This window comes from Salvelinus alpinus, chromosome 13 (genome assembly GCF_045679555.1).
Source record: "Salvelinus alpinus chromosome 13, SLU_Salpinus.1, whole genome shotgun sequence".
In the NCBI taxonomy this organism is placed as follows: Eukaryota; Metazoa; Chordata; class Actinopteri; order Salmoniformes; family Salmonidae; genus Salvelinus; species Salvelinus alpinus.
In genome coordinates, this window is record NC_092098.1 from 9,746,081 (window position 1) to 9,818,169 (window position 72,089).

A 72,089-nucleotide genomic window follows, 5' to 3' on the forward strand; every position below is an offset into this window, starting at 1 on the left:
GCAAAAGGTAGCTAGCTAGGTAATTAGAAAATGCTAAACAAGAATAAACACGAGAAACACACAATATCAATCATTTACACAAGAAACTAAAAAGGCTATAATATCTACTTGCTAGGTTACTTACTACTTGTCGATGAGAGTTTGCATGGAGAAATGTTTTGTTTTTTCCCACCCTTGGCCTCGAGTGATTACGCCAAAGCTTGCGAAAGGATGTGTAGTTCTGTAGGATAGCCACATTAGCGTCTAATTAGCATTTACAGGCGAATATATTGATAAAAGTTACCTTGTCCGAGAGAGATTTGTGCGGACATCACGCCATATCAAAACATCACGCCAACACAAAACACAGACCTAATGTAGTAGTTCTAAAATTCCCTATGGAAAAATGAATGGTGGAAAAACGATTGGAACCAGATTTTACCGCTAAATTTTATGGGTATTGTGACTCATACTGTGGTACTCAATAAATGCATCAGCATAATACCAACCAACCTATTTTGACCTTGGTGGATCTATTTATTTAATGCATTATACTGCCACTGTACCATGTTAATGCACAATTAATAAAAATTGTACCATATTTTATTTTGGGGTACCATTTATCGTAATTGTGCGTTACCATGGTAGAATGTATAGTGCAGATTAAAACCATGGTATTTCCACGATCCACATCCTTACCATGGTATAAATTATGGAATACCAGGGTATTATTTAGGTGCATGGCAGTACCATCATACTTCAAAGCTAAAACCATGGTACATTTCCATGATTCAGATCTATACCATGGTATAAATGATGAAATACCATGGTAATATTTGAATTGTGCAAATAGCATAGCGCCTATCTATCTGAGATTTGTAAATAGATGTAACACATGTTGAACATTTGAATGATTGGTGCTATCTGGTGCTATTCATAAAACATACCTCCATGTATATGTTTGTGTACATTTCTATTCATGACTATCCACTGACATGTTGACAATTGGCCCAGCGTCGTCTGGGTTTGGCCGGGGTAGGGCGTCATTGTAAATAAGAATTTGTTCTTTACTGACTTCCCTAATTAAATAAATAAAAATATTGTAGGCTTGAGATATAGCCTAATGCCTCGATCACACTGACAGCATCATTGCCAAAATGGTACACAGCATCATCTGGTTATGTGTGCAAAAAAAAGTTCAACATTCAACTTCTGCTACCATTTCTGTCAAGCCGTGTACGCGTACAGTTTGAGGCATATGTTGCCAACGTATGCACCACACAGAACGCACTGCAACTGCCTCTGCAATGCAAGGCTGAAAGGCAAACGCAGCATTCCATTGGAAGTGAATGTACTTCTGGTGTACCAAAATGCAAAAACGCTATCGGTGTGATTGAGGCGTAAGTGTAGGCTTAGCATATTAGTCCATAAACTCAACGTTAGGCTTAATACTACAGTTGATATATCCAGTCAATTTACACAGCAATAGAAAAAGTTTATCAGATAACGAAATCATAGGTAGCCTATGTGCGCTCCCTCCCAGTCCCCGGGTATGCAGCTCGAAAAGCTACCATATTGTTTCAGTTTTTTAGGGACAAGAAATGTACCTGTAATAATTTTATTATTATTTTAAAGTGAATACAAAACTGTAGTCTAGGCTGTACACTGCAGTGAATAGCCTATTCCATTTGAATAACCGCTCAAAAGCCTGGTGTTTTAAATCCATATTCATTTTGAAATAAGTGCAAAGTTGCCTGATTGGGTACTTAAAAAAACACTTCAACCAGTAAAATAGCTCTTTGGCTATCTTTTGCTAAAGCCTATATATCAATGAGAGTTAGCATTCTAGCTAACAACTGATGTTTCCAAAATAGTTATTTTGCAAAGATCACAACAAAATAATCTTAGCGATTGTTCAAGCAAGAATCAAAACATCATTGTAAGTGTATGAGAACTCAAAAAAGTGATTTTGTTTAGAAAACCTAAATCTAGGCTATGTTGAATGGGCGCAGATGGCAATGGCTTTCTTACTGCCACCAAGAGTGGTGTTTGGCTTACATGTTTTAAAAGCGTTCGAAAATTAGGTGGATTTCATGGCATCGTTGAATACTCGTTTCTGATTGGCTTAAAGGGCATTCTCGAGCGTGCATGATTTCCATATAAAGCACAGTATATCAGTATGGTAAAATTCACTGGCTATTGTTAATTCTTACATGTTCTATGTGTGAGTTGCTTTTGACAGCAAAAGTCGAATTGAAAACATGTTTGGCATTATTGAATTCCATTTTCATAATAGCAAGCTAGGACTGATGGTTTGGTTAGGTAAACTAGTGTCAGCAATTGATGTTATTATTCAATAACCTAAGCAAATCAGGGGGAGAAAAATAGGTTTATTCAGAGAGGACAAATCAAGATGTTATGCTGGGAGATGTTCAGTCTCCCCTGTCCTCAGCTTTTCTCCCCTGAACAAAGGAACAGGATGCCATTTATAAACCCCCACCCTAGCCTGGGGTCGACCAATTAGAAGTCCTTGCAGTACAACTTGACCAATGGCCAAATAAAAAGTATCCTGCTCCCGACTCAATGTACAGATCAATGAAAACATGGCACACATAGCTCTGAGTTCAGGAGTGACATTCCACAGATTCTAAACAGATGTTAAACTGAAAACCACCTCCTATTGATCGTTAACTCTAGTTCTCTCGTCCTCTGCGTTGTGTATTTATCGTCAAAATATTCTTATACTAGCAAATCTGTTTGTTTAGTTATCAAGGCAACTACTGTAGCTATCGAGTGGTAAACTTGCTACCTACTTTAGTGGATGTTGAACATATTTCTACCTGCAAATGAACAGTTTTTTGCTGTAAATGTGTTATATTATAGCCATGGTTTAAAAGGGATAGTCTCCTCGGGGCTCTATGTGTTCTCTGGAAAATAATGCAACTACGTGGAAGGTAAATTCCACTCTGCTAGGCGTCATGGAACACACCTTCCACGTCGTTCATTATTTTCCATAGAACGCATAGCCCCTTGTTGATTATCCCTTCCATATAGAGTCTACAGACACTACTGAGTATTTCCAATCCCACTTTTACATCGGCACATAGATTACATTTTTCTCTATAAACCAATATGTAATTTATAGCCTACGGTCTATTGCATTGGTAGCTATGGAATGGGTGGAGTAGGAAGTGTTGCTGTGTATTTAGACCAGAATCCCAATTGAAATAACACCATATGTAGATTCTACAGACGCCACCGAGTATTCCCAACCCCACTTTTACATTGACACATAGTATACTTTTTTTTCTCTATAAGCCCATATGTATTTCATATACAGTGTATTGCATTGGGGGCATTTATTTAACTTAGAAGAAGAAAAGAAAATCCACATTTAATACAAATGTCACTTAAATATGAATCATAGTCCATGTTTAGACAATTATTTTTCATATATCATGAATAAATACATGTTAATGTATTATTTACGTGGATTTGTGTTTGGGCGGACGCCGCGGTGGAAATGGAGTCCCTAGAGAAAGCAAGAACAAGATGGCTGTCAGGAGTAGTGCAGTATTATCATAAGGACATGTATACTTGGAAAACAGAGGAGGAATGAAGGGAAAAAGAGAGGGAGAGGAGGTTTAAAAGAGAGAGTGAAGATGAGGGTGAGCTTGAGTTAGATAAAAATTGTGGGAAAAAGGGAGATGGTTTGTTAAAGAAGAATAGTAGAAAATGTAAGCAGAGGGAGCTGAAGACAGGAGGAGAAATTGAAGTGAGTAAGGGCGAAGTATCGGAGGTGGTAGGTGTGGTGAAGTTATCGGAGACCGAGGTATGCACTGAGGATCAGGAAAAAGTCTGTGACAGTAGGAGTGAGGTTTTTGGAAAAAGTGGACTCTTGCCTTTTGGCTGATTCATTTGTGGTTTCACGGCAGGTGAAAAAAATTGTTGGTTAATGTGGAATCGGTAAGGGTAACCAGAAGTGGTCTAGTGATAATTGTTTGTGTTTCTGTTGGTCAGAGGGAGAATGCGCTCGGAGTAAAACGAATGAAAGTAAGAAAAGTGAATTGTCATATGCTGAGGCAGTGAAGAAAGTAGAGGAAGATGGGTTAAGGTGGAGGAGTGGTGAGAGTAGTAGAGATATACAAGTACAGAGCGATAGGCCCAAAAGATATATGTTTCAGTAAGATTGGATTTTTAGCATTTATAGCAATGGTTATCAACTGTACTGCAGGGATGGAACGGAATTCACAGAAAATTGAGGTTGTGGTGGCAGCTGCAGAGAGATATTGGGTGGGTGGGACTTCAGAAGAGTTACTCTAGCCCCACAATGAAATAGGGTGCAGGCAGTAGAAACTCCACCTCTCTTTAGGTGGGCTGTATTTTTCCAAAGTTCACATACATTGTTTATCACCCTTCTGTAACATGTTTCATCATCTTCTGCAAGCCTAGACATTTTTAACAGTTTTTCTCCTCCCTAGGGTGGGGAGGCCTCTTTCCAGTTATTAGTTTCAACGTTATCACAAGTCGACAGTTCAGTTGTCCTTGAATGTCTCAACTATACCCAGCTCATATTGCGAAATAGTAACACAATGGCCTAGTCACACACATGTTTGAATTATGACTCTTAACACATTTCATACAATTATATGGTTTCAGGGTGGAATACTTTAGTCATTATCTTAAACATACAAATGATTCTATCACAATCACTCTCCAGTCATCTGGGACCCACGGGCTAAACCCAGGGGACTATTAGGGGGGCACTTGAACATTTGCAGTGTCATTCCAAAAAGTGATCAAATTCAACATCTTCTCACAGACTCCAACCTTGACTTCCTCTGCCTTTCAGAGACATGGCTCCATAAAAACTCTCCATCTGCCGCTTTGATTGTGCCCGGCTACAAAGTTTTCAGGAGAGAAAGGATTGAAGGAAGAAGAGGGGGTCTGATGATTTACATTAAAGCACATATCTTATGTAAACAAATTGAGTGGTCATGTGATAATGAACTAGAATGTATTGGCCTAAACGTTACACTATTTCCCAAAATGTATTTGACCCTTATTGGAATGTATAGACCACCTTCCACCAAAAGTGTGTTTTTTGATCAGTTTAATAACATGCTTAGGGAATGTGATTTTGGGAAAGAGGTCATCTTAATGGGAGATTTTAACATTAATTATGAAGACAACTCTTGTAGGAAAACCTGACCATACACAGCTAGTTAAAGGTTAAAGGGCCAACCAGGGTGACTTCTTGTTCTAAAACAGATTGATCTGGTGTTCAGTAATAAACCAGAGAGAGTGACTAAATCATTCAATATGGTTACTGGGCTATCTGATCATAATCTGACACTTATAGCCAGAAAGCTTTCCAAGAACAGGTTTAACCTCTACTGTTAGAAAGCCTGATCAGCTCAGAATACCTATGAGTGAATTAAATGATTTCGAAAACGCAATTAAGGGAATTAACTGGAATGATCTATTGTCCTATACAGATGTGGAAGCTGATAGTCAGGTTTTTCTATCCACAATCCAGACTATAACAAATGGATTCCTAAAGAAAGTGAAATCCAAACCTGGCCAAAATAGTACTCTTCCTTGGCCAAATGGAGAAATCTGGAAACTGATGAAAGAACGAGATCCTGCTCTAAAAACAGCCCTAAAGTCCAAATTAGAGCATGACAGACGTAGGTTTGAATTACCTAGCCAGGGTAATTCAAAACATATAATAAAAAAAATGCAAAAGGTAGCTAGCTAGGTAATTAGAAAATGCTAAACAAGAATAAACACGAGAAACACACAATATCAATCATTTACACAAGAAACTAAAAAGGCTATAATATCTACTTGCTAGGTTACTTACTACTTGTCGATGAGAGTTTGCATGGAGAAATGTTTTGTTTTTTCCCACCCTTGGCCTCGAGTGATTACGCCAAAGCTTGCGAAAGGATGTGTAGTTCTGTAGGATAGCCACATTAGCGTCTAATTAGCATTTACAGGCGAATATATTGATAAAAGTTACCTTGTCCGAGAGAGATTTGTGCGGACATCACGCCATATCAAAACATCACGCCAACACAAAACACAGACCTAATGTAGTAGTTCTAAAATTCCCTATGGAAAAATGAATGGTGGAAAAACGATTGGAACCAGATTTTACCGCTAAATTTTATGGGTATTGTGACTCATACTGTGGTACTCAATAAATGCATCAGCATAATACCAACCAACCTATTTTGACCTTGGTGGATCTATTTATTTAATGCATTATACTGCCACTGTACCATGTTAATGCACAATTAATAAAAATTGTACCATATTTTATTTTGGGGTACCATTTATCGTAATTGTGCGTTACCATGGTAGAATGTATAGTGCAGATTAAAACCATGGTATTTCCACGATCCACATCCTTACCATGGTATAAATTATGGAATACCAGGGTATTATTTAGGTGCATGGCAGTACCATCATACTTCAAAGCTAAAACCATGGTACATTTCCATGATTCAGATCTATACCATGGTATAAATGATGAAATACCATGGTAATATTTGAATTGTGCAAATAGCATAGCGCCTATCTATCTGAGATTTGTAAATAGATGTAACACATGTTGAACATTTGAATGATTGGTGCTATCTGGTGCTATTCATAAAACATACCTCCATGTATATGTTTGTGTACATTTCTATTCATGACTATCCACTGACATGTTGACAATTGGCCCAGCGTCGTCTGGGTTTGGCCGGGGTAGGGCGTCATTGTAAATAAGAATTTGTTCTTTACTGACTTCCCTAATTAAATAAATAAAAATATTGTAGGCTTGAGATATAGCCTAATGCCTCGATCACACTGACAGCATCATTGCCAAAATGGTACACAGCATCATCTGGTTATGTGTGCAAAAAAAAGTTCAACATTCAACTTCTGCTACCATTTCTGTCAAGCCGTGTACGCGTACAGTTTGAGGCATATGTTGCCAACGTATGCACCACACAGAACGCACTGCAACTGCCTCTGCAATGCAAGGCTGAAAGGCAAACGCAGCATTCCATTGGAAGTGAATGTACTTCTGGTGTACCAAAATGCAAAAACGCTATCGGTGTGATTGAGGCGTAAGTGTAGGCTTAGCATATTAGTCCATAAACTCAACGTTAGGCTTAATACTACAGTTGATATATCCAGTCAATTTACACAGCAATAGAAAAAGTTTATCAGATAACGAAATCATAGGTAGCCTATGTGCGCTCCCTCCCAGTCCCCGGGTATGCAGCTCGAAAAGCTACCATATTGTTTCAGTTTTTTAGGGACAAGAAATGTACCCTACCTAGGCTAATTTTATTATTATTTTAAAGTGAATACAAAACTGTAGTCTAGGCTGTACACTGCAGTGAATAGCCTATTCCATTTGAATAACCGCTCAAAAGCCTGGTGTTTTAAATCCATATTCATTTTGAAATAAGTGCAAAGTTGACTGATTGGGTACTTAAAAAAACACTTCAACCAGTAAAATAGCTCTTTGGCTATCTTTTGCTAAAGCCTATATATCAATGAGAGTTAGCATTCTAGCTAACAACTGATGTTTCCAAAATAGTTATTTTGCAAAGATCACAACAAAATAATCTTAGCGATTGTTCAAGCAAGAATCAAAACATCATTGTAAGTGTATGAGAACTCAAAAAAGTGATTTTGTTTAGAAAACCTAAATCTAGGCTATGTTGAATGGGCGCAGATGGCAATGGCTTTCTTACTGCCACCAAGAGTGGTGTTTGGCTTACATGTTTTAAAAGCGTTCGAAAATTAGGTGGATTTCATGGCATCGTTGAATACTCGTTTCTGATTGGCTTAAAGGGCATTCTCGAGCGTGCATGATTTCCATATAAAGCACAGTATATCAGTATGGTAAAATTCACTGGCTATTGTTAATTCTTACATGTTCTATGTGTGAGTTGCTTTTGACAGCAAAAGTCGAATTGAAAACATGTTTGGCATTATTGAATTCCATTTTCATAATAGCAAGCTAGGACTGATGGTTTGGTTAGGTAAACTAGTGTCAGCAATTGATGTTATTATTCAATAACCTAAGCAAATCAGGGGGAGAAAAATAGGTTTATTCAGAGAGGACAAATCAAGATGTTATGCTGGGAGATGTTCAGTCTCCCCTGTCCTCAGCTTTTCTCCCCTGAACAAAGGAACAGGATGCCATTTATAAACCCCCACCCTAGCCTGGGGTCGACCAATTAGAAGTCCTTGCAGTACAACTTGACCAATGGCCAAATAAAAAGTATCCTGCTCCCGACTCAATGTACAGATCAATGAAAACATGGCACACATAGCTCTGAGTTCAGGAGTGACATTCCACAGATTCTAAACAGATGTTAAACTGAAAACCACCTCCTATTGATCGTTAACTCTAGTTCTCTCGTCCTCTGCGTTGTGTATTTATCGTCAAAATATTCTTATACTAGCAAATCTGTTTGTTTAGTTATCAAGGCAACTACTGTAGCTATCGAGTGGTAAACTTGCTACCTACTTTAGTGGATGTTGAACATATTTCTACCTGCAAATGAACAGTTTTTTGCTGTAAATGTGTTATATTATAGCCATGGTTTAAAAGGGATAGTCTCCTCGGGGCTCTATGTGTTCTCTGGAAAATAATGCAACTACGTGGAAGGTAAATTCCACTCTGCTAGGCGTCATGGAACACACCTTCCACGTCGTTCATTATTTTCCATAGAACGCATAGCCCCTTGTTGATTATCCCTTCCATATAGAGTCTACAGACACTACTGAGTATTTCCAATCCCACTTTTACATCGGCACATAGATTACATTTTTCTCTATAAACCAATATGTAATTTATAGCCTACGGTCTATTGCATTGGTAGCTATGGAATGGGTGGAGTAGGAAGTGTTGCTGTGTATTTAGACCAGAATCCCAATTGAAATAACACCATATGTAGATTCTACAGACGCCACCGAGTATTCCCAACCCCACTTTTACATTGACACATAGTATACTTTTTTTTCTCTATAAGCCCATATGTATTTCATATACAGTGTATTGCATTGGGGGCATTTATTTAACTTAGAAGAAGAAAAGAAAATCCACATTTAATACAAATGTCACTTAAATATGAATCATAGTCCATGTTTAGACAATTATTTTTCATATATCATGAATAAATACATGTTAATGTATTATTTACGTGGATTTGTGTTTGGGCGGACGCCGCGGTGGAAATGGAGTCCCTAGAGAAAGCAAGAACAAGATGGCTGTCAGGAGTAGTGCAGTATTATCATAAGGACATGTATACTTGGAAAACAGAGGAGGAATGAAGGGAAAAAGAGAGGGAGAGGAGGTTTAAAAGAGAGAGTGAAGATGAGGGTGAGCTTGAGTTAGATAAAAATTGTGGGAAAAAGGGAGATGGTTTGTTAAAGAAGAATAGTAGAAAATGTAAGCAGAGGGAGCTGAAGACAGGAGGAGAAATTGAAGTGAGTAAGGGCGAAGTATCGGAGGTGGTAGGTGTGGTGAAGTTATCGGAGACCGAGGTATGCACTGAGGATCAGGAAAAAGTCTGTGACAGTAGGAGTGAGGTTTTTGGAAAAAGTGGACTCTTGCCTTTTGGCTGATTCATTTGTGGTTTCACGGCAGGTGAAAAAAATTGTTGGTTAATGTGGAATCGGTAAGGGTAACCAGAAGTGGTCTAGTGATAATTGTTTGTGTTTCTGTTGGTCAGAGGGAGAATGCGCTCGGAGTAAAACGAATGAAAGTAAGAAAAGTGAATTGTCATATGCTGAGGCAGTGAAGAAAGTAGAGGAAGATGGGTTAAGGTGGAGGAGTGGTGAGAGTAGTAGAGATATACAAGTACAGAGCGATAGGCCCAAAAGATATATGTTTCAGTAAGATTGGATTTTTAGCATTTATAGCAATGGTTATCAACTGTACTGCAGGGATGGAACGGAATTCACAGAAAATTGAGGTTGTGGTGGCAGCTGCAGAGAGATATTGGGTGGGTGGGACTTCAGAAGAGTTACTCTAGCCCCACAATGAAATAGGGTGCAGGCCAGGCAGCAGGCTGTTAGCCAACCTGCCAGCTTAGTGGAGTCTGCCAATAGCACAGTCAGTGTAGTCAGCTCAGCCATACCCATTGAGACTGTGTCTGTGCCTCGACCTAGGTTGGGCAAAACTAAACATGGCGGTGTTCGCCTTAGCAATCTTATTAGGATAAAGACCTCCTCCATTCCTGCCATTATTGAAAGAGATCGTGATACCTCACATCTCAAAATAGGGTTACTTAATGTTAGATCCCTCACTTCAAAGGCAGTCATAGTCAATGAACTAATCACTTATCATAATCTTGATGTGATTGGCCTGACTGAAACATGGCTTAAGCCTGATGAATTTACTGTGTTAAATGAGGCCTCACCTCCTGGTTACACTAGTGACCATATCCCCCGTGCATCCCGCAAAGGCGGAGGTGTTGCTAACATTTACGATTGCAAATTTCAATTTACAAAAAAAAAAATGGCGTTTTCGTCTTTTGAGCTTCTAGTCATGAAATCTATGCAGCCTACTCAATCACTTTTTATAGCTACTGTTTACAGGCCTCCTGGGCCATATACAGCGTTCCTCTCTGAGTTTCCTGAATTCCTATCAGACCTTGTAGTCATAGCAGATCATATTCTAATTTTTGGTGATTTTAATATTCACATGGAGAAGTCCACAGACCCACTCCAAAAGTCTTTCGGAGCCATCATCGACTCAGTGGGTTTTGTCCAACATGTCTCTGGACCTACTCACTGCCACAGTCATACTCTGGACCTAGTTTTGTCCCATGGAATAAATGTTGTAGATCTTAATGTTTTTCCACATAATCCTGGACTATCGGACCACCATTTTATTACGTTTGCAATCGCAACAAATAATCTGCTCAGACCCCAACCAAGGAGCATCAAAAGTCGTGCTATAAATTCTCAGACAACACAAAAATTCCTTGATGCCCTTCCAGACTCCTTCTGCCTACCCAAGGACATCAGAGGACAAAAATCAGTTAACCACCTAACTGAGGAACTCAATTTAACCTTGCGCAATACCCTAGATGCAGTTGCACCCCTAAAAACGAAAAACATTTGTCATAAGAAACTAGCTCCCTGGTATACAGAAAATACCCGAGCTTTGAAGCAAGCTTCCAGGAAATTGGAACGGAAATGGCGCCACACCAAACTGGAAGTCTTCCGACTAGCTTGGAAAGACAGTACCGTGCAGTACCGAAGAGCCCTCACTGCTGCTCGATCATCCTACTTTTCCAACTTAATCGAGGAAAATAAGAACAATCCAAAATTTCTTTTTGATACTGTTGCGAAACTAACTAAAAAGCAGCATTCCCCAAGAGAGGATGGCTTTCACTTCAGCAGTAATAAATTCATGAACTTCTTTGAGGAAAAGATCATGACCATTAGAAAGCAAATTACGGACTCCTCTTTGAATCTGCGTATTCCTCCAGGGCTTAGCTGTCCTGGATCCGCACAGCTCTGCGAGGGCCTGGGATCGGGAGAGACACTTAAGTGTTTTAGTACTATATCTCTTGACACAATGATGAAAATAATCATGGCCTCTAAACCTTCAAGCTGCATACTGGATCCTATTCCTACTAAACTGCTGAAGGAGCTGCTTCCTGTGCTTGGCCCTCCTATGTTGAACATAATAAACAGCTCTCTATCCACCGGATGTGTACCAGACTCACTAAAAGTGGCAGTGATAAAGCCTCTCTTGAAAAAGCCAAACCTTGACCCGGAAAATATAAAAAACTATCGGCCTATATCGAATCTTCCATTCCTCTCAAAAATTTTAGAAAAAGCTGTTGCGCAGCAACTCACTGCCTTTCTGAAGACAAACAATGTATACGAAATGCTTCAGTCTGGTTTTAGACCCCATCATAGCACTGAGACTGCACTTGTGAAGGTGGTAAATGACCTTTTAATGGCGTCAGACCGAGGCTCTGCATCTGTCCTCGTGCTACTAGACCTTAGTGCTGCCTTTGACACCATCGATCACCATATTCTTTTGGAGAGACTGGAAACCCAAATTGGTCTACACGGACAAGTTCTGGCCTGGTTTAGATCTTACCTGTCGGAAAGATATCAGTTTGTCTCTGTGAATGGTCTGTCCTCTGACAAATCAACTGTACATTTCGGTGTTCCTCAAGGTTCCGTTTTAGGACCACTATTGTTTTCACTATATATTTTACCTCTTGGGGATGTTATTCGAAAACATAATGTTAACTTTCACTGCTATGCGGATGACACACAGCTGTACATTTCAATGAAACATGGTGAAGCCCCAAAATTGCCCTCGCTAGAAGCCTGTGTTTCAGACATAAGGAAGTGGATGGCTGACAACTTTCTACTTTTAAACTCGGACAAAACAGAGATGCTTGTTCTAGGTCCCAAGAAACAAAGAGATCTTCTGTTAAATCTGACAATTCATCTTGATGGTTGTAAAGTCGTCTCAAATAAAACTGTGAAGGACCTCGGCGTTACTCTTGACCCTGATCTCTCTTTTGACGAACACATCAAGACTGTTTCAAGGACAGCTTTTTTCCATCTACGTAACATTGCAAAAATCAGAAATTTTCTGTCCAAAAATGATGCAGAAAAATTAATCCATGCATTTGTTACTTCTAGGTTAGACTACTGCAATGCTCTACTTTCCGGCTACCCGGATAAAGCACTAAATAAACTTCAGTTAGTGCTAAATACGGCTGCTAGAATCCTGACTAGAACCAAGAAATTTGATCACATTACTCCAGTGCTAGCTTCCCTACACTGGCTTCCTGTTAAGGCAAGGGCTGATTTCAAGGTTTTACTGTTAACCTATAAAGCGTTACATGGGCTTGCTCCTACCTATCTTTCCGAGTTGGTCCTGTCGTACATACCAATACGTACGCTACGGTCACAAGACGCAGGCCTCCTAATTGTCCCTAGAATTTCTAAGCAAACAGCGGGAGGCAGGGCTTTCTCCTATAGATCTCCATTTTTATGGAACAGTCTGTCTACCCATGTGAGAGACGCAGACTCGGTCTCAACCTTTAAGTCTTTACTGAAGACTTATCTCTTCAGTAGGTCATATGGTTGAGTGTAGTCTGGCCCAGGAGTGTGAAGGTGAACGGAAAGGCTCTGGAGCAACGAACCGCCCTTGCTGTCTCTGCCAGGCCGGTTCCCCTCTCTCCACTGGGATTCTCTGCCTCTAACCCTGTTACAGGGGCTGAGTCACTGGCTTGCTGGTGCTCTTTCATGCCGTCCCTAGGAGGGGTGCGTCACTTGAGTGGGTTGAGTTACTGACGTGATCTTCCTGTCTGGGTTGGCGCCCCCCCTTGGTTTGTGCTGTGGTGGAGACCTTTGTGGGTTATACTCGGCCTTGTCTCCGGATTGTAATGTTGGTGGTTGAGGATTTCCCTCTAGTGGTGCGGGGGCTGTGCTTTGGCAAAGTGGGTGGGGTTATATCCTTCCTGTTTGGCCCTGTCCGGGGGTTTCTTCGGATGGGGCCACAGTGTCTCCTGACCGCTCCTGTCTCAGCCTCCAGTATTTATGCTGCAGTAGTTTATGTGTCGGGAGGCTAGGGTCAGTTGGTTACCTGGAGTACTTCTCCTGTCTTATCCAGTGTCCTGTGTGAATTTAAGTATGCTCTCTCTAATTCTTTCGTTCTCTCTTTCTCTCTGAGAACCTGAGCCCTAGGACCATATGTCAGGACTACCGGGCATGATGACACCTTGCTGTCCCCAGTCCGCCTGGCCTTGCTGCTATTCCAGTTTCAACTGTTCTGCCTGCGGTTACGGAACCCCTACCTGTCCCAGACCTGCTGTTTTCAACTCTTAATGATCGGCTATGAAAAGCCAACTGAGATTTATTCCTGATTATTATTTGACCATGCTTGTCATTTATGAACATTTTGAAAATCTTGGCGCTCTCTAATTTTCTCCTTCTCTCTTTCTTTCTCTCGGAGGACCTGAGCCCTAGGACCATACGTCGGGACTACCGGCCGTGGTGACTCCTTGCTGTCCCCAGTCCGCCTGGCCTTGCTGCTATTCCAGTTTCAACTGTTCTGCCTGCGGTTATGGAACCCCTACCTGTCCCAGACCTGCTGTTTTCAACTCTTAATGATCGGCTATGAAAAGCCAACTGAGATTTATTCCTGATTATTATTTGACCATGCTTGTCATTTATGAACATTTTGAAAATCTTGGCTCTCTCTAATTTTCTCCTTCTCTCTTTCTTTCTCTCGGAGGACCTGGGCCCTAGGACCATGCGTCGGGACTGCCGCCCGTGGTGACTCCTTGCTGTCCCCAGTCCGCCTGGCCTTGCTGCTATCCCAGTTTCAGCTGTTCTGCCTGCGGTTATGGAACCGCCACCTGTCCCAGACCTGTTGTTTTTCAACTCTTGATGATCGGCTATGAAAAGCCAACTGAAAATTATTCATGATTATTATTTGACCATGCTTGTCACTTATGAACATTTTTGAACATCTTGGCATAGTTCTGTTATAATCTCCACCCGGCACAGCCAGAAGAGGACTGGCCACCCCTCATAGCCTGGTTCCTCTCTAGGTTTCTTCCTAGGTTTTGGCCTTTCTAGGGAGTTTTTCCTAGCCACCGTGCTTCTACACCTGCATTACTAGCTGTTTGGGGTTTTAGGCTGGGTGTCTGTACAGCACTTCGAGATATTAGCTGATGTACGAAGGGCTATATAAAATAAAATTGAAATTGAAATTACTGGGTGTGTTAAGTGGTGTCCCATCCTTCCAGGCATGAGGTAGGAATAAATACATTTAATTAGTAGGGTGGTGTTAATTTTATTTTATATAATTTAGAAATTCGTGAGTGTAGTGTTAGATGGTAGGGTATTTATTTAGTACATTTTTTTTTTCAAGCAATGTATAAGGGAGTTGTACTCCAGTCTAGTGGGTGGCGGTAATGCAACAAATTGGATGCCAACCGCCCTTAAACCTCACAAAAGAAGAAGTAATGTAATTACGTGGGGGACTTTTATTCTGAAATTCCGTTAAGGTGAATAAGCTACTGTTTTTATGTCGCTGGTAGATGGATAAATTATAAATATCGTTGGCCAGGCTGTAGCCACTAAATTTAACGAAATACCGAAAGGAGGCTTCTTGAAAGGTATGTTTTACAGCATTCACAATTTGCATTCCATGTAGTAGTAAACTTTCGACCCGAAACTATCTGGCTGTGTTTACTTGAAAGCTATGATTAGCTTCTTGCTAGCTAGCTTCCTGGCTGTGGTCAGCAGGGCAGCATTCTCCAACGGTGCGTGTAGCTAAGCAACAATAATGCAGTAACGTTATAGCTACATGGTACTTGCTTGCTAATATTTTTTCATCGGGTTGAGATGATATTTGGCTTAATTTAACAGAGCTAAAGATGTGTAACTAGTTAACAACTGGCTGTTAACTAGCTAACGTTAACGTTACTGTAGATAGTTAACGACTGTTGTTCTGGGCTGTGATACGTATTTTAATTTCAGTGACACATAATTTGCCATCTAATTACCCACAGCAAATGAAGACCAGCTATTGAATGATTGAAGATAACTTTTCAGTTTCACAGTCGTGCTAAGAATACTTTCTTCCTAAGGCTCATCTGTAGGGCCTACACGTTTTACCCAACCACATTGATGTAGCTAGACATGTTCAGTGTTTCCCAAACTCGGTGCACGTTTTGTTTTTTTGCTGTAATAATACACAGATTATTCAATTAATCACTAAGCATAACGTTTTGATCATTTGAATCTGCTGTCTAGTGTTAGGGCAAAAACCAAAATGTCCACCCCTTGGTTCCTGAGGAACAAGTTTGGGAAACTCCTTTAGAACGCCTTTTTGTCCCCCAATTTCAGAATAAACTTATCTGTGCCCTGGAAGTTTGAGGATGGAGGGCAGTGAGGGAAACAGCTCTGCACACCAAGCATCTGGTGATGGAGCTATGAACTTATATGCCACTCTGGGGCTCTCTCCAGAAGACGTGGATGCTCTGGCCCAGATTCCAGAGAACGAGATCAGTGTGGAGACGTTGCCTTATCTGATAATGCAACTGAAGGCCAATCGAGCAAAGCAAGAGGAGCAGGGAGAGGCCTCCCCAAAGAGAGACAGCCGGCAGGAGGATACAGATGATGGAGTCCTTAGCAAACGGGACAGTCCCCCTGCAGTACCTCGCCGGTCAAACAGCCATTGTGACACTGACTATAGGAGAGTGGAGATTCACAGTCGACCAGAGCGGCAGACTGAGACAAGGAGAGATTCCCGTCACAATTGGTCCTCAAGGGAAAAACCATCAGACACCCAGCAAAGGTTTCCTTTCTCCTATCAAGTGGATGATTTTCATGGAGTTGTGCCCAAGATTTACCCACACACATGCTCTCTATGCTTATGCATGTTGAATTCTACTAAGGTAAGCTTTGTTATATTTCAATACTCTTGCTGTTGTACTGTGTATCTATGTCATTTAAATCAACACTCAATCAAATGTATTTATAAAGCCCTTTTTACATCAGATGTCAAAGTGCTATACAGAAGCCCAGCCTAAAACCCCAAGCAGAAAGCAATGCAGATATAGAAGTACAGTGGCTAGAAAAAACGCCCTAGAAAGGCTGGAACCTTGGTATAAATCTACAGAGGAACAAGGCTCTGAGGGGTGGCCAGTCCTTTTCTGGCTGTGCTGGCATTCATTTCGCTTAATGAGTGCTTTTTTCACAGGCATGGAAGGATCATCTCAATGGATTAAGCCACGTGGAGGGCTGTCGAGAACTCCTGCGTCTGTAAGTGTTAACATGCAAAGTAAAACATTTAGAGAATGGACTGATACAGGTCACAATCAATTGATATATTTCCTATTACCTGGTTTTATTACAATTAGTTGTTTATTTTCTGTTTTTTACAGATATCCAGATTGGAAAAGACATGATACACGGAAGGAAATGTGAGGGGAATGAAATTCAGCTTCATGTTGAAAACAGGCATGTCATGATGTAAAACCATTAGCTCTACCTCTTCTTACTTAGCACTGTTTAGATTATCTTCCAGGTCCAACTCCATCCCAAGTCGAGATGCTATTTCACCGCCCAGGAGAACGCCACGTCCTGCTATGCCTTACAAGAGACAACATAGCTCAGACCGCTCAGACCGCGTAGGAGGTGATAACCCCAGTCCCGTTCCAAAGTCAAGTTTGATCCAGACCAAATAATTGCAATTGCAAACCACTTGAAAATAAATACTATCTCCTTTCATGTTTTCATCTTTAGGTGAAGTCTGGTCTGCACCAGAAAGACACCATTTGAAGCCCAAGGTAATGATGCCCATTTTGTGGTGATGTTTTCTTATAAATAGATTATTTGGTGTGGCAGGTAGCCTAGTTGTTAAAGTGTTGGGCCAGTAACCGGAAGGTTGCTGGATCGAATCCCCGAGGTGACAAGGTGAAAATCTGTCATTCTGCCCCTGAATAAGGCAGTTAACCCACTGTTCCCCAGTAGGCTGTCATTGTAAATAAGAATTGTTCTGACTTGCCTAGTAAATATATGTTTTTAAATATATCATTAACTTCTTATGATGGAGTTAATTTGCTTAAAGCTACATGCTTGAATGTGTGATTTTATATTTTGCTTCAGGCTGGCACAAAGGTGGTGGTTACAAAATTTCCCCTTGGCTCTGTTGGTGTAGAAGACTTGATGACTTTGGCTAAGCCATTCGGCACAGTTGTAAAACATCTGGTGTTCCCCTGCAAGGTAAGTTACACAAATTGATTAAAAAAAGAGGAATAAGCACTCAACTCTTAAAGATGCACTATTCAGAAATCGCTCCACCATTTCATGGTTGCAAAAATTCAAATAGTTTGCCTAATTTCAGTTTTTGACAAAACAAGCAACTCTACTGTAGAGAATAGTTGTACCATCTAAACTGCAGTGAAATATCTTTTCAATAACTATAAATATTGTATTTTCAGCTGTTTGACGCTTGTGTACAAAACTAAAAGAAAGATGAAACTTAAGCACGGGAAGCCTAGAAATGGGGCAAATAGAACATATCTACTGCTTCTTAGACTTGCTTTCAATGAGAATGACAGCTATAACTAATTTCTATGTGAATTTGGTTGGGTCGCCCAAGAAGTTACATGTTGCAGCTTTAACATTCTCTCTTAAAAAAAGTTACATCTGTTGTTGAATGTCTATTGGATGATTCTGTGTTGTATTTTTGTTACAGGGATTCCTGGAGTTTGATTCTCACAAAGAGGCTGTCAATATGGTGAATCACTTCAGTGAAAAGCATGCATTCGTGAAGGGAAACAAGTTGACTCTGTACCTGTCACCGATGGTGTGCAGTATTCATGTAAGTGCATCTGTCTGTTAAGAGTTTGAGATAATAATTAATACAGAAGTATTAATCACAGAGATCCCTGTATGAGCATGTTTTTTCCTTTAGCCGCCAAGGTTGGATGAACCACCAGAAAAACGGCCGACCAAACAAGTTACCAATACAGTGGTTTGTTTTTCCCGCCTACCTCCTGGGAAGGAAAGAGAATCAGAGATTCTTGATCTCGCCAAGATGTTTGGGGATGTGCGGCATTCAACATTTTCAAGTGATCAGGTAAGGTTCGAGCAATATGGAATTGAAGTGTGATCAATCAAATTCTGCAAATCTCTCTGGTGATTTTAAATAGACAACAATTCTTAAAACAGTAACAATGCAGTGTATCTATTTTAAATTCAGAATAGCATGGGATTGTATGACTAGAATAGATCAATTCAACACAAACCTCCCATTATGCAGCACCTTCTCTAGCTTCGTCTAATGAATCCTCCCTTATTCATCTGCAGGCCCTGATTGAGATGGTAGATTGGAAGGATGCTGACATTATGGTGAAGTACTACCACTCCAACCCCCTCAAGATCAATGGAAAGAGTGTCAAAGTAATCTTGTCAACGTCACTGAAGCGCCTTAGGTAAGTAAGACTGGGGCAATGGCGACCAATTTTCCTGTGGGACTCATCAGGAAGTATGTCTCAGGGAAGTTTACCTCAATGGTTTTTGCCTTGTAGAGAAAGTCCTGACTCCACCACATCCAGAAGAGCAGATTCCAGTAAAGGCCGCAGCAGCAGACACAAGAGCGAGGAGACTAGCAAGACCTCAAACTCCACGAACAAAGAGAAACCCAGTACAGGTGAACAACCCGCTGAGAAAGTGACGGAACAAGGAGAAGGTCAACAAAGCACCTCAGAAGAGTTCAAGGAAGTGGTCAAGCAGGATATCAAGGAGGGGGAGATTGAGGGGTTGGTCAAAGAAGAGGACATTGATTTGGAAAACAAAGATCTAGATGGAAAGGGCATCCAGATGGAACCTGAACAATGCTTGTTAGATGATGAGGTTGGTGCTGGTGTAGATACTAAAAACCCAGCTCCTTCCAAAAGTGCTTCTCTGGTGGCTGATTCTAAAGATAAGGGGCAACCCGAAATCTCAGAACTGTTGGCAGACGATACCTTGGAGGATTCTGACATCAAGGCTGCCGATGATCCAGCTCTTTGTGATGCTGACGTCTCAATGGAGAACAAGATGGAACAGGAGAGCTTTCATGAAGATGTAAGGAATTATTTTCATTTATATTTGTGACCGGAACCAACAAAAGGCTTATTGTTCCCAGAATTGAAAATAAGTTTGTCAAGTAACCAAGATGTGGGTTCCTAGCAATGGCTTCTTAAAGCATGTATGCTTCAACTCTTCAACTTGGTTGAAGTTCTGGGAGCATTCCTGAGAATAGTTTGGTTGAGTGAGATCCTCCACTGATCAGTTGAAACAGATGTGGCCATCTATTGCCTAGAACCACTGAAATCTGGCTGAAGTTTCAGTGGCAAATAAAATGTATCTGACACTTCAGATTGAACCTCGTCAATATAGACAAACAGTCAAGATGTTTTCTGTGACTCATGTCAGCAATGCCCGGTTTGACTCATGGCTTGTTGGAATATTGAGTTTGCTTGGTACCATAGCATGCTATTTACAGTGCCTTCAGAAAGTATTCATGCACCTTGAACTATTCCACATTTTGTTGTTACAGTCTGAATTAAAAATTGATTACAATGATTTCTCACCCATCTACACACACTACCCATTATTACAAAGTGAAAACAACATGTTTTTAGAAATGTTTGCAAATGTACTGAAAGTAAGTACAGATATTGAATTTGCATAAGTATTCACACCCCTGAGTCAATATGTAATAGAATCAACTTTGGCAGCGACTACAGCTGTGAGTCTTTCTGGGTAAGTCTAAGCTTTTCACACCTGGATTGTACAATATTTACACATCCTTTCATCTCTGTCAAGTAAGTTGTTGATCATTGCTAGACAGACATTTTCAAGTCTTGCCATAGACTTGCCATAATCAAGCAGATTTAAGTCAAAATTGTAACTAGGCCACTCAGGAACATTCAATGTCGTCTTGGTAAGCAACTCAAGTGTAGATTTGGCCTTGTGTTTTAGGTTATTGGTCTGCTGAAAGATGATTTTGTCTCCCAGTGTCTGTTGGAAAGCAGACTAAACCAGGTTTCTCTTGGATTTTGCCTGTGCTTAGTTCTATTTAGTTTATTTTTTATCCTTAAACTCCCAAGTCCTTGCCGATGACAAGCATACTCATAACATGATGCATCCATCACCATGCTTGAAAATATGTGGTACTCGGTGATGTGTGAATTTGCCCCAAACATAACGCTTTGTATTCAGAACATAAAGTACATTTCTTTGCCTTATTGCAAACAGGATGTATGTTTTGGAATATTTTTATTCTGTGCAGGCTTCCTTCTTTTCACTCTGCCATTTTAGTTTTGTATTGTGGAGTAACACAATGTTGTTGATCCGACCTCAGTTTTCTCCTGTCACAGCAATTAAACATGGACTGTTTTAATCACCATTGGCCTCATGGTGAAATCCCTGAGCGGTTTCCTTCCTCTTCGGCAACTGAGTTAGGAAGGATGCCTGTATCTTTGTAGTGACTGGGTGTATTGATACGCCATCCAAAGTGTCATTAATAACCACCATGCTCAAAGGCATATTCAATGTATGTTTTGGTGGGGGGGCTTTTCCCATCTACCAATTGGAGACCTTATTTGCGAGGCATTGGAAGACCTCATGGTCTTTGTTTGAAATTCACTGCTCGACTGAGGGACCTTACTATTATCTGTATGTGTGTGTGTAGTACAGAGAATGGGTAGTCATTCAAAAATCATGTTAATCACTTATTGCATCCATGCAACTTTTGACTTGTTAAGCACATTTCTACTCCTGAACTTATTTAGGCTTGCAAATATAACAAATATGTTGAGTACTTATTGGACTCAAGACACTTAAACTTTTCATTTTTAATTAATGTCAAAACTTTTAAAACCATAATTTCACTTTGACATGGGGTATTGTGTGTAGGCCAGTGAAACAATCTAAATGTAATCCATTTTAAATTCAGGCTAACAACAATGTGGGAAAAGTCTAGGGGTGTGAGTACTTTCTGAAGGCACTGTATGTAGGCTATATGATTTGCTTAGGGGTTATTAATTCCATCAGTTTTGAGTGCCCTACAAATCAGATGGAGATCAGCTTTGAAGGATCTCCTTATGTTTCATGGTTGAATAGCAAAGGATATAGAGCCATCTCTGTACAAGCTCCAATTGTTTCCAGAAAACCTAGACTGACCGTAGTAATCCAGAACAGGCACTTAAACGCTCAAGTCAGCCAAGCATTGTAGATGTATGGATCAGTAGACATGCCTATTTGTTCAGCCCTAACATGGTAAAAACCTGGACTGACCAAAAGGTTTGAATAACAGCATATTTAAGATGTCAATTTCATTTGTAATAGTGCAGCCACAGAGTTCACTTCCTAGCTTTGAGACATGGATCTATATCATAGTTCAAGACTATTGAATACAATTTTACATACTTTTATGTTCATTGTTTGAGCATCTTTTTACAGTTTCCCATTGCAACAAGTATTTGTCATGAGATACGATATGGTTCTGGTGCAGCACTGTGGAACTTGAAACTCAAATTCTTTAACTAATTGATGTTGTGAACTTAATTCCAACAGGACGATATGGATTTCCCTGAGAATATGGATGACTTCGTTACATTGGATGAACTCGACGACAGTACTGGAGGGGACACGTTGCTGGGTAAGCAATGAATGATGCAAAACATTCTTACTTGGCAGCAATAGACATAATTATTACGGCTGTTTAGCCAGTGTGGATAACACGTTAAGAAAATAATCTGCAGTTCATAATTTATAGTTATAATTACTTTTGTTTTTATTTGCAGAGTCAAAGAATACTTCATGGGTTGGTATTCCTCAAATTATCATTTAGAAACGTGTAGTTGGAATGTGTCAAAAAAAGTTGTTTTATCCAACATTGATAGTAGGTTGCGCAGTAAAATTGTTTCTACAGGATGGAAAAGTTGTCCATATTAGCCCAATTAGAAAGGGCTATGGAAACGTGGTGGTGGCCCTATTGAAACTGGCAGAGCGAGCAAACGTGAAAGTTGTCGACCATGCCATATCCTTCCTCAGACAGGAGGTATGTTCATAATTATGTTCCTTGCAGATCAGTGTATTTATTTAATTTGTATGGTACTTAACATTATTTCCATCCCATGAAGAAAACTAGATGTCATGGCAACGGTGTTGAATAACAATTTGACATTCATGCATTTTGGCATACAGAGAGGAATTGATTTACTCAACCCCTGATTTGTGCAAGCGTTTAATGTCCTAGTTTGTATGACATTGAGAATTTCCTATATTTTCAGGCATGGTTAGAGCTTGATACTACCGAGGAAGTACGTGAAATGGTGAAATTCTACAAAGGAAACGGACAGTTGTTGAGGAAACATGTCAATATTAGCATGTGCTTTTCACAGAAGAAGTTGGAGGTGGGTTTGGTGTATCTATATGCTGTACACATTATGCATCTGATGAGAGAATTTAGTTGTTAACTCAACTACACCTAGTATAGAGTCAATATTTGTAACACAAAGATGTGTATTATGTGTAATGTGAATTTGTTTCTGTCAATGTAGAGGCCTAGTGGAAGATCCATCTACATTGGTATGCTTCCACTCCAGAAGTACTCGGATGTCTCTCTTTTACGACTTGCCCAGCCTTTTGGGAAAATCACTGGCTATAATTTGAACTGGCATCATGGAAAGGTAGTTTCACCGGTCCTTCTTTTAGGGGGGGGGTGTCCTTTGTTTTTCTATTAATAAAAGACTTTCACTTGGATGTTTTTTTTCTTCAGTGTTATATCCAGATGGAGTGTGTGGACGCCGCTCAGAAAATGGTGAAGTACTTCCAACGTCCACACAAGTTTTACGGGACCCTGTTAAGAGTCAGTCTGTGCAAAAAGGGAGACTCACTAATATACTGGTAAATAATTTAATGACCCCTAAGAATATGTAATAGAGTAGATGATGGAAATTATAGTTAGACTAAATGGAATTTGAAGAATGCTAGTATGCAGTCCATTTTCACTGCCAGTTCAATTGATTGGAATCTATTGGAAGAATATACAGCCAATGAAATAATCTGATAAAGAATGTTGTTAAACTGGAATGTATGAGTGATGTACCTAAGTACACTTTCATGATCTAGTACTGCATGACATTGTATTCTGCTCTTCTGATACAGGAAGCCACCAGTCAAATATGAGCTGTGGTTGGCTGGTCAGAACAACAGAAGATCAAGAGATCACCAAGAAGATGAAAAGACTAATGGCCAGTCAGCCAAAAGCCCCTATCCAGAGGTGAGAGATGGTTATTTGCTGTTTTTGCTTCCTTAATTTAAACAAGGTGAAATATTGCCTTGTTAGTTAATATGTAAATATTCAGCTATCATTTATAAAAAATGTGCGTGCCCGTGAATAAGTAGAACGAATGAGTGAAAGACATGATTGTTTTTGTATGGCCAGGATGTCCAGAGCCCTGTGTCTGACAGTGAGGGGGTCTGTGGGGACCCTGAGGGTGAGGTAGCCAGTGGTGTGGAAGCTATCCCAAAGGAGGAGAAGCAGGAGGAACCTCTGGGTCCTTATCAACCTGACAACCCTGTTGGTAAGATGCTAGAGAAACTGACTTCTGTTTGTGTGGCTGCCTATTTTTATTATCAGGTGTGACAGGGATCTGCTAAAGAGCTTTTAGTGCCATATTGTGATAAACTTTCTCTCTCTCTCCTTTTACTTGCAGGGTTAGACTATCTGCTGCCAAGGACTGGATTCTTCTGCAAGCTGTGCAACATCTTCTACACCAATGAGGAAACAGCCAAATCAGTCCACTGTAGCAGTGAGGAACATTATCTGAACCTTAAGGTAATTCTCAACTATGACAAGAGTCAGTCTTATGAATCATACTTTGTGGTGTATTTGTAAGAAAATGTATTTGACCTAGGAGGCCAGAATACATTCAACATTTCTCAAACCTTGTTTACTCAAGCTAGTATCACCTATGCTTGTTGAATCTCAACCAAATGGAAAGATATGGGACTTTTTACGGGATTGGTTTTAACTGGAGTTCTTGGTTATGGGTTAATCTAGATAATGCATTGAAAATGTACACTGATTTTATTTTCTTTCAGAGAAAGATGGATACAGACCTCGGCTGATTGAGAGGATTGTCGTCCACCTGTGGTCTTCCCAGAGGAAGGCCGTTTTCGTATAAACGTTTCTGTCCAGTTTGTTTAACATTCCAGTCTCTTCTGTCACTGTTGACAACAGTAACCCATTTGAACTTAATTAATACAGCCTATTACGAAATGTAGTCCCATTCTGTGGTTATGAATAGTACCTTGATTTAGTTTCTTCTTATTGAATAAACAAATGTGACTTATTCTTTGACTTCTGGAAATACTTTTGACACCTTTTTGCAAACATTTACTCTGAACCTACTGACCTTAACATATTTGACAGAGTCCTATGGTTGTTTTAATCGTCAACTGTCATTTATCAAGGACATGTGGACAGGATTGGCTGGAATTTACATCCCAGAATTTGCATTAACCCAGATAACCATCTGGTGCTTGACTGTGACAGCAGAGCTGGCTAAGAAGATTCACCCAGTCTGTGGCAAGGAGCAGCACATCGCTTGAGGAAAGGACAAATGGGGGACATTGTTCGGTCTAAAACATGAAAGATTTAAGCCATACAGGCCTAGATGTTTTTGAATGATAAACCAATAGGGGGAGAGTTCAGTAAATGTATTCCATAAAATAAATGGAAAGATGTGTACTTTCTTAATAAAACACAATTTAACCACCCACATTTTTGGATAACAGTGTGTGAAACCTCAGAAAATTTGAATTTTTTAAGACGGTACACATATCTTTCCAGTTTTTTTCCGGTGGCCCGCCATTAAAGCCTGGTATCTAAGTTGTTGGCTAGAGCACACGTGCAAAGACCAGAGTGGGCACATTCACTATATAATGCTATTTATTTTGGTGACAAAACAATCGGTAGTCTAGAGTTAAAAATGCGATGGAAACTAAATTATAAATTATTTTTCATGTGCACTACGTCATCACGCACAGCTTTGTATCCCCAACAAATCAATTTGATTGTGGGTAAATGCGCTTATTGTTTTTAATGCGGATTTTAGAATATTTGCTTGGAAATATGTTTGCTATTTAGATGGAAACTTAGCTATAGAGTATCATAATGGTGAACGAGTGGAGAGGGTTGCACTGTTACTCAAAAACATTTCCCAATGTTGACAGGTCTGCCATTTGTATGTTGAAATGCATCTGTGTAGGCTACATTTTGTTGTTGGTGACCCTGCATGCAGAAAACAATATCTTTAAACTATAACAAAGGACTTGAACTTACAGCAGATGGCAGAGACTCGTGTGGGACAGAGTTGGGGTTTTGCTTCATGGTCCTTAAAGACATTGTCCTGCTTGCCTGTAAGTAAAGAATTTGCCATGGTCTCTTGGCTAAAGAGGGTCCCCATCAAGTCCAACACCTTTTAGGGGGGAGGGGAGTGTCTGAGCCTTGCCACTAAGTTTTCAGTTCAACCTATAGAAAATACATAAGCCTATCATACATCATTAGTTTGGGCATGTGGTCACCTCCAATAATGAGGAGAAATTTATTCTTGTTAATTCACAGTTACCTAGTTAATACAAAATAATGGAAAATATGGGGAAAGGATCAGGAATACATCGATTTCAATCTGCTCAGATGTACTAAAATCAACTGTGTCTCATGCATTGTGAATGTAAGAACTATATCTGCCATTCACAATACTGTATGCAAAAAAAGGGATGAGGAAATTAAGTTGAGTAAGATAGATGACTGATGCTTACCCTAATTGTTTTTCCTTTCCCCACTAAGCTCATGCACTTATTTGAGGAGCAATGGAAGTTCTACAAAACATAATTGTTAGATGTAGTAATAATAATATATAGTAATTTTCAACTGGGCAACACATTGTATTTTGGAGAAAACGATAAATAAATGAGACAACGGTAGTGCATCAGGCTACAATAAAATGTGACGAAATTCTATTAATTAATCACAATAGTGATTCAAGATGAAGCGCTACATGTGCCTGACTAGGCTACTCTTATGCAATTCTAAAACCCCAAAATTGTTACTAAAAAACTAATTGTAAAAAGGTATTCTTTTTTTAAAAAATGTATCATCTCACAAAAACATTTTAATCACGTCATTATCAACATATCCCTAACAACAGCTAGTTACAATGTTTTTCTTTATTTACACTTTGTGAACGTTCGTTGAGTCCTCTGTCGCCATGACTACGACAGGCTAACGGAGTTTTATAAATGAATTAAACTATGAAAACGTCAGAAAAACAAATATCATTAAACTCCGCTTAACTTGGTGTTCTATATCATATGCTTTATAACTGCCTTACCGTGAAGATAAGATTAAAAATAATTCGTTTATCTGGTGCTTCAGTTTTCAGTTGGCTCTCATTCAACTTCACTAAGCAGGCAGGCTAGCGTGATAGCCACTGTAGAGTGCACGTGAAGCAACCACTAGAGTGAAAGGCTCCCTTTGCGGGCAGAAACAAGCACACCCCTTGATTACACATGATTACAAATTACAAAAGATTAGGCTACCATATCTCACATTCTCCCACATTTCTGGTTGGCAACACAGGGAACCCAAACATGAGCACATTTGTTTTTACTACCAACACAAAGTATTACCCCTTTTTCACAGCAACCATTTCCCCTTTTCTTAATGTTACAGACAAACTAGGACCAACAATAGTAGCCTAATGCTTCTGACTTTATGTAGCACCATATTGGATCACTCCAAAATGGTATACTTCCGCTGGGCAGGATACTTTTAGTCCTGTGTACTGGGTAGTGCTGCTACTCCCACCTCTACCTCTTCCTATTCTCGGCTCACTCCAGAGAGGATTCGCTTGTTTAGAGCTCTATGTTAGAGTGTATAAACTCAGAAGTATACCCGCAGCTATTCAATAGCTTGAAGCAGCTAGCTAGCTAGCTAGCCTCTCCACTTGGGAGCTCTGCTGTCCCCCCACTCGGTTTGGCATGTGCCATCTTGTTTGGGTTTTGTCCATGTTTTAATCACTTGTGACAGTGTACCAACCTGGGCGATACTCAGATTGGTCAACCAGTATTGCGGGGCAGAGGGTTTGTCCTAGTTGTCGTGTCTTGTCTCTCCACCAGAACCGTCCTGGTGCCTAACACTGCAAGCTCGGGAGTCTGTGTATGTTTCACTCCAGCAGACTTGCAGTTCTCCCCAGAGAGTGTCGCAAGCTGACCCACGCTTATCTCTCACAGGGCGCAGCCATCTTGCCTAGACTCATGTGTTCCACGGTGAATGAGCTATGCAGTAGCTAGCTTAACAAGAGTAGACCACTGCAGGACTAAGCACACTCCTTATATCCTGCCAACACTCCCACGTATAGTAGAATAAACTATAACGTGGCAGGAGTTACAGTTGACCCACACTACAAGCTAAGATTGAGCTAACGTGTGAGTTTGTGTGCTCTGCCCCTCCCCCGCGATCAGGCAGTTGCAGCTTCTAATGTGCTAGTGATGGCTATTTAACAGTCTGATGGCCTTGAGATAGAAGCTGTTTTTCAGTCTCTCTGTCACAGTTTTGATGCACCTGTACTGACCTCGCCATCTAGATGATAACGGGGTGAACAGGCAGTGGCTCGGGTTGTTGTTGTCCTTGATGATCTTATTAGCCTTCCTGTGACATTGGGTGCTGTAGGTGTCCTGGAAGGCAGGTAGTTTGCCCCCGGTGATACGTTTGGCAGACCGCACCACCCTCTAGAGAGCCCTGCGGTTGCGGGTGGTGCAGTTGCCATCCCAGGCAGTGATACAGCGCGACAGAATGCTCTCAATTGTGCATCTGTAAAAGTTTCAGGGTTTTAGGTGCCAAGCCAAATTTTTTCAGCCTCCTAAGGTTGAAGAGGTGTTGTTGTGCCTTCTTTATCACACTGTCTGTGTGGGTGGACCATTTCAGTTTGTCAGTGATGTGTACGCTGAGGAACTTGAAGCTTCTCCACTGCGGTCCCGTCGATGTAGATGGGGGGGTGGGATCAGCTCCTTTGTTTTGTTGACATTGGGTGAGAGGTTATTTTCCTGGCACCACACTCCCAGGGCCATCACCTCCTCCCTGTAGGCTGTCTCGTCATTGTTGGTAATCAGGCCTACTACTGTTGTGATGTCTGCATACTTGATGATTGAGTTGGAGAGTACAGGAGGGGGCAGAGAACGCATCCTTGAGAGGCCCCAGTGTTGAGGATCAGCAAAGTGGAGGTGTTGTTTCCTACCTTCACCACCTGGGGGCGGCCTGTCTTTAAGTTCAAGACCCAATTGCACAGGGCGGGGTTCAGACCCAGGGCCTCGAGCTTAATGATGAGCTTGGAGTGTACCATGGTGTTGAATGATGAGCTATAGTCAATGAACAGCATTCTTATATCGGTATACCTCTTGTCCAGATGGGATAGGTCAGTGCGATAGCAATTGCATCGTCTGTGGATCTATTGGGGCGGTAGACAAATTGAAGTGGGTCTAGGGTGTCAGGTAAGGTCGAGGCAATATGATCCTTGACTAGTCTCTCAAAGCACTCCATGATGACAGAAGTGAGTGCTATGGGGCGATAGTCATTTAGTTCAGTTACATTTGCCTTCTTGGGTACAGGAACAATGGTGGCCATCTTGAAGCATGTGGGGACAGCAGACTGGGATAGGGAGAGATTGAATATGTCCATAAACACTCCAGCCAGCTGGTCTGCGCATGCTCTGAGGACACAGCTAGGGATGCAGTCTGGGCCGGCAGCCTTGCGAGGGTTAACACGCTTAAATGTCTTACTTACTTTGGCCACTGAGAAGGAGAGCCCACAGTCCTTGGTAGCGGGCAATGTCGGTGGCACTGTGTTATCCTCAAAGTGAGCAAAAAAGGTGTTTAGCTTGTCTGGAAGCAACACGTCTGTGTCCGCAATGGGCTGGTTTTCCCTTTGTAGTCCATGATTGTCTGTAGACTCTACCACATACGTCTCATGTCTGAGCCGTTGAATTGCGACTGCACTTTGTCTCTATACTGACATTTTGCCTGTTTGATTGCCTTACGGAGGGAATAACTACACTGTTTGTATTATGCCATGTTCCAAGTCACCTTGCCATGGTTAAATGCGATGGTTCGCGCTTTCAGTTTTGCACGAATATTGCCATCTATCCACAGTTTTTGGTTAGGGTAGATTTTAATAGTCACAGTGGGTACAACATCTCCTATACACTTCCTGAGAAACTCAGTCACTTATCAGTATTCTGTATTCCTTAATGTTATTATCGGAGGCTACCCGGAACATATCCCAGTCTGCGTGATCAGATCAACATTGAATAATCCTTAGCAAGGGTACTTCCTATTTGATTTTCTGCCTATAGGAAGGGAGAAGCAAAATGGAGTAGTGATCAGAGGCCTCATTTATAAACGTTGTGTAGGCACAAAAGAAGGCGTATGCAACTTTCTAAGCAAACTTGGGGATTTATAAAAAACAACTTGATGGGAAAATGTGCGGTCCTCCACGGACACCTGAGAAATTAGAAACTGCGAGAACTCGAGAAACGCTTTGAAATTGACACCTTTGTGTAAAATAAATCAAAATATTACCTCTCACGTATTATATATGAAGAGTTCCTTTGACTGCACACAAAAAACATGATTTAGGATAATAAATACAAACGGAGAAAGCTGTTTTTGCAACAAAAAAAACTAAAATATGTTGTACTGTTTAATCAGGAATCATATTTAATTGGAACTGTAATTATTAAACAATACCTGCATGTTATGAAATGTATTCTCATAAATAATAAGGTGAACAGTAGGACAAATTACGTTTAAACGTATGCCGTTTTCGATACCTCAGTCGGGCAGATACGAGTGCACAGTTTCATATATTTAGTTATCACATGTTCGTTGCGCAGAACTGTCAATGTGATAATAGCCCTCTGTCATTGTCAGTTACAATCAGCGTAATTACCACACCTGAAGGTGTTAAGCAATTGCGTGGCTTTGACAATCAAATGGGTGGGTATTAAAAGGCATGCAATTACAATGCGTAATGACGCACAATGGCTGCTTTGGCACTGTTGGAAGATTTGGCGAATGGAAAAATTCAGAGTGAGCGAATTTTCAAAGAACAGCAAGATTTACTGGCCGATGATGATGAGTGGCGTATGAGCCGGTTCCGATTTCCAAGAGCTGTTCTCTTGGATCCCTGTGCTGTAGTAGGCCCAACTTTACAGAGAAGCACCCGCAGAAACCAAGCCGGGCTGACAACTGACAACTCTCGGATTTCTGGCAACCGGCACTTTTCAAAGGGAATTGGCTGACAGGTCAGGGATCTCTCAGCCAAGCTTTAGCCGCATTATGCAAGACGTGTTAGGAGGTATAATTGGATTGACGCACCTCTACAAAGTTTCTTTACACCGTGGGTGACCAGGCAAATAAAAAAGTGCAATTTGCAGCAGTGTCCGGTTTCCTAAATAATCGGTGCAATTGACTGCACTCATGTTGCTATAAGGGCAACAAGTGAGAGTGAATTGGCTTTCATTAATCGAAAGCTTTATCATTCCATGAATGTCCAAATCATATGTGATGCGGACATGGTGGTGGCCTGGGTCAACCCATGACTCATTCATATGGAGAAACCGCAGTGTTGGGCGCAGACTTGAGGCTGGAGCTGTGCGTGATGGCTGGCTTCTAGGTACGGTAATGTAGAAATTCTAAATCAATTGCAGTTTCTCTGCTGCAGTGCCTAACCCATTCACTAACCTTACAGGCGACAGTGGATATCCTCTCAAGCGGTGGCTGCTCACCCCTTTCGCCAACCCGCAGAGAGGAACTACAATGTGCGCCATTGCCAGGTACGCGCTGTTGTGGCGCGCACCATCGGGCTTCTGAAGGACAGATGGCGCTGCCTGGGTTAGAGTCCCACTTTGTTGATGATGCTTGTTGTGCATTACGGTTGAACCAAAAGATTATATGTAACAGAGATTCAATGAAATGTAAACAATGAAATATGTATATGAAATTTAGTTTAATAATATGTTGATGCTAATATTATGTACAATATCTAATTACGTTGCAATATAACAATAGCGCACAGATAACTTAATTGGGGAGGATGGACTCATAGTAATAGCTGGAGCGGAATAAGTGGAATGGTGTCAAACATGGTTTCTATGTGTTTGATGCCATTCCAATAGCGCCGTTCCAGCCATTATTATGAGCCGTTCTCCCCTCAGTAGCATCCACTGCAATAGCCTAATATTCTAAATGCTTTTAGCAATTAATAAATAAAAAAATCTCATCACCCTAATAACTATGACACACCCCTCACTATTGTCATTGGTTGCACTAATTGCACTTTTTGTCTACATAACCTGGTTCAAGCATTCATGACATTACCCTGAAGAAGGCACAATGATGACAAAATATTGGTGCTTCACCCAATAATTTACTGGGAGCTTGTATATATAGAGTAACTTTATTTATAGCCTAGAGTGAACTCGTCATTAGGCAGCACCTCTACCAACTTTTTGCGCCAGCTCATGCTTTTTATTAGACATTTCACAGTACTCATACATCTGGATACATTAAGTAACATAAATTAAACTAGAAAACAATACATATAATTGAAGTACTTCAACAAATATTTGACTTAACATTCAATACTCAACACGAACTTGGTGCATAAAGAAATCATGCCATGAATGTAGTTATATAAAAAGAAAAATGGCTGTAGTGCGTTGCATTCACATTCCGCAGTGTAGTAAAGAATAAGACTAGTGGTGCTGTAAATTACCTGAATAAAGAATATTGTAACTTAATACTATCGTGACTATCATTACAATTACTTTTCAAAATAACATTTCTTTTTAGACAATTGCTTCTTAGACAATTGCTGTCATTTCAGAATTGTGTTGACAGAAACCTTGAACACCTGTCTGATGCAAAAAAAAACATCCACTCTGACAGAAATGGCACACCTGACCGTGTAACTGAGTGAAGAAGAGCCACTGTGAGCTCATACAAAGGCTTATTGAAGGACATCATCTGTAATGCCCTGTAATAGTGTTCTGAGATTTTCAGTATGAGGTTACATCTCGGGCCCCTATAGCGAGATCATCAGGGAAACTTCACGCTGCCACTGAGCTAATGAGAGAGCAACTTTGGATTAATTTAGAGGAGCGAAATGACATTTTTACATTATCTGGCGTGGCATACCATACCCTCTCATGCCAGACTGAGACGCCCCAGTGTTTCCCCCCATCTGCATACCAATCAGACTGCGGCCTTGACGCAACTGCTCCTCAGAAAACTCCCGCCGGTTTCCCTGAGCTTTCCTAAAAGCACAGGAGACAAAACTGGTGAATTACCTGCTGTGATGGATGTTTGTACAGGAGAGCTTAAAACTGATACAAGTCAGATAGGAAGGGTCTACACCTACAGTATTGATATGTAAGCAAACAGGTGGGAGGGGTCAAGTTATGCGACTCATAAATAGTTCATTTTGGAGTGGCATGTAATAAAGAAATGGACATACAGTATCATTGCTGTTTTGTACAACTCATTTCAAACAGCTATCATGATTGGTTCCTTACCTATGAAACCAATCAGGTTCACCACGATATTGACCATCATCCTTTGTGAGCGCCATACTGCCAAGTGCCGACAAGGTCCCTTGCACGGCAGCCATATCCTTCCCTGTAGTTACACAAAATACCAGACAGACATTTCAATACTATATTTGGCTTTAGTAGGTCAAATCAAAGTTTATTGGTCATGTACACAGCTTTGCAGATGTTATCGCAGGTACAGCGAAATGCTTGTGTTTGTAGCTCCAACAGTACAGTAATACCTAGCAATAAAATAAACTGTAGAGTTCCTCTGTCTAGTGTCTGTGTTCTTTTGTCCATCTTAATCTTTTATTTTTATTGGCCATTCTGTGAGATGGATTTTTCTTTGCAACTCTGCCTAGAAGGCCAGCATCCCGGAGTCGCCTCTTAACTGTTGATGTTGAGATTGGTGTTTTGCGGGTACTATTTAATGAAACTGCCAGTTGAGGACTTGTGAGGCGTCTGTTTCTCAAACTAGACACTCTAATGTACTTGTCCTCTTGCTCAGTTGTGTACTGGGGCCTCCCACTCCTCTTTCTATTCTGGTTATGGACAGTTTGTGCTGTTCTGTGAAGGGAGTAGTACACAGCGTTGTACCAGATCTTCAGTTTCTTGGCAATTGCTCGCATGGAATAGCCTTCATTTCTCAGAACAAGAATAGACTGACGAGTTTCAGAAGAAAGTTCTTTGTTTCTAGCCATTTTGAGCCTGTAATCGAACCCACAAATGCTGATGCTCCAGATACTCAACACGTCTAAAGAAGGCCAGTTTTATTGCTTCTTTAATCAGGACAACAGTTTTCAGCTGTGCTAGCATAATTGCAAAGTGTTTCATAATGATCAATTAGCCTTTTAAAATGATAAACTTAAATTAGCTAACACACAATGTGCCATTGGAACACAGGAGTGATGGTTGCTGATAATGGGCGTCTGTACGCCTATGTAGATATTCCATAAAAAATCAGCCGTTTCCAGCTACAATAGTCATTTACAACATTAACAATGTCTACACTGTATTTCTGATCAATATGATGTTATTTTAATGGACAAAAAAATGTAAACATTTTTAAAATGTAAACATTATTAAAGTGACCAGTGTTCAATGACTATGGACATAGGGCAGCAGTCTCTAAGGTACAGGGTAGAGTACCGGGTGTTAGCCAGCTATTGAGAGTGACTAAGGTTCAGGACAGGGTACTGGATGGAGGCCGGCTAGTGGTGACTGTTTAACAGTCTGATGGCCTGGAGATAGAAGCTGTTTTCTAAGTCTTTCATCACAGCTTTGATGCACCTGTACTGTCTCCGCCTTCTAGATAGATGGTAGAGGGGTGAAAAGGCAGTGGGGAGGGTGGCTGAGGTCTTTAATGATCTCCATAGCTGACCTGTGACACCGGGTGCTGTAGATGTCCTGGAGGGCAGGCAGTGTGCCCCCGGTAATGCGTTGGGCTGACTGCATCACCCTCTGGAGAGCCCTGTGTTTGCGGACAGTGCAATTGCCGTACCAGGCGGTGATACAGCTCGACAGGATGCGCTCAATGATGCATCTGTAGAAGTTTGTGAGGGTCTTAGGAGCCAAGACAAATGTATTGATTCTCCTGAGGTTGAAGAGGCGCTGTTGAGCTTTCTTCACCACGCTGTCTGTGTGAAGGGACCATTTTAGGTCGTCAGTGATGTGCACGCAGAGGAAATTTTAAGTTTTTGACCCCTCCACTGTGGCTCTGTCGATGTGGATGGGGGCGTGCTCTCTCTGCAGTTTCCTGTAGTCCATGTTGTTCCCTCATTGGTTATAAAAAACATTTAATTGTAGAAAAGAAATGTATGATTTGACAAATGAATCCTTTCCAGGAAGGTATATTATATTGAAAGGCTATATTCACATACATGGCACATACCTGAAGTTATCTAACATAAGGACTAACCAATTGCTGCATGTGAGTGTAAGGTGGAAGAGCTCTACCTTCCCATAGGTCCACGGTCTGGAAAAGGTCCCCGGTGGTCACCCCATAAGCTTCAGCTGACTGTAGGAACTGTGAGATCTTCTCCATCTGCTTGAAGACCATCTTTGTCTCTGGGATCTTCTTTATGGGCTCTTGACCAGAGGGATAGAGGCTGTTAATGAGCCTACAAAGAATCTGCAACGAGAGATTAAATAATGGAATGACAGATTAGAACTGGCCTACACCCACCTAGCATTAGAGGTGGCAGTAGTTGGTGGCTTTGAGAACCAGGAGAAGAAACCCCATAATAACAAAGGCTATCAAATACCGTCTATTATGATAATGGTGAATTACAGTCTGAGATGATCTGTATATGTGTTTTAAGAGTTAGGTTTAGAATATGGAAGACATGCACAAGGTTACATCAACCAGAGTTTGTCAGAGACTCACTGTTCCATCCTTGAGCCAGCTCTGGAAGTTTAGTCTCCCAGGCTCTGGTCGTTCTATGTCCCCCCCAACCTGCAAGATGATCCAGTCCACCAGTCTGGCCTCCAGGTCCAGAGTATACTTCTGGTCTATCTTCTCCTGAACCTCCCTACTCAGCCCGTAACTGGGTCCTCTGTTTGCCATGGCTTCCAGAGTTCGAGCTCTTTCAAGAGAGTGACTGCAAGGAAAGGGTGCAATTTAACAAATGAACATCTCTCCAACCCTTCTTTGAAATTAGAAGCAAAATCACTTATTGTGGGTAAATTAATCCATAACTTTTGAACTGCAGTCTAGTAGTTTGAGGATGTGTGCCGCTGGAGACATGCACTATGTCACTGCTGTCTGTTAATTATTTGTATTAGTCTGCCCTGGGATTTCATTTCTGATGTCATATGTATATTTAGATACGGGCCTCTGACTTCAAAGATACGCAGTCATAAAGTTCAGCGATTTTTTTCATATATTCAGACACCTCTAGTTTCACATTGCAATCTTCATAATTTTATTTGTTTTAACCGTGTGGATGATACTTCCCTCGAAAATAAATCGAGGGAAATATGATCGAAATTTCAGATAGTCTACGTAGTCCTCCTGTGATGCGCGCGTTGTCACTCTCCACTGGATGGCATCCAGGGATTGATTTATGAAACGCCATAATATACTTGCTTGCATAGGTGAAAGAAAAAGACAAATAGATCAGCCAAAAATAAATCCCTCAGACTATCGAGTTAGGGAAATAACGTAAACTAAACGGCCTGGATTAACTCCCTCCAGGGAAAATACTGCTAGTGCAAGTGCATGCAATATGACATCATTTATTATAGCGTTCGCAATACATCTAGGCCCATTCGGAATGTCAGGTTCCGTCTCTGCACATTATTTTTCCATTTCAGTCATTTACTTACGAATTTTCAATTTATGTATGGTCAGGCTTCGTTCCGTTCCTGGTCGTTAGTCCCACTCTGGAGTCACATGCTGTTAAAACTGGACATCTTGATGAGTGCAGTACCAACCTCAACATCCGTACTCAGCATCCGTTCTTGGACTCCCTACAGCTTTCAGTGCCAGGAGAGTCAATTGATGCCGCTGCGCCTTCGCGCCTCCGATAGGGGATGTAGCCTACTATCAGGATGAATTCATGGCCAAAGGGGAGAAACGTCAATATCCAGTGGTAATGTCCAGGAATGGTTACTCTTGGACTTTACCCTTCAAATAGTTTACTGGGAGTTCATTCCAATTATTTCATGAATATAATGTAGCATTACATGATTTGTAGATAGTCAAATTAATGGGTAAAGAAGGGCCTATGGTTGATATTTGTGATGTGTACGCTCTCTATATTCATCAATAAATTGATCAGTTGTTTTATTCACAAGGCATTTGAATCAAGGCATACAGTGCCTTCAGAAAGTATTCACACCCTTAGACTTTTTCCACATGATTTTGTGTTACAGCCTGAATTTTAAATGGTTATTAATTACACTTTGGGTGGTATATCAATACACCCGGTCAGTACAGAGATACAGCGTCCTTCCTAACTCAGTACAGAGATACAGCGTCCTTCCTAACTCAGTTGCCGGGGGGAAGGAAACCGCTCAGTGATTTCACTATGAGGACAATGGTGACTTTAAAATAGTTAGAGTTTAATGGCTAGGATAGGAGAAAACTGAGGATAGATCAATAACAATACTAACCTAAATGACAAAGTGAAAAGGAAGCCTGTACGGAATAAAAATATTCCAAAACATGCATCCTATTTGCAATAAGGCACTAAAGTAAAACTGCAAAAAATGTGGTAAAGAAATTATCTTTATGTCCTGAATACAAAGCATTATGTTTGGTGCAAATTCAACATAAGACATCACTACCACTCCTCATATATTCAAGCATGGCAGTGGCTGCATCATATTATGGGTATGCTTGTCATCGGCAAGGACTAGGGAGCTTTTCAGGATAAAAAGAAACTGAATAGAGCTAAACACAGGCAAAATCCTAGAAGAAAACCTGGTTCAGTCTGCTTTCCAGACAGACACTGGGAGACTAATTCACCTTTCAGCAGGACAATAACCTAAACAAGACCAAATATACACTGGCGTTGCTTACCAAGATGACATTGAATGTTCCCGAGTGGCCTTTTTACAGTTTTGACTTAAATCTGCTTGGAAATCTATGGCAGGACTTGAAAATGGCTGTCTAGCAATGACCAACCACCAACTTGACAGAGCTTGAATCATTTTTTTAAGAATGTGGAAATATTGTATAATCCAGTGTGCAAAGCTCTTCGAGACTTAGCCAGAAAGACTCACAGGTGTATTCATTGCCAAAGGTGATTCTAACATGTATTGACATGTTAGAATACTTACGTAATCTAGTTTTTAAAATTTTGTTTTTACAAATGTTAGAATTTTTCTTCCACTTTGACAGAGTATTTTGTGTCGATCATTGACATTTTTTTTTTTACAATTACATAAATGTTAATCCCACCTTGTACCACAAAACGTGGAAAGAGTCCAGGGGTGTGAAGACTTCCTGAAGGCACTGCATGTCTAGCAAGTAGATTTACACCTTAACCCTTTTTATTATTTGTATACAATAGTTTATATTCTTACATGCATTTCACAAAGTTACAGTAGCCTATGTTATATGAAACATGTCCATGCAAAAACGAATCATGCACGTGCAAAAATGTAATATGCATTTTCCTTTTTAAAATGTTTATTTGGACAGAAAAAGGATAATACATAGTGCAATCACACTCTTACATCAAGGACAGCACTGTAGAGAAAGCACATTTAGCTAAGTGATTGTAGTCATCCACCCCCACTGAGGTGTTGATGATTTATATCCATGATACTGTGGCTGTTGAGCATCTCCACAGTTCCTCTACTGACCATCTGTCACCGTTTGCCTGTCAAGATGAGAACGAGCATTCCACAGTATCTCCATATAGAGCCTGTTGTTTTCATTGGAAATACATGCAATCAGACTATTTAAAAACACATCAATAGCAGAGTTACACATTACCGGTATGTAAGCTGTGCTCTCTGTTAAATGCTTTTAGTGTCATTGCCGCTATCTATGGTAACAGTTGTCTTAATAGACTCACATAGCCACAGAGCGGTCGAACATCAGGTGTCCCATATCCATGTAATACTGAGCATCTGTTCGGAGAGCTGTCCAGTACTCATTGGCCTTGGGTAGAGAGAGTAATAATATCATGTGCATGCAAACAATCGCATACATTTACACAGGTAGAAAGCCTGGACTTGTCAAAAGCAATACAAAATCCTAAATCCATACATAAAATACACCGATAGATGTGGCACCTTTCTTCAATAGTGTAAACCCACTGGTTCTGAGAGTGGTTGGGATCCCAGTATCCCGATTGTCTCTTCAGTCTGATGAACCGCTTTGCTTCCTCTTCCTTCATAAATGGAGCAGCGAAAACTCCTGTTCAAAATATTAGTTTTGCACTTTTCTGCTCAATAATTTATTAAATACAGTATCCTTGAGATTGCTGCAGACCAGCCATTTTAAAATGTACCAAAACATTTTATATACACACTTACCACTGAGGGCAAAAATAATCCAGATTTTCATGTTTCTGACCTGATGAAATAAGATATTAATACAGTTGTGTAAACCACTAAAACAAAATGTGTTTTGTTGCAGGTGACACAGCTACTCTCATTAGTATTGAGTCTACTTTGTCACCTGTAACTGCATGGATCACTTACCATCTCGTTCTGTTAGGTGACCTAAACTGGGATATGCTTAACATCCCGGCAGTCCTACAATCTAAGCTAGATGCCCTCAATCTCACACAAATTAGCAATGAACCCACCAGGTACAACCCTAAATCCGTAAACATGGGCACCCTCATAGATATTATCCTGACCAACTTGCTCTCCAAAAACACCTCTGCTGTTTTCAATCAGGATCTCAGCGATCACTGCCTCATTGCCTGCATCCGCTATGGGTTAGCGGTCAAACAACCACCCCTCATCACTGTCAAACGCTCCCTAAAACACTTCTGCGATCAGGCCTTTCTAATCGACCTGGCCTGGGTATCCTGGAAGGATATTGACCTCATCCCGTCAATAGAGGATGCCTGGTCGTTCTTTAAAAGTAATTTCCTCGCCATCTTAAATAAGCATGCCCCTTTCAAAAAATGTAGAACTAAGAACAGATATAGCCCTTGATTCACTTCAGACCTAACTGCCCTCGACAAGCACAGAAATATCCTGTGGCGGACTGCACTAGCATCGAATAGTCCCTGCGACATGCAACTTTTCAGGGAAGTCAGGAACCAATACACTCAGTCAGTTAGGAAAGCAAAGGCCAGCTTTTTCAAACAGAAATTTGCATCCTGTATCTCTAACTCCAAAACGTTTTGGGACACTGTAAAGTCCATGGAGAATAAGAGCACCTCCTCCCAGCTGCCCACTGCACTGAGGCTAGGAAACACTGTCACCACCGATAAATCCACGATTATCGAGAATGTCAATAAGCATTTCTCTACGGCTGGCCATGCTTTCCTCCTGGCTACTCCAACCCCGGCAAACTGCTCTGCATCCCCTGCAGCTACTTGCCCAAGCCTCCCCAGCTTCTCCTTCACCCAAATCCAGATAGCAGTTGTTCTGAAAGAGCTGCAAAACCTGGACCCGTACAAATAAGCTGGGCTAGACAATCTGAACTCTCTCTTTCTAAAATTATCTGCCCCCATTGTTGCAACCCCTATTACCAATCTGTTCGACCTCTTTCGTATCGTCCGAGATTCCTAAAGATTGGAAAGCTGCCGTGGCCATCCCCCTCTTTAAAGGGGGTGACACTCTAGACCCAAACTGTTACAGACCTATATCCATCCCGCCCTGCCTTTCTAAAGTCTTTGAAAGCCCAGTTAACAAACAGATCACTAACCATTTCGAATCCCACTGTACCTTCTACGCTGTTCAATCTGGTTTCCGAGCTGGTCACGGGTGCACCTCAGCCACACTCAAGGTACTAAACGATATCATAACCACCATCGATAAAAGACAGTACTGTGCAGCGGTCTTCATCGACCTGGCCAAGGCTTTCGACTCTGTCAATCATTGTATTCTTATCGGCAGACTCAACAACCTTGGCTTCTCGCCTGGTTCACCAACTACTTCTCAGATAGAGGTCAGTGTGTCAAATCGGAGGGCCTGATGTCCGGACCTCTGGCAGTCTCTATGGGGGTACCACAGGGTTCAATTCTCGCGCCGACTCTTTTCTCTGTATATATCAACGATGTCGCTCTTACTGCGGGTGATTCCTTGATCCACCTCAACGCAGACGACACCATTCTGTATACATCTACAGTTTCTAAACCTCCAAACGAGCTTCAATGCCATACAACACTCCTTCCGTGGCCTCCAACTGCTCTTAAACGCTTGTAAAACTAAATGCATGCTCTTCAACCGATCGCTGCCCGCACCCGCCTGCCAGACGAGCGTCACTACTTTGGATGATTCAGACTTAGAATATGTGGACAACTACAAATAACTAGGTGTCTGGCTAGACTGTACACTCTCCTTCCAGACTCATATTAATCATCTCCAATCCAAAATTAAATTTCGCAACAAAGCCTCCTTCACTCACGCTGCCAAACATATCCTCGTAAAACTGACTATCCTACCGATCCTCGACTTCATCGATGTCATTTACAAAATAGCCTCAAACACCCTACTCAGCAACTGGATGCAGTTTATCACAGTGCCATCCGTTTTGTCACCAAAGCCCCATATACCACCCACCACTGCGACCTGTATGTTCTCGTCGGCTGGCCCTCGCTACATATTCGTCACCAGACCCACTGGCTCCAGGTCATCTATAAGTCTCTGCTAGGTAAAGCTCCGCCTTATCTCAGCTCACTGGTCACCATAACGACACCCAGTCGTAGTACGCGCTCCTGCAGGTATATTTCACTGTTCATCCCCAAAGCCAACACCTCCTTTGGCCACCTTTCCTTTCAGTTCTCTGCTGCCAATGACTGGAACAAATTGCAAAAATCGCTGAAGTTGGAGACATATCTCCCTCACTAATTTTAAGCATCAGCTACCTGTGCAGCTTACCGATCGCTGCAGCTGTACACAGCCCATCTGTAAACAGCACATCCAACTATCTACCTCAACCCCATATTGTTTTATTTACTTTTTTGCACCAGTATTTCCAGTATTTATACTTGTACATCATCTGCATATCTATCACTCCAGCGTTAACTTGCTAAATTGTAATTGCTTCGCTACTATGGCCTATTTATTGCCTTACCTCCTTACGCCGTTTGCACACACTGTATATAGACTTTTCTATTGTGTTATTGACTGTACGTTTGTTTATTCCATGTGTAACTCTGTGTTGTTGTTTGTGTCACACTGCTTGCTTTATCTTGGCCAGGTCGTAGTTGTAAATGAGAACTTGTTCTCAACTGGCCTACCTGGTTAAATAAAGGTTAAATTAAAAAAATCAAAATAATAAAATCAAAAAAATCAATGACTTTATTAATAACCCAAACGCCCCAATTTATAAGCTAAAAATGCAAAATAATTTTTACAAAAAGTCTAAAATTAAAAATGGCCCATCATTTAATAAATATAAAACCAATTTACATTTGTCTCAACTTTGATCTTATGTAACAGCATTATCTCCATGAAGCCAAAATATGCCTCTGTTGCCCCACAAACCTTGCTAATCATTGAGTGGTAAAATATACCACTGCAGAACAGCCAAAATATATAAATTAACTTGATGTCTGAATATGCAACATCTAACAGCTTTCAACCATCACTTCCAGATACCTAATGTTTAAAAAAAAAAAATATATATACATATACACACATATATATATATATATATATATATATATTACACATACACAGTTGAAGTCAGAAGTTCACTTAACTCGTTTTTCAACCACTCCACAAATTTCTTGTTAATGAACTGTAGTTTTGGCAAGTCGGTTAGGACATCTACTTTGTGCATGACACAATTCATTGTTCCAAAATTGATTTACAGACAGATTATTTCACTTATAAGTCACTGTATCACAATTCCAGTGGGTCAGAAGTGTACATACACAAAGTTGACTGTGCCTTTAAACAGCTTGGGAAATTCCAGAAAATTATATCATGGCTTTAGAAGCTTCTGATAGGCTAATTGACATAATTTGAGTCAATTGGATGTGTACCTGTGGATGTATTTCAAGGCCTACCTTCAAACTCTGCCTCTTTGCTTGACATCATGGGAAAATCAAAAGAAATCAGCCAAGACCTCAGAAAATAAATTGTAGACCTCCACAAGTCTGGTTCATCCTTGGGTGTAATTTCCAAACGCCTGAAGGTACCACGTTCATCTGTACAAACAATAGTACGCAAGTATAAACACCATGGGACCACGCAGCCGTCATACCGCTCAGGAAGGAGATGCATTCGGTCTCCTAGAGATGAACGTACTTTGGTGCGAAAAGTGCAAATCCATCCCAGAACAACAGCAAACGACCTTGTGAAGATGCTGGAGGAAACAGGTACTAAAGTATCTATATCCACAGTAAAACGAGTCCTATATCGACATAACCTGAAAGGCCGCTCAGCAAGGAAGAATCCACTGCTCCAAAACCGCCATAAAAAAAGCCAGACTACGGTTTGTAACTGCACATGGGGACAAAGATTGTACTTTTTGGAGAAATGTTCTCTGGTCTGATGAAAAAAAATAGAACTGTTTGGCCATAATGACCATCGTTATGTTTGGAGGAAAAAGGGGGACGCTTGCAAGCCGAAGAACACCATCCCAACTGTGAAGCACGAGGGTGGCAGCATCATGTTGTGGGGAGGCTTTGCTGCAGGAGGGACTGGTGCACTTCACAAAATAGATGGCATCATGAGGAGGACAATTATGTGGATATATTGAAGCAACATCTCAAGACATCAGTCAGGAAGTTAAAGCTTGGTCGCAAATGGGTCTTCCAAATGGACAATGACCCCAAGCATACTTCCAAAGTTGTGGCAAAATGGCTTAAGGACAACGAAGTCAAGGTATTGGAGTGGCCATCACAAAGACCTGACCTCAATCCTGTAGAAAATATGTGGGCAGAACTGAAAAAGCGTGTGCGAGCAAGGAGGTCTACAAACCTGACTCAGTTACACCAGCTCTGTCAGGAGGAATGGGCCAAAATTCACCCAACTTATTTTGGAAGGCTACCTGAAACGTTTGATCCAAGTTAAACAATTTAAAGCCAATGCTACCAAATACTAATTGAGTGTATGTAAACTTCTGACCCACTGGGAATGTGATGAAAGAAATAAAACTACTATTATTCTGACATTTCACATTCTTAAAATATAGTGGTGATCCTAACTGACCTAAAACAGGGAATATTTACTAGGATTAAATGTCAGGAATTGTGAAAAACTGAGTTTAAATGTATTTGGCTAAGGTGTATGTAAACTTCTGACTTCAACTGTATATATATGTGTGTATTTACAATGCTCAAAAAAATAAAGGGAACACTTAAACAACACAATGTAACTCCAAGTCAATCACACTTCTGTGAAATCAAACTGTCCACTTAGGAAGCAACACTGATTGACAATAAATTTCACATGCTGTTGTGCAAATGGAATAGACAAAAGGTGGAAATTATAGGCAATTAGCAAGACACCCCCAATAAAGGAGTGATTCTGCAGGTGGTGACCACAGACCACTTCTCAGTTCCTATGCTTCCTGGCTGATGTTTTGGTCACTTTTGAATGCTGGCGGTGCTCTCACTCTAGTGGTAGCACGAGACAGAGTCTACAACCCACACAAGTGGCTCAGGTAGTGCAGCTCATCCAGGATGGCACATCAATGCGAGCTGTGGCAAGAAGGTTTGCTGTGTCTGTCAGCGTAGTGTCCAGAGCATGGAGGCGCTACCAGGAGACAGGCCAGTACATCAGGAGACGTGGAGGAGGCCGTAGGAGGGCAACAACCCAGCAGCAGGACCACTACCTCCACCTTTGAGCAGGAGGAGCACTGCCAGAGCCCTGCAAAATGACCTCCAGCAGGCCACAAATGTGCATTTCCAAATCATGTCCAATCAAGTTCTAGAAACCTCTCCAGGACGATCAATGGAAAAGGAAAGGGTCTGAATACTTAAGGTATCGTTTTTTTTATATATATATACATTTGCGCACAAAAAAAGTGCTTTGTCATTATGGGGTATGTGTAGATAGCTGAGATTTTTTATTTAAATCAAATAACGTAACAAAATGTGGAAAAAGTTAAGGGGTCTGAATACTTTCCAAATACACTGTGTGCCATTCAGAGGGTGAATGGGCAAGGGCAAGACAAAATATTTAAGTGCCTTTGAACGGGGTATGGTAGTAGGTGCCAGGCGCACCGGTTTGTGTCAAGATCCGCAACGCTGCTGGGTTTTTCCCATTCGTGTGCACCAAGAACGGTCAACATCAAGAACGGTCCACCACCCAAAGGACATCAAGCCAACTTGACAACTGTGGGAAGCATTGGAGTCAACATTGAAGACCAGCATATCTGTGGAACGCTTTCGACACCTTTTAGTCCATGACCTGACGAATTTAAACTGTTCTGAGGGCAAAAGGGGAAGGTGGGTACAACTAAATATTAGGAAGGTGTTCCTAATGTTTGGTATACTCAGTGTATATGTTAAGAAATGAGATTCACTTCATGGAAATTGCTAATTTAAAAAAGAAACTCAAATGAAACCCTTCAGATAGGTATGATATTAACAAACCAACGTGTTTTACCTATCCGAAAAAGCCAGATCCATACATTTTGGTACTTTATTTATTGGCATAAGCTTCAGCTGGTATTGCTTGTCGTCATCAATAAACAGATATGACCATAGTGTTTCGGTGAACTAGCCCATCAATTCTGCCACATAGTGATATCACCTATAAACATAACTGTGATACGGAACATGTCATAAATAAACTTAGCTCACAAGATTAAACATTTAGGATCTAGGTTGTGAGATGTTGGAAACCAACCAGAAAAACCTGGCTTTAACCAGCAAAACGGAATGTTTATTATACTAAACAGGAAAATCTAAAACATGGGCTGCTCCCTACACGGCAATGTTTTTCACCTAACAACTCCCCAAAAACGTGCTTTTGTGCCAGTCACTCAAACCAGGCTAACATCTCATGATGCTACTGTTCAATCGTTTCTTTGAGATCTGTGTCATTTTGGAATAGGACCCACTAGCAACAAAACCCATATGAACTGAGCCAACATTGAAAGTAACCCCGAGTGACAAGTTGAATCTACATAAAGTTCTTCATACATGAGTTGTCATGCAGTCAATATTCTGTTCTGACCTTGTGTGCAAAGTCAAATGGCATGGACAAATCAATACGAAAATAGATATGTTCTTTCAGCAATGGAACCAAAAGCGCAAATACGGACAGCATGGGAAATGAGCATGAGAATCATACAGTACAGTTGAAGTCATTTTTCCAACTGATCTCTTCACAGACAACCCCCCCCCCCTCCTCCTAGAAATCTATTCTGTTGGAGACATGTTACATAGTGAAGTGCCTAAAATACTAGTGACATTTGCTGCCTCCTACTGGTCTTTAAATGCACATGCATACATAAAGGCACAACTGCCCATTACACTTGTATTTGTTGGGAGTAAAATTGACAGTGGAGAAAATAAATGTTTGCTCACAGGTGGACTTAACACACCTGTACCTGATGTGTTATTGTAATAGGAGTGAGCCCTACTCATTAACGGTTTAACGAAATCCCTATCGTGAGAATAAATTGTAAAGAAATCACAGAAATCCCAATAAGTTCGGGAGTAGTGTGAACAAAGTGGCATGGCACCAGTAAATAAAAATCCCAACAAAAGCTATGGAGAGAGCCAGGAGAAAGAAAAGGAGCTCTTACACTTCACAGTATGTATTTTGTAAAGTAGCACCTCGATTTTGTAACGCATCAGGAACAGAGCAGTCCTAGTGCAGGAAAGTTGGGATCGGGGTGGTAGGTGTCACCCATAGCATGGTCCAGCTTTGGCCACTCATACCAAAGTAGTCAGCTTGTCTATGAGGTCATCGATGGTGTAGACTATGAGCTTGATGTCCTCCTTTTCTGCCATGCGGTGCTGGCCATGCTTGCGCAAGATGACGTCAACGTCGTTACTCAGCACACGCTCGGCTAGCTGCATTGAGATGTGCCAGGGCACATCCTGGTCCTTCATTCCATGGATGAGCCTCACCGGGCAGGTCACTGGAATGGGGCTCTGCAGAACGCAGTGCTGCTCTGCCTCCTTCAGAAACTCTGTGGTGAACGTGATGGAGCCCTCCTCGTTGTGTTTGGTAGGAACCACCCACTGCCCCTTCTCTTCAATCTCCTTCCTCACCTAGAATGACAGACAGGTGGCATTTAGACAAAATGCTTGAATTAGATTTGAGGTGGAGACATTATCTAAGATGGCAACCATTTAAAAAAGTTCTCAGGAAAGATGTTTTAATTATAATGCCGTCTGAATTTTGTTCTTGCAATTTCAAGACTAACTGCATGCATTTCAGAATTAAGGATATTTTGTTATGATCCATTTAACCATTTAATCAAGTGTCAGTCATGAGGGGAAAAGTGGTCTGTAGAGCCTTAAGGTTTTTGACAACTCAAGATGGCTGACTGAATGCTGACTCACCTCAATAGGAAGTGTATTGAAGACAGTTACAAAGTGGTCAGCTGCTGTAGCGATACCAACCATGGCCGCAGTTCTTTCTGGACGAGCTATGGCTGCCAGGCACATCAGCCAGCCGCCCATACTGGAGCCAACCAGAATCTGCAACACCAGAATAATTATCTAGATCAGAAATGACCCTCTAATGATAGCATGGATATCCCTAGTGTAAATGATGCATGCATGGAGGAACCAAAGGCTTCTGCAGGACAAGTAAAGGTATAATAACCTAATATCCTCCACATGGCCATCAGGGCTAGGTTTATTACTAACTCAGTGGTCAATTCACACTGCAATCTGTAACAGTTTTACATAAACTACCATCCCACTATTATACATGAGTCTGTGCAGGTCTATTTCAGGTAATAATACTTTGTATTACACTGGCTGACTACAATTTATCTCATCATAGAAACAGAGAGGAGCGCCTTACTTGTGGCCCCTCCACAAGCTCGTCCAATACATATAGAACATCCCTCTTCCAAGTGCCGACAGTGCCGCCTACCATTTCACCTTCAGATGACCCACAGCCTGTATAGTCAAACCTGGGAAAGACCACATAGACTACATCGTCATGATATGAGCAGCCTATAACTCAATGAGAGCAATGCAGACAAAAAAACAACATTGGCAACAAGTCCTGACCAATTCAAGGAATGACATGCATACATGCATGATTGTAGAGAGAGATCAGACAGCTCTATTTCTCATGCGTGAAAATGCTATGGCTAATTTACCTTAGGTAAGAGTGGCCTAGTGATTGGCAGAACTCCTCAAGGGCTTCTGCTTTCTTCCCCCCCATGTTCGAGGCAAACCCTGGCAAGAAGACTACACCTGGGCTCTTCCCCTTCACTTTTCTATAAGCCAGCTTCGGCAGGTCAGGCCGTGTTGCATACTGCACTGTAGACGACTTGTGTCTCACTCCTGGAAAACAGAACCATTACAACGTTTTGCATACGTTTCCCCCCCAAACCATTGGGTCAATCTTGAAATACATGATTTCACTCAATGACACAGCTAGCCATGCCGGTGTGACTTGGAGATGGTGGTGCTTTTACAATGGTTTTGTTCCAATTTGTATGCGTCTTGTCAAGTGTTGTAGTCCAGTCTGAGATCAGAGGGTCTCGGATGCATTTCTACTCGTCCAATGAGGACTCGCCATTTCTGAAAAGACTTGCGCACGCCCAAACGATTGAGATTTATAAAACGTGGCGCGAGCCATATACACATGCATGTTTCCCGCTATAAATCAGACCTGATGTAAAACTGTGCGCGCATGAACAAGCCTTCTAACTCCACCTGAAAAACACCCATCATTCACCTTTTATGGTGACAATAACACCCTTCTTTGCTGTATACTATGGAAGTATTGGAATTAGGCCAAGACAGTATCTAAAGGAAATAGCAATGGCGAACTTGATCAAATATCTTTGGAGATGTTGGCAGAATGTTCTCTTTTGCAGGGGCATTTGCTGTATCTGACTGTTTCTGAAACACAATTGCTAATTGCTTTGGACCTGTAAACAGATGATTTGCATTTACTTTTTCCCGAACCTAAACATGCTGCTGTGCCCTCGAATTCTGAAACATTGACCGCGGACAGCAGAGCAAATGAACTGCAGCGGTAGCCTACACACTTCAATGCAAAAGATCCACTGTATGTTCACCTGTCTAATTCTACTGTTGGCCTGTGTTATAAACCATGCTCCCTTTCGGATGCATAAAACAAAAACAAATTATAATAGCTTATCTAATAGGCCCAATTAAATGAGATGCGCATGGTAATCTGTTGTATGGCTACTTTGTGAATATGAACTCATCGTGGCCATATGAGGAAATCAGTCAATTGAAATAAATTCATTTAGGCCCTGATCTATGGATTTCACATGACTAGGAATACAGATATGCATCTGATGGTCACAGATACCTTAAAAAAATGGACTCACAATGGGCCTCAGGATCTCGTCAAACTATTCCTGTTCATTCAAATTGCCATCGATAAAATGCAATTGTGTTTGTTGTCCATTGCTTATGCCTGCCCATTCCATAGCCCCACCGCCACCATTGGGCACTCTGCTGATGTCAACGTTGTGAACAAACCGCTCGCCCCCACACAACGCCATACACATGGTCGTACTGCCAAATTCTCTAAAATTCCATTGAGGCGGCTTATGGTAGAGAAATTAACACTACATTCTCTGGCAACAGCTCTGGTGGGCATTCCTGCAGTCAGCATGCCAATTCCATGTTCCCTTTTATGGTCCCCAGCATAATGGGTCACCTGTGGAATGATCATGCTGTTTAATCAGCTTCTTGATATGCCACACCTGTCAGGTGGATGGATTATCGTGGCAAAGGGGAAAAGCTCACAAACAGGAATGTAAACAAATTTGTGAAACATTTTTTGAGAAATAAGCATTTTGTGCGCATGGAACATTTATGGGATCATTTCTGCTCATGAAACATGGGACCAACACTTTACATGTTCCATTTATATTTTTGTTCAGTGTATTTCACAAGTATAACACCATGAGTCAGAAAAGGTGGAATTTATTCTGCAATGATCATGGAAATTAAAAAAATTGAAATATGTGACCATTTCTAATTATTTTAGAATCCAAAGAAAATATATAGGCCTAGATTTTCGCTCTTCTCTAACATTTAGCTACCTGTTATTTTTTTAAATGATTAAGCGTGTCATCATACTGTATATTCCCATTTGCACAAGTCTACTCCTAGGCTACTTTTGCATTCTTGATGTGCAATACCTCAACCACCTGAAACTGTGCGTATGAATGGTCTAAAGATTGCGGGAGGATAAGCACATTCTTACGTCAAGATTTTCATAAATGCAAACCTCTGCATGATAAGTGGCACACGCATGTTTTGGGGCACATTTTGTGGTTATGTAAGGTTTCTAAATGAGGCCCCAGTGGAGTAAAACAAATTATCAGAATGAATTATCAGCCCCTGTTCAGTCAGCGCATAAAAAAGTGCTTTGCCAAACCAGAGATCCACACTCATTTCATGACATGTTTATCTTATAGCCTATTAAAACCTGGGCTTTCTACTTTACTCGTAACATTACTGTCCTTTACTTTTGTTGAAACATATCCTCAAACCTTGTCACGCTCTTCAGAATTTCCTTGCTCCCCTAGAAGACCGGGGGAAATTGTAAGTTTATCATGGTCTGTATCTATCATTTACAGACCATGGTTAGTGATAATTTGAAGGGTGACTATTTGCCCTCAGAATACATTTTTCCACCATTCTGAATGGCTATAGAATCCATATGTTCCCCCCGGTCTCGGTCCGTCTCACTTTAGGTGGTCTCGAACAACACTGGTCTTGTCACACCTTTGACTAATCATGGTCTGTTCTGACTAGCTAGCTAATGGTGGTTTCAAAACAACAACTCGGAAACTCGGAGTAAAAATGTGTATTTATTTTTGCATAGAGCCTCCTATTGGTCAATTCTGATATTTTCCAAGTGGGAAACTCGGGAGCTCATTTTCCTACAAAGAGTTTCCGAGTGATGAGTCGTCTTGAAGGTGTCATAATACTGACAACTGATGAATAGCTGCTGGCGAGTTAGCTGCAGGCTTGCAATAGCTAGGTAGCTACTTGTAACAAACTACTTGTAACTAACTAGCTAGCTGCAGGGTGGTATGCAGCTGGCTGATGAAACTACGGCAGCGAGCAAAAGAAACACCTCTACCATTCGTTTTATTGCCGAATGTACAATCACTGGAGAACTGTTGGATCGCCGTTGAAGACCGTCCTATCAAAAGGGACCTGAAGAACTGTAATATTCCATGTTACTCTGAAACTTGGCTAAACAAGGACACGGATAATATTCTAGCTGGTGTTTCTATGCATCGGCAGGACAGAACGGCAGCGTTGGGAAAGCTCAAGGGAGAAAGTGTGCGTCTTAACAGCTGGTGCGCGATCTCTAATATTAAGGAAGTCTCGAGGTTCTGCTTGCCTGAGTTAGAATACCTCATGATAAGCTGTAGACCATACTATTTATCAAGAGAGTTTATCTATATTTTTCATCGCTGTCCATTTATCACCACAAACCGAGGCTGGCACTAAGACCGCACTTAATGAGCTGTATAGGGCTATAAGCGAACAAGAAAACGCTCATCCAGAGGCTGCGATCCTAGTGGCCGGTGATTTTAAGGCAGCACGTCACCTGTGCAACTAGAGGAAAAATATTTTTAATCAACACTCTAGACCACCTAGAGTGCAGAGACGTTGGGTTGTCACGATTCCAATATTACGATACTCCGAGGTATCGTGGCAAGGAAGCAAAACATGAAGTGGACAACATTTCTTGAGGAAAAAAGTCCTAATGTTGGAAACAAGCAGCCTTATGTGTCACCCAGAATCACGTTTATTTTCCAAGAACACAATATATTTACATACGATAGGTTTTTAAAGGACAAAAGAGTAAAGTCTGCTTTGTGTTTTCCTTTTTTCCATGGAAAATCAGGTATCCCAGTATTGTGACAACCTTAGCAGAGACTGGAATATGTTCTGGGACTCATCCAATGGCATTGAGGATTATATCACATCATTCACTGGCTTCATTAATAAGAGCATTTGTCGACATCCCAAAGTGACCGTACGTACATATTAGAGGTCGACCGATTTAAAAACAATCAATCTTAACATAATCACTAGTTAACTACACATGGTTCATGATATTACTAGTTTATCTAGCGTGTCCTGCGTTGCATATAATCGATGCGGTGACTGTTAATTTCTCATTGAATCACAGCCTACTTCGACAAACGGGTGATGATTTAACAAGCGCATTTGCGAAAAAAGCACTGTCGTTGCACCAATGTACCTAACCATAAACATCAATGCCTTTCTTTAAAATCAATACACGAGTATATATTTTTTTTTAACCTGCATATTTAGTTAATTAATATTGCCTGCTAACATGAATTTCTTATAACTAGGCAAATTGTGTCACTTCTCTTGCGTTCCGTGCAAGCAGTCAGGGTATATGCAGCAGTTTGGGCCGCCTGGCTCATTGCGAACTGTGTGAAGTCCATTTATTCCTAACAAAGGCCGTAATTAATTTGCCAGAATTGCACATAATTATGACATAACATTGAAGGTTGTACAATGTAACAGCAATATTTAGACTTAGGGATGTCATCCATTAGATAAAATACGGAATCGCTCCGTATTTCACTGAAAGAATAAAAAAATTATTATTCATATTCTTTCGAAATTATAGTTTCCGGATTCGACCATTTTAATTACCAAAGGCTCGTATTTCTGTGTGTTATTATGTTATAATTAAGTCTATGATTTGATAGAGCAGTCTGACTGAGCGATGGTAGGCACCAGCAGGCTCGTAAGCATGAATTCAAACAGCACTTTCGTGAGTTTGCCAGCAGCTCTTCGCAATGCTTCAAGCATTGCGCTGTTTATGATTTCAAGCCTATTAACTCCCGAGATTAGGCTGGTGTAACCGATGTGAAATGGCTAGCTAGTTAGCGGGGTGCGCGCTAATAGCGTTTCAAACGTCACTCGCTCCGAGACTTGGAGTAGCTGTTCCCCTTGCTCTGCATGGGTAACGCTGCTTCGAGGGTGGCTGTTGTCGATGTGTTCCTGGTTCGAGCCCAGGTAGGAGCGAGGGACGGAAGCTATACTATTACACTGGCAATACTAAAGTGCCTATAAGAACATCCAATAGTCAAAGTTATATGAAATACAAATCGTATAGAGATAAATAGTCCTATAATTCCTATAATAACTACAACCTAAAACTTCTTACCTGGGAATATTGAAGACTCATGTTAAAAGGAACCACCTTTCACCAGCTTTCAGATGTTCTCATGTTCTGAGCAAGGAACTTAAACGTTAGCTTTTTTACATGGCACATATTGCACTTCTACTTTCTTCTCCAACACTTTGTTTTTGCATTATTTAAACCAAATTAAACATGTTTCATTATTTATTTGAGGCTAAATTGATTTTATTGATGTATTATATTAAGTTAAAATAAGTGTTCATTCAGTATTGTTGTAATTATTACAAAAAAAATAAGACAAAAAATAAGAAATCGGGCGATTAATCGGTATCGGCTATTTTTGGTCCTTCAATAATCGGTATTGGCGTTGAAAAATCATAATCGGTCGACCTCTAGTACATATCCCACCCAAAAGCCATGGATTACAGGCAACATCCGCACTGAGCTAAATGCTGGAGCTGCCGCATTCAAGAAGCGGGACACAAACCCGGACGCTTACAAGAATTACCGCTACGCGCCAACGAACCGTCATTACGGCACTAAGATGGAAATCCTACTACACCGGCTCTGATGCTCGTCGGATGTGGCAGGGCTTGCAAACTATCATGAATTATAAAGGGAAACCCAGCCGCGGGCTGCCCAGTGACACGAGCCTACTGGACAAGCTAAATGCCTTCTATGTTCGCGTCTAGGCTAGCAACACTGAACCATGCATGAGAGCACCAGCTGTTCCGGACGACTGTGTGATGTTGTTCTCCGTAGCCGATGAGAGTAAGCCCTTTAAACAGGTCAACATTCACAAGGCCGGATTACCAGGATGCGTACTCCGAGCATGCACTGACTAGCTGGCAAGTGTCTTCACTGACATTTTCAACCTCTGCCTGACCCAGTCTGTAATAGCTACATGTTTCAAGCATACTACCATAGTCGCTGTGTCGAAGAAAGCCAAGGTAACCTGTCTAAATGACTATCGCCCCATAGCGCTCACATCTGTAGCCATGAAATGCCTTGAATGGCTGGTCATGGCTCACAACACCACAATCATCCCAGACACCCTGGCCCCACTCCAACATGCATACCACCCCAACAGATGAAAATCTCAATTGTACTCCACACTGCCCTTTCCCACATGGACAAAAGGAACATCTACGTGAGAATAGTGACTAGAGCTCAGCGTTCAACACCATAGTGCCCTCCAAGCTCATCACTAAGCTAAGGATCCTGGGACTGAACACTTCTTTGAAACTGGATCCTGGACTTCCTGACCGGACACCCCCAGGAGGTGAGGCTAGGAAACACATCCGCCACGTTGATCCTCAACACGGGGGCCCCTCAGGGGTGCATGCTTAGTCCCTCCTGTACTCCCTGCTTACCCACCACTGCGTGGCCAACACGACTTCAACACCATCATTAAGTTTGCAGACGACACAACGGTGGTAGGCCTGTTCACCGACAACGACGAGACAGCCTATAGGGAGGAGGTCAGACCTGGCAGTGTGGTCAACCTCTCCCTCAATGTGATCAAGACAAAGGAGATGATCGTGGACTAAATGAAAAGAATAGCCGAGCACGCCCCTATTCACATCGACAGGGCTGTAGTGGAGCATGTTGAGAGCTTCAAGTTCCTTGGTGTCCACATCAACAAACTATCATAATTCAAACACACCAAACCAGTCGTGAAGAGGGCACGACAACACTTATTCCCCCACAGGAGACTGAAAAGATTTGGCATGTGTCCTCAGATCCTCAAACTTATACAGCTCCACCATTGAGAGCATCCCAACTGGTTGCATCATCGCCTGGTATGGCAACTGCTTGGCATCCAACCGCAAGGCACTACAGGAGGGTACATCACTGGGGCCAAGCTTCCTGCCATCCAGGACCTCTATACCAGGCAGTGTCAGAGGAAGTCCCTAAAAATTGTTAAAGGCTCCAGCCACCCTAGTAATAGACTGTTCTCTCTGCTACCTCACGACAAGCGGTACCAGAGCGCCAAGTCTAGGTCCAAAACGCTCCTTAACAGCTTCTACCGCCAAGCCATAAGACTGCTGAACAGTTAATCAAATGGCTACCCGGGACTACTTACATTGACAACAAAAAAATTACGCTGCTGCTACACACTTTATTATCTATGCAACTTTACCCCTACCTACATGTACATATTACCTCAATTTACCTCGACTAACCTGTAGCCCCGCACATTGACTCAGTACCAGTGCCCCCTGTATATAGCCTCGTTAATGTTATTTTATTGTGTTGCTTCAGTTTATTTAGTAAATATTTTCTTAACTCTTATTTTTCTTAAAACTGCATTGTTGGTTAAGGGCTTGTAAGTAAGCATTTCACAGTAAGGTTGTATTCGGTGCATGTGACAAATAAAATTTGATTTGATTTTTGACATCAGCTCAGACAGATCCAGCTCAGAGGCCCAGCTCATGAGCTCCATCAGAAGCAGATATTAACTTAGATTGAACAATTAATGTGTTTATGAAAATGTTAGTGCATCAAATAGCATTGATTCGTTCTCTAATCAAACCGAATAGTTGAACTAAAACGTACTGTTCCTGTATCATATCTCATCTAGATATGTGTCGAATCATCTTGAAAGGGCACGATGCACATCCCTACTAGATTCCTTTCTTCTTTTCCTCACTCATTTTCCTTTCCTAGCTTCCTTTCCTCTGCTGGCCGTGGTTAATTCCTACCACATACAGTACCAGTCAAAAGTTTGAACACCTACTCATGCAAGGGGTTTTCATTAGTGTTACTATTTTCTACATTGTAGAATAATAGTGAAGACATCAAAACTATGAAATAACACATATGGAATCTTGTAGTAACCAAAGTGTTAAATCAAAATAAATGTTATATTTGAGATTCTTCAAAGTAGCCACCCTTTGCCTAGATGACAGCTTTGCACACTCTTGGCATACTCTCAACCAACTTCATGAGGTCAGTCACCTGGAATGCATTTCAATTAACAGGTGGGCCTTGTTAAAAGTTAAATTCTACAAATTATTTCCTTCTCAATGCATTTGAGCCAATCAGTTGTGTTGTGACAAGACAGGGCTGGTATACAGAAGATAGCCCAAATAAATGCTTCAGAGTTCAAGTAACAGACACATCTCAACGTCAACTATTCAGAGGAGACAGCATGAATCAGGTCTTCATGATTGAATTGCTGCAAAGAAACCACTACTAAAGGACAGCAATAAGAAGGAGACTTGCTTGGGCCAAGAAACACAAGTAACGGACATTAGCCAGGGGAAATCTGTCCTTTGGGCTGATGTGTCCAAATTCGATTTTTGGTTCCAACTGGTGTGTCTTTGTGAGACGCAGAGTACATGAACAGATTATCTCTGCATGTGTAGTTCCCACCGTGAAGCATGGTGGAGGTGGTGTGATGGTGCTTTGCTGGTTACACTGTCTGATTTATTTTGAATTCAAGGCACACTTAACCCGCATGTCTACCACAGCATTCTGCAGCGATACGCCATCCCATCTGGTTTGGGCTTATCATTTGTTTTCAACAGGACAATGACCCAACACCTCCAGGCTGTGTAAGGGCTATTTGACCAAGAAGGAGAGTGATGGAGTGCTGCATCAGATGATCTGGCCTCCACAATCACCCGACCTCCACCCAATTGAGATGGTTTGGGATGAGTTGGACCGCAGAGTGAAGGAAAAGCAGCCAACAAGTGCTCAGCATATGTGGGAACTCCTTCAAGAATGTTGGAAAAGCATTCCAGGTGAAGCTGGTTGAGAGAATGGCGAGTGTGCAAAGCTCTCAAGGCAACTGCTACTTTGAAGAATCTAAAAAATAATATATTTTGATTTGTTTACCACTTTTTGATTTGTTTAACACTTTTTTGGTTACTACATGATTCCATGTGTTATTTCATAGTTTTGATGTCTTCACTATTATTCTACAATGTAGAAAATAGTAAAAATAAAGTAAAACCCTTGACTGACTAGGTGTGCAAACTTTTGACTGGTACTGTATGCGTGAACTCCTTTTCTTTCCTAGATTCCTTTCCTCACTCCCTTTCCACATTTCCTAGCTCCCTTTTATTCGTTTCCCCTCTCTTTTCCTCCATTACAACTTGCCTAGCTTCCTTTCTACTGGATGTTGTTAATCATTGGGAAGGAGGTAAGGAAAGGAAGCTAGGACAGCAGGATAAGGGAGCTAGGTAATGAGGAAAGGAATCTAGAAAAGGATGCTAGGAAAGGAGATAAGGATTGATGGGGAAGGAGGAGAGGAAATGGAGGTAGGGAAGGAAGATAGCTAACCGACTTGGTTTTTGAAGCAGTGACTTCGTAAAAACATAAATTATTTTGAAAATCTGTCTAGTTAGCTTGTCAGTAACAACTCAAAGTTTTTCGTTATGCATTTAGCTAGAGTAAGCTAAAGTTAGCTAACTAGATTGCTAGCCTCTAACGTTAGCTAGCTTTAGGCAGAGCTATTAGAAAAGGAATCTCTGCTTTAGGTAGCTAAGTTAGCTGTTACTTTGTTCACTGTACTTTGGTTGTAAAGTTAGCGACACCTGCCACCTGTATAAGTTGTTTATGAATGACTGGAATATTAACCAAACTTGTATAGTAGCTAGCTACTCACCGGAAAACGTAACAGATTTTCTTTGGACATGTAACGTTAATTGGAAAATCCTGCTGAAATGCCTTGCTAGTGTAGACGCCATTCTGTACTGGGACGGGGGGGTGAGGCAGTGGACAAGACTCCGACCTTATCTAGTGTATTTGAATGACACCGACTGAATAGTTAGCTAGCCTTACAGTTCGACTCCTGCCACACCCTACACTGGAGGGAAAATGTGGGTTTGTGTGATCTAGCTAGCTAGCTGCTTCTTCTTGTTCATTGGTATCATGGAGTTCGCACATTTTGTTTGTGCATGCCGCCATCTACTGCGCGGGAGTGTGTGGTCGAGCACGTTATATTTTGTGAAACAAAAATAAAAAGGAAGGGGGAATGGAAAAATGTGCACCACCAACTAACCCTACACCGATAGATCACTTTCAAAAAAAATTAAATCATAAAAATAAACACCACCCCATTCCACTACTTTGGCCCTAACTGATCCTACACCAGGCAGACAGCCTGGGTGGCCAGAAGTCTTTCGTTCAACACACCTTGTAACTCTTCTGCAGTAAAACCTCATTACACCCAAGTACTTCTCTGCAGCTGCTACCGCAACATATATTTTCTGTGATTTACGTTCCATTTATGCGGTACAGTTGATAACCATGGCAACGAATGCTAAGAAGCTAACTTTACTGAAGCAGAAATTCGTATCACTCTGTATTGGCTTAGGTCTACTACTCACCCTTGACCCATAATCCCCTACTCTCTTCACTGCCTCGCAGCATATGACACCTGTTATACTCTGACCCTGGCAACCTCAACCTGTCTCTCTTGCACAAGCACTTCTGATCCCCAGCAACATGGGCACCCCCAGAATTGGCACATACAATTTTCCCCTCTGATACTACACATTCCTTTGTCCCATGCCCCCCTGCACACTTCTCACATCTCAGAATCTCCCTCCTACACACTGCTGCAACATGACCATAAGCTTGGCATCTGAAACACCTTAGTGGGTTCAGCACAAAAGTTCTCATGGGATAACTGACAAATCCTAACAAGTCCGCATCGAGCTACCGTCACTGATTTAACAGTTCCCAAATTATTTTCTACCCATCCTGAGACTACATATGGGTCAGCCAAAAGGCAGGGATCCATGGTTATCCTTTGCATGACCATCGGGGTGAGGCTCATACTCAGAGGTCTTCACCACACCTGCCACCACAGGTAATTCATCCTCATGCTCGTCAGGTTCAATTTTTGAGCCATCAAAGACAGCAGGGTACGGTTTGTACTTGGTGAAATTCTTCCTGAACACACATCTTCCCTCTGCACTCGGCTCTTCTTCTTCCTCGCTGTCCAAAACCACATCTATCCAATCACCACACTCATGCATGCCTTCATCCGCTGTATTGTTTGCAGAACACGCACTGAGGGCCTTTCTCCAATACCCAACTTCTGTTCCTTAGCCCAATTTACTAGTCTGGCTATCCCTGGCCTCTCCATACTCACAACATGTGGGCTGCTCTATATCTTAGAGCCTTTAAAATGGCAAACCAATCTAGCTAGTTAGCTAGCCTACTGAAAAAATATATTTTTTCTGCCCATATGAGCTGACCAGGAAAAAACTCTGGGCCCTAATGTTGCTTTTAAGACAACTGGGAACTTCGGGGGGAAAACGAGGTCAAATCCTGAGGCTACGTGAGGCTTATTTGATCTAATAGAAGTTTTGTAATGGTTAGGTTGTTATGAATCCACTGCTATAAGTGGGTGCACATGGCATTTTGACAACTTTAAAAAATCACTTTATGTAGTTGTGCCTGTTGTCGTAGAGATAGAAAGAGGACTCATCATGGATATAACCCGCTTTAACATGGACGTTGCCATTGAGTGCTTTCACCAATTTAAAGTAGTCAACTGGGTGGGTATTCCTTTGAGTTGGGAGTAGTCAGCCAATTATGAAAAATAAAATGTACTACTTTAAAATGGAGATAGCCTCAGTGGTGCTGCACATGCTGTCACAGACGTTATACCAATTTCAAGTAGGGTAAAGAAATGTGGAGAGTCTGTATATTAGTGGTATACAATTGAGTCTGTTCCATATCTGACCATACCGGTGTGGTGAGATCCGTAGGAATACTGCATTACAAGCGCTTATTTCAGTGGGCAGAGTTAGGCATGTTGCACTGGGACACGTTTTAAAATGATGAAAAGCCTCTCAATTTACAATGGGGTGAACTGAGTGGAGGGGAATCAGTTGTCCTCTTGGAAGATGGCAGAAATGAAAAAAAGGAGGAAAATGTAACATATGAGTAAATTGCACAGAACTTTTGGAAGCCCTAGATAATAAAATTGAATGTGATGAGAGTAAGGATGAATTAAATGTGGTGGCAGGTGCAGTGATGATCGCCGAGAAGGAGCTGAGTGTAGAGGGAAGCGATGTGATGAGAAAGGTTGGCGTCAAGTGCAAAAAGAGGGATACGTGGTCCAGTAGCTCAGAGATGGAACCTGAAGTGAGTGAAGATTAAGTACCTGCAGTGAGGACCACTGAGTTCGAGCCTCATCCCGATGATGACAAGGATGATTCTGGCCCAGTGGGAGTGAGATTTGTTGAGAGAATGGATCCTTGTATTCTGGCTGATCCATATGTAGTGTCAGGTTGGGTGGAGAAGAAGTTCGGGACTGTCGAGTCGGTGAAAGTAAAGAGAAGTGGACTCGTGATGATTTATTCTTTCTTCCATCCAGAGGGAGCGGGCACTCTCACCCACGTGACTCGGGACAAGAACTGTGACTTGCTTTGCTCTCCGGACCAGGGTGCCGCTGAAAGGAGGGTGGCATTAAGTGTTGAGGAGGATCAGCTGAAATGGAAGATTCCTGGTGTCTGTGATGCCTGCCATTTGGTGCAACGCAGATCCAGTGGAAAGCCTGGTGAAACGGAGAAGACATTGTCTGTCCTGCTGAGTTTTGATGCAGTGGCTTTGCCTGACAAGGTCAAGTTAGGATGTCAGTTATCCTGTGAGAGCTTTGGTTCCGAAAATACTACAGTGTTTTAGGTGCCAAGCTTATGGTCATGTTGCAGCAGTGTGTAGTAGGGAGACTCCTAGATGTGAGAAGTGTGCAGGAGGGCATGGGACAAAGGAATGTGTAGTATTAGTGGAGAAAGTTGTGTGTGTTAGCTGTGGGGGCCCCATGGGGCTAGAGATCGGAGGTGTCCGGTGAGAGAAAGGCAGGTTGAGGTTGCCAACCCAATCCCTAAAATGAAGAAGAAGAAGAATTTACAATGGGTCTGTCGTGGTTCTGTGTGGCCTAGTTATGCTAATATATTTGAGACTAGTGTATTGCAATTAATTTCGTCTTTGACTTAATAAGTAAAATATATTTGAGTAGTAAACAGGGAAACAACAACGAGTTCCAGACAGTTTGCAATAGAACATACCAGAAGGGGCATCGTTTACTAGGCTATTTATTGGGTTCATGGTCACCACCAGTGTTTGGAATACATTGAGTTTGTTGACAAAATAGACCATGGGACACCTTTTCACACAGAGATTTATTTGTCAAAGGTCTGCGGTGGGTCTGTGTAAACTATGCGATTATATTGGAGACAGGTTTATAGCAGTCAATGTCATCTATTAATTTACTGTTATAGTACACAGAACAAAAATATAAATGCAACATGTTTCATGAGCTGAAATAAAAGATCCCAGAAATGTTCCATATGCACAAAAACCATGTTTGTTTACATCCCTGTTAGTGAGCATTTTATCCTTTGTCAAGATAATCCATCCACCTGACAGGTGTGGCATATCAAGAAGCTGATTAAACAGCATGATCATTACATAGGTGCGCCTTGTGCTGGGAACAATAAAAGGCCACTCTAAAAATGTGCAGTTTTGTCACACAACACAATGCCACAAATGTCTGAAGTTTTGAGGGAGCGTGCAATTGGCATCCTGACTGCAGAAATGTCCACCAGGACTGTTGCCAGAGAATTGAATATTAGTTTCTCTAGCATAAGCCGCCTCCAACATCATTTTAGAGAATTTGGCAGTACTTCCGACCGGCCTCACAACTGCAGACCACGTGCGGAAGAGTATTTCTGTCTGTAATAAAAACAAGGGCACTGCGTTCATCCACCTCTGGCCTGCTCGCCTCCCTACCTCTGAGGAAGTACAGTTCCCGCTCAGCCCAGTCAAAACTGTTCGCTGCTCTGGCACCCCAATGGTGGAACAAACTCCCTCACGACGCCAGGTCAGCGGAGTCAATCACCACCTTCCGGAGACACCTGAAACCCCACCTCTTTAAGGAATACCTAGGATAGGATAAAGTAATCCTTCTAACCTCCCCCCCCCTTAAAAGAGTTAGATGCACTATTGTAAAGTGGTTGTTCCACTGGATATCATAAGGTGAATGCACCAATTTGTAAGTCGCTCTGGATAAGAGCGTCTGCTAAATGACTTAAATGTAATGTAAATGTAAATGTAATAAAGCCCTTTTGTGGGGAAAAAAATATTCTGATTGGCTGGGCCTGGCTCCCAAGTGGATGGGCCTGTGCCCTCCCAGGCCCATCCATGGCTGCACCCCTGCCCAGTCATGTGAAATCCATAAATTAGGGCCTTATCATTTTATTTCAATTGACTGATTTCCTTATATGAATTCTTTGAAATTGTTGCATGTTGTGTTTATATTTTTGTTCAGTATATTTCTAAGTAGCAGCCATATCAGCCAGGGAAACGAATTGTTCTCACTTTATGATAGAACATTTTTCTGCCTGACTGTGGCGCTCTTTACCTGAATTGTAAGGATTTTCTTGTGACCACAACAAAACTACTTATTTAGCTCAAACAGAGATAGAATTCAATGTTGTTTTCTTTGAAAAGATGGGCCGAGTTGAGAATTGAACATTCCGTTTTCTGCCTGAGTGTGGCACTATTTACCACAATTTTCTGGATTATTTTGTGACCAGAACAAAACGATATACTTATTTTACTCAACTAGAGATTTAAATAAATTGTGTTTCTTTGAAAAGATGGGCCTGGCTGACATGAAAGTCAACTTTAAGGGGAAAGGATCTACAGACACAGAGGCTGGTTATCTTTCTGCACATCTGTTTATTTACAATGCTCAACAAAGGATCAATTACCGGTGTGATCATATAGCCTACCTCAATTTTTTAAATATATATTTTTTTAAATGGCCCAAACAACAATGCATTGACAGGGCAATTCAAGCAAAGCTAATATGCAGTGATAATGTATTGGACCTATAGCTTACTGCACAAACCTCATTGCTACAATACTGTTTTAATTGGTTAATGTTGCATAGGCTTACATTTCTTAAGTCATGTTAAAAAAATCTGCTTGCATTTTGACTCAAAGTGATCTTGACTCAGAAAAGGTTGGTACACCGATGTTCTACACTTTTCCCTGTTAACACTATCAACGTTTGCCTCTACTATGGCAATTGTGATTGAATCACGCGATATTAGCCGCTTTCAATGCAACATACCGAAACAAAACTTACTATGCAAGAGATTTTGTTGTAGGCACAGCGCCGAGTAGGATTCTATTGAATTGACATGCACTCCTCAGCCCGCACTCTACACACACCGATGAGGCATAAACAATCAGAGCTGCAGTAGGCCTATATGCAAATAGACCATTACCATATATGGATCTGTGCCATTTACTTTGAACTCGATTGTGTTTACATCATCAGCGGTTATGAGTAGATGCGCTTGTTTTGAGATCAAAGGGAGAGCTGCATGTAGCCAGCCACCTGTACTCATTTTGATCATATCCTTTGCTAGTTAGTCAGTTGTTAGCCCAGTTATAGATCATTTGTAGTTAGCAATAGGAGAGTGATTGCTTCCTATAAGAGCACAAAACTTGAACATTTCTAGACATCTTTGAAAAGCGGGTCTGGTGTTCTGGTAAAGAGCTGGGGGGTTTTTTGTCTTAAAGGGGCAATGTTGTATTTTGAGATAGGCTTGAATAAGCCAAGTAGCCAATAGGCAGAGGGCTGCATAATTTGTCTGATTCTCTGTAATAATGGTATGACAATAATAATGCATTTTGTTTTGTAAAGTGGTTTCTTGCATCAAACAACACAACAGCATTTTCAGTCACCTCCTTTTCTGAAGGACAAGTGGTTATAAACAGGTTAATGTCAAGCCCTGCATGTTTTTTTCAAAGGCTCATGGAATGTAGGCCTACATTGAACACCACACATTGGCTGCTACAGTAGGCTGATAGAACAGCTATTTCCATGTTAACATGTTATGGGATGCATTTGCTCCATTTTTTGATGATAAGAAACTCTGGTTGGCCTACATTATGGTCAAATAGCCACAGTAGTCTACATGGTGTCACGAGAATTATGTTCTCAATGTTCATAACCCAATTCAATTAAACTACTCGGTCTGCAACCCAGAATTTGTAAGATACTGGTTGAATGAAACAGACGGAGGCCCAGCTATGATAGTCAAAATGTTTATTCACGGGCGCGCTAGTTCGTTGTACAAAACCATTCATTTTATACTAGCTCCTTACGCACATACTCTTGCACACAAACAGAATTCATACGCACATACATTTGCACACAAACAGTAGGTATCCTACGCACATACTGTATCAATACCCAGCCGACAAAGATTAGGGACCGTGAGAAGCACTCCCTGTCCTCCCTCAAATCTCTCAGTGGCCCCTAGCCAAGGTCGGCACTGAATCTTGCTCAGACAGTCTGTGTTTAAGATACTATAGAGACATATTGTACAGATATATTGTTTTACCCTAATTCTGACTAAAACTACATACATAATTTATTATAATTTTACTGACTAAGACTACACACATCATTGATAATAATTTGATGATTCTAATCAATTACATACAATTATATAGTTTCGGGGTGGAATATTCTAATCATTCATTTAAACATATAAATTCCATCAACACATGGCCATGTGTAACTTAAAGGGGGTACAGACACTCTTATACAGAGCAATTTACAGTAGTGAGTGGATACATTTTTTGTACTGGTTCCCCATGGGAATCAAACCCACAACCCTGGAGTTGCAATCACCATGCTCTACCAACTGAGCCACACTGCATTTTTGTTAACAATGGAAGCCAGCATTGTAAATAAAGAGATGTGCAGATGTGACAGGTTAAAGGAAATACTAATAGCCTGTTATACATTAAAAAGTATTAGTATATTCATAGTATGTGAGGATCTTAAAACATCTAAGGTTAAGAAGATCATGCATTCAGTATTAGTTGATAGATTGATAACATTTATATAATTCTGTTAAAATCCGTCAAGCATACAAAAGGGTACGAATTGTGAGAGGAATGTGTAAACGTTATGTTGATTACTTTATGTTGTCGTGGATAAAAGTGTTAATCTGTGATCTACTAAATGCTCTTAATCTATGAGCCTGAGATCGATTGCTCTGGTCTCCACTCAAGTTCACGGAGAATTCGCGGTCTTTTTCTCATTGCACTAAACGTTCCATGAGTAAACATTCCGTATCACGCTCTCGTGATTCTTTCTACCCTTTTTCAGGGGTGTAACATTTTTGGAGGCTCCGCTGAGATTGCTGCTCAGATGTCCAGTTTCCACATCCTGGTTGCTGAATTCCGAGCCAGCTAAATCCCCACATAATAACTCAGGCAGGCTGCAGTGAGGAAAGTGTTGCTGTTCGAGGAGAGCTGGAAGTTGGTGGTTAAGTACGTGTCACCTGAGGCCATTGATCGACCATCAGAGACAGTAAGGACCATCTAATTCAGAGTCAACTCCTGCACAGTAAAAGTTCCTCCTGTTCTGCCAACATGACAACCGCCTTGGAAGAACTACAGGAAGAGGTAGTAGGAGAATTGCACACCCTGACTAAAGACAAGTTACTAGAGATATGTGATTTCCTTGACATATCAGGCGAACAGATAAGAAATGTTCAAGACAAATCCCGCATATCATTGATGACTCACATTATGATGTTCCTTGAAAGAGAGGAAGTTGCAGAGTTAGAAGATGGCGGCATGTCGGAATTGTTGCTACTTAAAGACAAAATGACAGAGATGATAAGTGGCATAGATAACAAAACAGGGCAAACTGACCATGATATTGAAACAACCGGAATACATCACAGAATAGAGGAACTGAGAACTGTAACCCCACAACAAAGGGTGGGAACTGAGCAGATTACTGCAGCCAAAGCCAGTGATTCCCTGCGTTAGCCCCAACCCCATGCCAATCTTCAGGGGAGCGTGCCGCTCTCACCCAATGCACAGCCCAGCTCATACTGGCGCAAAGAGTTAAACATTTCTGGTCAGATAGGTGAACCGGGCCAGAAAGATAAACTGATTTTTTCCAGCCTTGCCCATCAGATCGAGAGCGGACTTAACAGAGGCTATCCTGAGGTAGAAATATTAGATGCAGTAGTCAGGGCTATTTCTCCAGGCTCACAGCTACGCAGTTACTTGGAAGGTAAACCCCAGCTAACTCTTACCACACTTAGATGTATCCTGCGTTCCCACTTCCAAGAGAAGAGTGCAACAGAGCTTTACAAACAGCTAGCTTCAGAAGCACAGCATAGCAAGGAGACCCCTCAAAGCTTCCTGATGCGCGTCTTAGATTTGAGGCAAAAAGTACTGTTTGCATCCCAGGAGTCAGAATCAGGGCTTAAGTATGACCCTGCTCTAGTCCAGCGCATGTGTTTACACACAGTCCTTACAGGTCTCCAGAGTGACAGTATCAGGATAGACATGCAGCCTCTCCTGCTAGATATAGAAACATCAGATGAGGTTTTGCTAAGAGAAGCTTAACATTGCTTGTGCTAATGAGATAGAAAGACGAAACAAAAAGCGGTTTCATGCCCCACAGCCTGCTACAACTGTAAGTGTAGTCCAGTTTGAAGATACGCCATCCACAAAGTGTCCTATGAAGGAAGCCAAAGCTAAGATACCCGCAGAACTGTTAACAGAGTTAGCTGAACTTAAGACAGGTGTAGCTTCTCTAAAAGGTCTCAGTGCAGAGATTGCTCAGATTAAGGAGACATTACAGCAGCCTATGTTTCGGTCACCGCCTTGTGCCTATGCCCCACCTCCAGTTAGGAGGCCAGATAGGGACCCCCAGCCACCTGTGTCCCAGCAGCAGTATTACAGCAACTACAGTCAGTCCCAAGCACCTGACCCTGTGCAGCATCAATATGCACCTAACCGGTATGCCAACCGCTCTGCTCAAGCTCCAAGGAGGTGTTTTGTCTGCCAGCAGGCCAGAACAGATGCACTAAGGTCACCTCGCTAGTCGGCAGACAGTGCCTTATTGAGTGTCACCTGAATCGCCACCACCTCCAAGCTCTATGGGACACAGGCTCTCAGGTATCGGTCATTGATGAACGATGGAAAGAGGAATCTCTCCCAAACGCAAGGCTGAGAGATGTTTCAGAAATCCTGGACTCACCTGCTGATCTAAGGTTGACTGCAGCAAATGGGACTGAAATGCCGTACCTGGGATGGATTGAAACAACTTTTCGGCTAGCCTCTGAAACTGACGAAACAAAGGAACTGATCATCCCAGTGCTGGTAATGAAAGGCTGTCACCTATCTCATCCCATCATAGGTTTCAATGTTATCGAGCACATCCTGACAATGACCGAAAAGACTAAACGATACAGTACAATAAAAACAGCTTTCCCAAGCCTCAAAAGAAACAAGGTGAGTGCTTTTATACAGGCTGTTAGCGCAGAACAGACAGATGAATACGCAGTGAAAACCAAGAAAGAGAAGGTTGCTGTACCAAAACATAGTAGCATTCAGATTGAGTGCCGTGTAGCTTCCCAGCCTTTCAAAGAGGACATGACAATGCTTTTCCAGCCAGACCTGAACCCGCAGTGGCCAGACGACCTTGAGTTCTTTGACACACTAGTCAGAGTCAGGAAAGGTGCTTTTCCAGTTATCAGGCTTGATGTCTCTAACCCCACTGACCACGACATTGCCCTGCTAGGACGCACAATAATCGGTACAGTACAAACCATTACGACTGTGTTACCTGCCCAAGTCTTTGAAAAAACTGTCACCCCAGCCACAGTGAATCACACCAGCGTTCGAACCCCATGTACTGCTACTGAACAGTGGGATCCACCAGTAGGTTTAACTCACCTAACCGAAGAGCAGAGAGAGGTTGTTAGGCAAATGCTTAGAGAAGAGTGTCACTCCTTCTCCAGATCAGACAATGACATTGGCTGCATTGAACGATTGAAAATGACTATTTCTCTAAAGGACTCTGAACCAGTCAAGCGCACATACATGTCAGTGCCCAGGCCACTGTATCAGGAGATGAAGGGTTACCTTTATGACCTCATAGCCCAGGGCTGGGTTAGGAAGTCAAACTCTTCATATTCTTCACCTGTCGTGTGTGTTCGTAAGAAGGATGGGACCCTCCGATTGTGTATAGATTACAGAGACCTGAACAGAAAGACACATCCCGACCGCCAGCCCATCCCTCGGGTCCAAGACATCATGGACAGTTTAGGTGGTAATTCCTGGTTCTCCCTCTTAGATCAGGGAAAAGCTTATCACCAGGGGTTCATCTCTGAAGAAAGCAGACCACTGACAGCATTTGTGACCCCGTGGGGACTCTATGAGTGGATACGGATGCCATTCGGCCTCATGAACGCTCCTGCAGCTTTTCAGCGGTGTATGGAGGAGTGTTTGGAAGGGCTCCGGGATGACATCTGCATTCCTTATCTGGATGACACGCTTGTTTTCAGTAAAACTTTCGACAGCCATGTGAATGATGTGCGAAAAGTTTTGCAGCGTCTCAGAGAGTATGGCATTAAACTCAAACCAAGTAAGTGTGATCTCTTTAAACCCCAGGTCCGTTATTTGGGCAGAGTACAGTCTGCAGAGGGCAGCCGAGTTGACCCAGCTGATTTTGAAGCAGTAAGAGCATTGAAAGAAATCAGACCAGGGACTGTGGGCCAGCTCAGACAAATGCTTGGTTTACTCACTTACTACAGACAGTACATCAAAGACTTTTCTAGGAGGGCCAGCTGCCTGTATGACCTCCTGAAAGCAGATTCAGAGAAATTACCTGACCACCCACGGAAAAGAAAAACAAAGAAACTAAGTCATGTGGTGCCCTCAAACAAGCCAATCCTGTGGACTGACCAGCATCAACAGGCACTTGAACAGCTGATTGAGTGTTTGCTTCACCCACCAGTCTTAGGTTTCCCTGATTTCACTCAGCCATTTGTTGTACACACTGATGCGTCACACCAAGGCTTGGGAGCAGTTCTTTACCAAAAGCAAGATGGGAAGCTTAGGGTCATTGCTTATGGCTCTCGAACCTTAACAGCAGCTGAGAAGAACTATCACTACCACTCGGGCAAGCTAGAATTTCTAGCTCTAAAATGGGCAATCACTGATAAGTTCCATGATTATTTGTACTATGCTCCGTCCTTCACTGTATACAGCGATAACAACCCGCTCAGCTACATTTTGTCTACTGCGAAACTGAACGCAACCACTTCCAGGTGGGTTTCAGAATTGGCTGATATCCACTTTACAATAAAGTACAGGCCAGGCAGAGAGAACGGTGATGCAGATGCGTTGTCAAGGATGCCACTGGATGTAGAGTCACTGATGAGAGAATGTTCTGAGGAGCTTCCACCAGACACCATTGCCGCCACGATACAAGCAGTTGAGGTACAGAAAGAGGCTGTTGTACCTTGGTCACTTTCAGCTGCAGCTATGTCAGTGTCAGCTGAAGGTGAGACAACCACTGCAACAACCAGCTCGATCCCAAAAGATGGGATAAGAGAAGCACAAGAATCTGATCCGGTCATCCGTCCTGTGCTCAATTTCAAACTGTCTGGTTCCAAACCGCCAGTTAAAGAGCAAAAGGAATTCAGTCCAAAGACAAAATGCCTATTCAGAGAATGGGACAAATTGACAATAGACAGTGATGGCATTCTGTACAGAATCACTACAGCCCGCAAGCAGTTAGTTCTACCAGAGCAGTACAAAGGTAAAGTGATGGAAGAGTTGCACAATAACATGGGACACCAAGGTACTGACCGCACTGTATCACTAGTACGTGACCGCTTCTTCTGGCCATATATGCAATCTGACATCGAGCACTATGTGACTAAAACTTGTAGCTGTGTCAAGCAGAAAAAGACAGCACATGAAGCAAGAGCTCCTCTGACAAACATTGTGACAAAACAGCCATTTGAACTGGTATGTATAGACTTCCTTCATCTCGACAGATGCAAAGGGGGATATGAGTACATCCTCGTGATTGTTGATCATTTTACACGTTTCACTCAAGCCTACTCCACCACATCAAAGTCAGGTAAAACTGCTGCAAATCTCATCTTCAATGACTTTGCCCTGAAGTTTGGGTTCCCGTCCCGCATCCACCATGACCAAGGGGGAGAATTTGAAATCAGTTGTTCCATCAGTTAAAGAAACTCAGTGGCATGGCGGGGTCCAGAACAACACCCTACCAACCGATGGGGAACGGTCAAGTGGAACGCATGAACAGGACATTGTTGCAAATGTTAAAGACACTAACTGAGACACAAAAGTCAAATTGGAAGGAGTCTCTGAACAAACTGGTTTATGCCTATAACTGCACCCGTTGCGAAGTGACTGGCTATTCACCATTTTATCTTCTGTTTGGGAGATCACCCAGGCTTCCAGTTGATATGCTCTTTGGATTGTGCACAGAGGCAGGTTCCAGTAACCATCGAGACTACGTGGAGAACTGGAAACTTTTTCAGGGGTGTAACACAGAAAGATAATCAGCCTCTGTCCGTGGATCCTTTCGCCATAATGTATTTTTCTTGGCAGCCAAGCCCATCTTTTCAAAGAAACACAATTTATTTAGGGACCGTGAGAGGCCATAAAGATCATCAAGGACAACAACCACCCGAGCCACTGCCTGTTCACCCCGCTATCATCCAGAAGGCGAGGTCAGTACAGGTGCATCAAAGCAGGGACCGAGAGACTGAAAAACAGCTTCTATCTCAAGGCCATCAGACTGTTAAACAGCCACCACTAACATTTAGTGGCCGCTGCCAACATACTGACTCATCTCTAGCCACTTTAATAATGGGAATTGATGGAAATTATGTAAAAATGTATCACTAGCCACTTTAAACAATGCCACTTAATATAATGTTTACATACCCTACATTACTCATCTCATATGTATATGTATATACTGTACTGTATATCATCCACTGCATCTTGCCATCTTTATGTAATACATGTATCACTAGCCACTTTAAACTATGCCACTTTATGTTTATATACCCTACATTACTCATCTCATATGTATAGACTGTACACTATACCATCTACTGCATCTTGCCTATGCCGTTCTGTACCATCACTCATTCATATATCTTTATGTACATATTCTTTATCCCTTTACACTTGTGTGTATAAGGTAGTAGTTGTGGAATTGTTAGGTTAGATTACTTGTTGGTTATTACTGCATTGTCGGAACTAGAAGCACAAGCATTTCGCTACACTCGCATTAACATCTGCTAACCATGTGTATGTGACAAATACAATTTGATTTGATTTGATTTGATTATTTCATAGTTGAGTAAAATAAGGAGTCCATTGCTCAGTCCTTGTTTCGTTTTCACTTATTGTTACCTGTCAAATAACCAACAACCATGGATATCCACAAGGAGAATAAGGTGAGGAAACAGTCCATGTCAGCCAGGCTCAGAAAATACCATTTAATTCTGTCTATTTGAACCAAAAACGTAGTTTTGTTGTGCTCACATGCCCCCCCACACACACATTATGAAATAATTATAAACTATAAAGAACCACGGCGGACCCATTGTAAATTGAGAGGCTTTTCATCATATTTAAAAGTATTCCAGTGCAACATGCCTACCTCTGCTCACTGGGGCGTGGCATACGGAGTGCGGAGTGCTCTTTGAAATAAGCGTTGGTATCGCCATATTCAAACGATTCGAGTGCTCACCACACAGGTGTGTCAAGTAAAATGATTATTAGACACAATCCTTAGAGTATCCAAAAAACATATACCAGAGGACACTTCAACAGGACGGGACATGAACAGGCCTACATTTCGTCATGAACCGCCTTACATGCTGACCACACCGCCCGCGTCGTGTGCGCAAGCGTTTCAAAATAAATGCACACATACATGTTATTCAATCATTGCACCCACACTGCTCGCACCGCCAACGAGCGTCTGCGTAGCCAGGTGCTAAAATAGAACACGATTCTATTTGTGACGCTTGTTCTGCAAGTCCTGCCTCTCCCATTTCCTCATTGGTTTTTAGGAGCATATACCCACGTGGGTGATTGAAA

The 72,089-nt window shown here is 41.7% G+C and overlaps 3 protein-coding genes and 1 long non-coding RNA gene across 5 annotated transcripts; 2 read left to right on the forward strand and 2 right to left on the reverse strand.

Annotated features, from left to right (window-relative positions):
• The first annotated feature begins 15,010 nt into the window (after nt 1-15,010).
• Nucleotides 15,011-24,907, forward strand: LOC139536973 (matrin-3-like). 2 transcript variants are annotated; one of them, XM_071337744.1, is made up of 21 exons: nt 15,011-15,161; nt 15,895-16,445; nt 16,751-16,812; nt 16,935-16,973; nt 17,066-17,187; nt 17,296-17,339; nt 17,659-17,775; nt 18,251-18,376; nt 18,470-18,634; nt 18,865-18,989; nt 19,086-19,623; nt 22,120-22,204; nt 22,350-22,369; nt 22,478-22,606; nt 22,839-22,961; nt 23,109-23,237; nt 23,327-23,454; nt 23,716-23,830; nt 23,996-24,134; nt 24,267-24,388; nt 24,655-24,907. In XM_071337744.1, the coding sequence occupies exons 2-21, from the start codon at nt 15,927-15,929 to the stop codon at nt 24,679-24,681; spliced, it is 2,874 nt and encodes a 957-aa protein (XP_071193845.1). In that variant the 5' UTR covers nt 15,011-15,161; nt 15,895-15,926; the 3' UTR covers nt 24,682-24,907. The 2 variants fall into 2 exon arrangements, with proteins under 2 accessions (XP_071193845.1, XP_071193846.1); XM_071337745.1 differs by having other exon boundaries at nt 17,078-17,187.
• A 5,736-nt stretch (nt 24,908-30,643) lies between these two features.
• LOC139536979 (uncharacterized) lies at nt 30,644-31,903 on the forward strand. Its single transcript, XR_011667440.1, has 2 exons — nt 30,644-31,288; nt 31,364-31,903. It is a non-coding gene; the product is annotated as an uncharacterized lncRNA (long non-coding RNA).
• Nucleotides 31,904-32,052: 149 nt separating this feature from the next.
• On the reverse strand, nt 32,053-36,721 carry LOC139536978 (transgelin-3-like). The gene is made up of 5 exons (XM_071337749.1): nt 36,531-36,721; nt 35,590-35,803; nt 35,160-35,334; nt 33,189-33,291; nt 32,053-32,930 (listed from the first exon to the last, which is right to left on the reverse strand). Exons 2-5 carry the CDS (start codon nt 35,767-35,769, stop codon nt 32,789-32,791), a joined length of 600 nt encoding a protein of 199 aa, XP_071193850.1. The 5' UTR covers nt 35,770-35,803; nt 36,531-36,721; the 3' UTR covers nt 32,053-32,788.
• Nucleotides 36,722-45,428: 8,707 nt separating this feature from the next.
• Nucleotides 45,429-57,992, reverse strand: LOC139536980 (palmitoyl-protein thioesterase ABHD10, mitochondrial-like). The gene is made up of 5 exons (XM_071337750.1): nt 57,742-57,992; nt 48,091-48,277; nt 47,787-47,898; nt 47,318-47,455; nt 45,429-47,023 (listed from the first exon to the last, which is right to left on the reverse strand). The coding sequence occupies exons 1-5, from the start codon at nt 57,821-57,823 to the stop codon at nt 46,682-46,684; spliced, it is 861 nt and encodes a 286-aa protein (XP_071193851.1). The 5' UTR covers nt 57,824-57,992; the 3' UTR covers nt 45,429-46,681.
• Between the last annotated feature and the right edge of the window lie 14,097 nt (nt 57,993-72,089).

Bases quoted from the DNA above. Each gene is read 5' to 3' on its own strand.
- LOC139536978 (XM_071337749.1), bottom strand. From the start codon at position 35,769: ATGGCAAACAGAGGACCCAGTTACGGGCTGAGTAGGGAGGTTCAGGAG. The intron at 35,335-35,589 runs GTGAGTCTCTGA...CTCTCGTTGCAG, and splicing joins GCTGGCTCAAGGATGGAACA to ATTCTTTGTAGGCTCATTAA. The intron at 32,931-33,188 runs GTAAGGAACCAA...CTGTGCTTTTAG, and splicing joins GAACCTGATTGGTTTCATAG to GAAAGCTCAGGGAAACCGGC.
- LOC139536973 (XM_071337744.1), top strand. From the start codon at position 15,927: ATGGAGGGCAGTGAGGGAAACAGCTCTGCACACCAAGCATCTGGTGAT. The intron at 16,446-16,750 runs GTAAGCTTTGTT...CTTTTTTCACAG, and splicing joins GCATGTTGAATTCTACTAAG to GCATGGAAGGATCATCTCAA. The intron at 23,831-23,995 runs GTGAGAGATGGT...TTGTATGGCCAG, and splicing joins CCAAAAGCCCCTATCCAGAG to GATGTCCAGAGCCCTGTGTC.
- LOC139536980 (XM_071337750.1), bottom strand. From the start codon at position 57,823: ATGGCGTCTACACTAGCAAGGCATTTCAGCAGGATTTTCCAATTAACG. The intron at 47,899-48,090 runs GTAAATTAGCCA...GGTCTTTCCCAG, and splicing joins CTAGGCCACTCTTACCTAAG to GTTTGACTATACAGGCTGTG. The intron at 47,456-47,786 runs GTAAGGCGCTCC...CTGGTGTTGCAG, and splicing joins AGCTTGTGGAGGGGCCACAA to ATTCTGGTTGGCTCCAGTAT.